This window comes from Gopherus evgoodei, chromosome 3, assembly GCF_007399415.2.
Source record: "Gopherus evgoodei ecotype Sinaloan lineage chromosome 3, rGopEvg1_v1.p, whole genome shotgun sequence".
NCBI classification, from domain to species: domain Eukaryota; kingdom Metazoa; phylum Chordata; order Testudines; family Testudinidae; genus Gopherus; species Gopherus evgoodei.
In genome coordinates, this window is record NC_044324.1 from 193,488,411 (window position 1) to 193,560,499 (window position 72,089).

General features: G+C 42.1%; 1 long non-coding RNA gene across 1 annotated transcript; it reads right to left on the bottom strand.

The window, feature by feature from the left end:
* Window positions 1-25,217: 25,217 nt before the first annotated feature.
* Window positions 25,218-46,677, bottom strand: LOC115647593. Its single transcript, XR_003999361.1, has 3 exons — window positions 46,604-46,677; window positions 26,262-26,276; window positions 25,218-25,229 (listed from the first exon to the last, which is right to left on the bottom strand). It is a non-coding gene; the product is annotated as an uncharacterized LOC115647593 (long non-coding RNA).
* Between the last annotated feature and the right edge of the window lie 25,412 nt (window positions 46,678-72,089).

Consider the following 72,089-nt stretch of genomic DNA (forward strand, 5'->3'; position numbering starts at 1 on the left):
CTTCGGGCCCTGTTACAAAACATTTACAGACCCTTTAACAGAGATTTACTTCCATGTCATGTCACAAATAAAGTACAATGCATAGCTTTTTTAACTTCTCTTATTACAGAAACATGTGAAGCAATGTAGTTAGAAATATATCATAGTTTATCATCATTAAACCAGGATTTCAAGTTCTAAGGAAAATTGTGAGTCAGGGGAGCTTCTAACTAACTTATAAATCTAGATCTGAGACTGAGAGGATTACTATAAATACCATCTCCAATAATTCCAGAGAAGGACAGAAAGCAGAGGTCACTGCCAGCATAGTCTTGGTCTCCACTAGGAAATGTTTACATTCTCACCATTACTAACACTGTTGCAATAACAGTGATGTTAGCACCATTGGGAGCTATTAAGTACACAGCTCTTTAGTTCCAGCAGCTGTTTTCAGCACTGTGTTGATTAGATTGGCTCTACAGAAGACAGTTGCTGGGGACCCATCTACACTAGGGTTCCCACTGTAGCTAACGCTGGTAGAGCTGTAATAGTGCTGGCATCAGTGGGAATTATTTGTAGGTGGCCCTCTGGTGTAAACACAGCTGAAATGTGTTAGTTATAGCTGTGATGTGTAGTATATGAATTATTGCATTTATGGCATTTTAGTTCTCCCCCTCACCCACTTTGCTGCCCAGCTGATAACTCATGCAGATTTTGCTCTGCTACAGCAGAGGAATAAATAAGAGACTATTGATAACAAAAAGATATTGTTTCTGGGGAAGAGTACAATGGAGAGGTTAATTCCACATACATATTGTGCCATACTCAGAGAGGTGCTGAACTTTGTATTGATAGTTAAAGTGCCTAAAAAGGCTTTTGGTGTTGTGACGGATTCCATAGCATGCAACCTGGAACTGGGCAATGCTGAGCCCTCTGGCCTACCATCCTGGGCTTATTCAAACACTGTGATGCTATAAGCTGCAGACCTCACCAGGTACAGCACTTACACAGACATCCAAAGGCAGAAACACACCTAGCTGAGTTACATGAATCCTTTTGCCAGCAACTCATTAACCAACAATAGAAAGGCTCCAGCCAATTCCTCTACCCCACCCCCGAACCTAGGGCCCCAGAGCTGTATCATCTTGACCTGATCAGAAGCCTGAACAGCGTAAGTTTATAACTCAGTCTGCTCCTCTCTCAGTCAGGAGAGGACTTCCACCAGCTCTTGTTCCTGAGTAGATGTCACAGGCACTTCAAACAAAACACATTTTTTAGGTAAAATATAAAACAGATTTATTAACAGATTGGTAGATTTTAAGTGATTGTAAGTAGTAAGTGAACAGATCAAAGTTGGTTACCTAAGAAATAAAAGTAAAATCATAATCTGAGTGCATGGAGTGGGAAGTAATATACACCAGAAGGTGCAGCTTAATTTCCAACAGAGCAAGAGAGAAGCAGGGATTGAACTGCATCAGAGTCCCAGTTCTTTCCCAGGTTTGCTACAGAGGCAGTGCAAAGACATACTGCCCTTCCCTCCGGGCTAGCAGTAACTCTGATCTAGCCCTGAGTAAATTATAGATAGTGAGAAGAATAACTTTAAATATCACTTCCAGCTTTCAAACACCTATCATCATGGACATGACAGGACCAATGATAATGGGAAAACAAATTTGTTAAAAACAAACCCATATGTAGCAGTGTGGTCTGCAGGGTTTTCAGGAAAATGTTTGCTTTTGGTTACTGTGTTTGCCACCAGATACATTTCATTTTCAGTTCTCTCAATTTGAACAAACCTGAAAGCTCAAAATGATCACTGCATTCTGCTCTCTTTCTGACATACTGGATATGCTGTACCTATGCAACTGCTAGGGTTTTATTAAACCCTTCATCTCATTCCAGATTGGAAGTTTCACCAACATTGGTAATGAACTTGGTCTAGAGTTTTGCTGTTAGCCTGACTTTACCCTAGAATTGATAGTTAAGGCACTAATAGAGTTCATTTTTTTACATGAACATTTTTCACACTGCATTTGCAAAATTTCTCATGAAAAAAATGACAAATTTTTTCAAAAAAATTCAGCTAGCTGGATGGAAAACATGAAATGGCAACATTTTTTTAAATGTTAACCAAAAATGCAGCTATCAAGTTCAAAGTTTTCACTAGATCTAAGTAATGGTAAAATATTTGAATGAAGAAGGGTTTGTTCTAATTAGAGTGAGAAGAACCACAGATCTGTGTTTTCAATCTCTACTGAACAAAAGGGGAAGAAAAAAAAAGTCAAGGTCTTTCCATCAAAAATAAGCAGCATTTAAAGGGCTCTAAAAAACACCATGCACCCATCTTGTTGCCTAAAGTAGTTACACATATGGGCAATGAAAGGGCCTTGCAAGTTCTGAATAATGTTTACTGAGTACATGAAGAATTAGTATACCAGGAAAGGACTCATTTTAACTTCTTATAGTGGAACAATTTTGGTAGACAAACTGTCTGGTGGCCCGCCAGCAGATTACCCTGATAGGCCGCATGCAGCCCTCAGGTTGCTCGCTATTGCTCATTGGACAAAGTGTGTAAAATATCTTCTATTTTTACATGCACATAATCATGAGTTCAAGTCTGAGCTAACTCTTAGATTTCTAGCTACTCAGGTTAATTGAGTAATTAGATATCTATGTGCTATCATTTTTCCCCCACAACTAAATTGCACCCAAAATATTCCTGGCACAAAATTGAAGGCCGGACTGAGGTCCTTTATAAAAAGTTGGTCCAGTGTGAAATCTCATGTTACTGTAGCACCATAAGATTTCAATTTTCCCCAGACTTTCCACTAGCCAGACATTGGTAGGATTATTAAGGCTCACTTAAACCTTGATATACAGACATTCTGTGTGGTTGTTACAGATGATAATACAAGACTACTATATGCATTAAGTAGTGCTATAAATCTGCTGAAAGAGAAATACAAGCCTTTTAATATCATTCTAGATTTAATGCTTAATCTTTCCATCTCATATATATCATAATTCCAGCCTGCAGTTAGACACCTCTGTAGGTGGTGCTACAAAAAGTGCCTGTTACTAGGCAGGGTATGGTATGAGAGCAGGGATAGCCTCATTACCAGTCAACTTTCCCACTTACGGCAAGTTTTTCAAAAATGACTAGTGATTTTGAAAGCCTCAATTTTATGAATCTGATTCTGTTACCCTACATCTCATATAAACAATTCCTCCAGGACAATGTGACTGTGAAATGGAGGTAAAACATTGCTATTCTAATTTGGTAATGTTTTTAACCAGTTGTAATAATGTTAATGACTATTCATTTTCTTGCACATGTAATCAGGCCCTGTATCTTTAGTGTACGGTAACAAGAAGAGATAGGAAAAGGAGATAATAGGCAATAGGAGAAAAGCAGCTTAGATACGCCAGTTAGGTAAAAACAGTGTTCCCAGAAAAAGTGCTGGTAACATACAATTGTATAAACCCTTTTGTTGCTTAAAAAAAAAAAAAAAGGCAATTAAGGGTGGGAAAGGTTTTCCAGACACCAGGTAGTATATAAATGATTTTACCTTTTTGAAAGCTTAAAGAGATTTGTCAAAATGAGACAAGGCACCAAGGTTTCAGCACACTCATGCCATTTCTGAAAAGGCAGCTGGTTAGTTAAGTTTGATAGCTATCCTATTTTATCAGCAGCAGAACTATGCTGTAATTCAGAAACGGAAGGTATCATGGATACTAGCAAGAAACTGCAGTGTTATGCAAAGTTAGTTGACTACTATAATAATTTCACGCAGTCAGTGGTAATGTCACCTATTTTACTCCAAATTTACAGAAGATATCATTGATGTATACATTTAAGAACCAGATTTTTCAAAAGATCACTCTGCACTTTTATGCATGACCTACTCATGCACATCCAACTGTATTAGCAGTAATATTGTGGGAGTGCCTAGGAGCTTTGGCCAGGATTAGGATCCCCATCATGCTAGGCCAGAGGTCCCCAAACTGTGGGGCAGTCCCCCGAATGGGGCACAGAGGAACATTGGGAGTGTGTGGCTGGGGCCCAGGCTAGTCCACACAGAAAGGGATGGAGAGGAAATGCCACCCAGCTCGAATCCTGGCCCTGGCCTTGGCCCTGTGCCCAGGGTCCTGGCTGCCATCCCCACTCCCAGGGCTCTACACCCAAGGCCCCAGGTGCCAGCCCCACCCTTCGCTCCCAGCCCCACCTCCAGCTGTGGCCCTAGCCTCGGCCCCCTTACCCCTGTCCACATCCCCTCTTCCTGAAGCTATGGGCCTGCTCCCAGCCCCAGCTCCAAAATGGGCCACTGACTGGGTAAAGGAGAGTGCGAAGTAAATATTTTGGGAACCACTGTGCTAGGAACTATACAAACACATAGTAAGAGAGTTCCTGACATGAAGAGTAGAGAAGGATTGGAGGGAAAGGCAGAGGCACATCACAATGGAGAGACTTGCTTCAGGTCACAGAGTAGATCAGTGACTGGGCTGGAAACAGAACCCACTCCTCTATGCTGTCCAAAAGTACACTCACTTTTGCCCACTTTTGTACTTGACCTTTGAGAACTAATTGTTCATACGCTATGCTTGAATGTGTCAACATCTAAATAGTATCAGGAACTCCAGAGAGTTTGTGGGCATTTGGACATCTGTTGCCTAACAGTACGTCTACACTACAAGCACTATAGCAGCAGTGCTGTACCTATGCTGCTGTTGTATACAGACTTGACACAGCAGTGGAAGGGGTTTTCCATAACTTAAGTAAATCCACCACTGTCCACCTCAACTGGTGATAGATAAGTCCAGAGAAGAATTCCTCCACAGACCTAGCGGTGTCTATACCAGGATTTAGGTTGGTTTAACTAAGTCTTTCAGGACTATAAATTTTTCACACCTCTAAGCAACATAGCTATGTCAACCCAAGTCTTAGATGTAGATTACACCTAGAAAAGGAGATTCCATCTTCCCATAAACCTTCCAACAAGGTACACTGAGTAAATTGAGCATCTTTAACACGGGAAATCAGATTCCTCTTGGCCCTGCAACACCTGAGAGCAATCTCCTTTTGTCAGTGCCTCAAAAATCAGAGCCACTTGGGGATGAAAAGAGGAGTAAGATATCTTCTGTGAGATTGCTGTTAGCAAATACTCTTTTACACAGTGCATTGTTTTTGTCTTATTGTCCTGTGCCTGATCCTGTCATGAGTCATTGTGAGCAAAACATGCAATGAGGTATTTTTTTCAATTTTACTGTAGTCCCCATTCTTTTAGGTAATTATTAAAAATATTTTTAAAACTATGCCAGATGGTAGAACACAGACTTAAGCTTTGTCTACAATACAAAGTTTTGTCAGCAAAAGCTTCCATTTACCAACAAAACAGTGGAGGTGTATACACTACAAGGCTACTTTTGGCGGCAAAACAAAACCACATAGATGAGAGAAATAAAGCTATTTGTGGCAAAGTAAAAGCAACAAAGCTTTAGTGTAGACACTGCCCACAATGCCTGCCGTGACCACTCTGCTGACTGTTTTGATCCCTACTGCTCTGCAGGCATGCACCCCTCCCCTTTCAAAGCTGCAGGAAGTATCCGACAGCTGAGCATGCTGCTTGAGGAACAAAGAGCAAAGCATTAACAAGGAATGCTCCTGTTCTCCCTGCAGGAGAAAAATAGAGGGCAGGGAAGACTGCTGCTGCAGGGAGTGAGGGGTGGATGGGACTGCTGTGCTGCTTTGACATTCATCAGAACTGGAGAGCTCACAGAGTTGGTTGGTCTGCCCCTCTGTGGGAGAACTTGGAGGGAATCACAGAAGCATAGGCAGGCAAGATGGGCTGCTTCAGGAGAGACTGCTGTGCCAAGCAGAGCCGGGGACCACAGTGCACTGTTCTCTATGTCAATGCAAGAGCTTCTAGTGTTGATGCACTCTGCTGACACAAGGAGCATAATGTGGACATGCAACAGCAATTTTAATTAAAATGCTTTAATTAAAGAACCATAACTTTTGCCAACAAAACTTGTAGACAAAGCCTTAGAGTTATAGATAGAATAGAAAAAAAAATGTACAATTTAAACATCGATGGCAGTCAAAAATGATATTCAAATACTCTGTGTATTATGAAGTAAGAGATTACTTATTATTATTTAGAGTATTATATTTACTTTGTTAGAATGCTTTCTGGACAATTTAACAAGCTTCCCTTTCAGAAATACAGATTTCAACAATGTAATAGCTATTGCTGATTGTGCTTAAGTGAACAAACACTGTAAGTGTAATAGTATTGCAGTGAAAAGTGTAGCCTACATGTTTATGAAACAGTATAATATTGTTACTTTTATTATTGATTGGCAGGATAATTAGGTGGATATGACGAGTCAATCTAAGTCTGTGCGTGTAAATTACACTTCATATAGTCTGTTGGAGCTCCTGAATGAATGTGTATGACTGTTGTACATCAAAACTCAAAATCAGATAAGAAAAAACCCAAACACTCAACTAGTGCTAGATTCTAGCCCACCTGCCTGTAGGTGCAGAATCTGGAACAGTAGCTTCTGCTCTGTGCCCTGCCTACCTTGTGTGTTCCTGTGCAGGGACTGGCCATAATCTTGCAGGAAGTGCAGTCCTTGCTCCCTACTTGTCCCCTTACTAGTGCTGTCAGAAAGAAGTGGGGATAGGGAAATGGAGGGATATGGTCCTGCCTTTCCCCTGAACCAGCCAGCCAAGAATGTTACAAACCTTTGAAATATAAAGCATTATATAAGTGCTTGAGGTTGTTTACATTAGACAGACATCTGATGTTCTCAGGGCATATGTGAGGGTGGCAGATGGCCATAGAAGTGAGAGGTATGTGCTTTGCTCTCTAATTAGAAACCTGCTGATACTTTTCAGACTAGCATTAGCAGACAAATCCAGACTTCTCTATCTTCTCAAATGACAAACTTTTAGCAACCAACTTTTTTTTAATTTTCTTTACATTGATATTACATAGCTAATTTTTTATTGCTGTTAGCATTGGTTTGCTTCCTTACCATATCTACCTACCTTTCAGTGTTATTGTCATGTTTACTAACTGGTGCCATGCTGATTCAGTCCATAAAATCTGAATGGCTAGTGAAGTTGTCAGAAATAGTTGTTTTATTAAACTAATTCTCTTTAAATCCTTTTGAATGGGGAGCCATAGGATTGGTACATACAGAAAGGGTTAGAATTGCCCGTCTTTGAATAAGAGGTGTCTCCGGAGTGGCCCTGGGACATTCCTCCCATGCTGCCCCATCCCTAACTTATGGTGAATGCCAATGAATATCTCTCAACATTTCAATTGGCTAAACTGGACGCAGAGCCGCTCAAGTTTAGCCTATCTGCCCGTTTGTAGGTGCAAATGAAGGGGCAGCTGGGCCAAGTTTGATTGCAACCCTGTGTACCAGGTTGCAATACCACTTGGTTTGGGGGCACTCTTAACTGGGAGGCCTGGGACAAACAGCCCCTTTCTCCCCCAGGACATCACAAATGCAGGAAATGTTAACTTCAACCAGGACAGAGGGATTTGCAGGTCAAAGGAGAACAGTCCCATGAAACCCAAGGCTTCTGGGAGGAATGCCAGGGCAAGAGGCATTTGAAGCAGAAGGGTGCTGTGGCTGGACCACACTGAATTCCAGCTACTGTTTGCTCCCTGAAGTCCAAGGGGCAATGGTGAACAGCACATAAGCTCATAGACTCATAGACTCCAGGGTCAGAAGGGACCAATGTGATCATCTAGTCCGACCTCCCCCCCAGGAGTTATTGGAACTTCTATCTGACACTGAGCCCTTGAATAGTCCTGGAATACAAGCAGTGTAAAGCTAAGGGGAGGAATGGAGTAATTCTCAGCTGGGACTAGGGTTTCCACTGGTGCTTTGGGAAACAGTCGTATGTCTGCATAGAAGACACATAGGTAATAACAGGACAGTGAAAAGCTGCAGTAGGGAGCACCTGAATAATGAGAGATGCCCACTAAAATATAAGACAGGGTGTAACCAGAGTCCCAGGGAGGCCACACTGAGGTTGCTCAATTAGGGCAAACTGTAGAGAATGGGGCAGAAAATCCCCTAAACTGGTGGTGATTCTAATACTTAGATTCACCAAGCCAGCAACAACACAACTTCTACAATACCTTACTGGTTACCCAGAAGCCAAAACATAGTTCCCTTAAAACAACTCAGCCTAAGGCTCCTACCCAGACACCAAGTCAAATATAATGAGTATTACTGAAAATCTTGCTCATCATATAAAAAGTACTATCAATCCCACAAAATCAGAAACATTATCCACCAGGTTAATGAATATTTCAGATTTTACCTGAATACACACTTAATGCCAATTTTTATAAAGTAAACTAAAATTTATTTATTTAAAGAAAAGATAGAGAATATTGGTTAAAAGATCATTATACATACGACATGAATCGAGTGTTTAGGACAGTTTCATGGTAGAGATGGTGAGCTTTAAAGTTGCAAAGAGTTCTTTTAGGATTAGTCCATAGGTTGGAATCCAATGTACAATATCAAGGTGATCCAGATGGGATTGGCCATCTCAGTCTTGCAACTCAAGCTTGCCTTGATTAAGCTTATGCAGATCTGAGATGAAAGGATCAGGGCCCAGGATTTTCTATAGATACCTGGCAGGCTATTGTCAGCCTCTTGACAGAAGGTGTTCCTTGGGTGAAGAACAGTGTCTTTGAAGTAACCTCCTATATCCTAAAAGTATCACTGGTAATTAGCTACATGGATTAACATAAATCAATTGCCTATCTCCTACTATTTACAGGTAGTTTACTATATACTTCAAAGAGAAATAAGAACAATAATATTACTCCATTCACAGTTCATTTAAATGTCAACATCTCCTTTGATCTCTGAATTAACAGAATGCAGTGATAGACAGGAACTGTTTGGTTACATTGTTACCCTTTAACAAAACATATGTAAACACACAAAAAAACACAACCTTTATCTACTAATATGTCCCTAAAGGTAGAATCTGGGTCAATTAGCCTGCAAGTTGCTGAACTCTTTCTGGCCCTGTGTCACATAGGACATGGTTAGTAGTAACATAATCCATGAAAGTTTCAACAGGAAAGCAGTTTAACATCAGTTGCTCAACTCTGCTGCCAACAACAAGACTCCCATTGACTTCAGCATAATCAGGATTAGCATGCCAAATACTTTCACATCTTTGAGAGATATAATTGCATTTAAATTAGCTTTCTTTGAAAAAAAATCAGTGTAAAATGACATGTATCAGTTTTGCTATTTCTAACTAGTGGTATTGGTGTCAGTCACTACTCTGTGGTTCCTAGAGTATTAGCATTTTTCTCTCTCCATAAATATTTTGAAGGCTTGTGTTTTGTCTCAGCTATGTTGTGGTTATTGTCCAAATAGAGTCTCATTTTTGCAAGCGGGCCTGGGAAACAGAACTGACATTTTGATCCAAATCTAGCATTGGTGGGTATATTAAGTGGACTTGAGGCCAACTTCATTAGCTTTTGAAATGAAATTGGGAAGCACAGTTTCCTCCAACCATGGATGAATGATTATCTACTACACACAATGAGGCTGCTGCCATGGGCTTCAATGGGAGTTTTGCCACAGTAAATAGCAGATCACTCCCAGCCATGCCAAATATTTAATATAATTAACAGGCCAGAAGACAAGAAAGTCCTACCACATTTGTCATTTTCTTTGTAGCTTCTTCAAATAAGAAGCCTGGAGGAAGAGGAGAAGTTACATATCAAAATAAGGGCCATGGTCAGAGTGTTCTAACTAGCTAAAGTGGAAGTGGCCTTGAGACGTAAGTATCTTTTACTACTCACCTGGTGAATGCTGGAGCCTAGCTTGACTCTCAGAAATTCATCATTGTGATTAGATAACTTCTGATATTTCAGAGGCCCTAACTATTAACATTAAAAGACATTGGAAGAGAGGACCTTTAAACAATTTCATATATTTCCAGCTATTATTCTAAATGTAACCAGATTCAAAGAGGCTAGCATTGCTAGTATATATGCAGCTTCTTAGGGGACCAAAGTGCTGAATATTAAGGGAAAATGAAAAATTATAATGAGACTTAAAAATAACTGTTTGTCTAACTTTATGGCACTTGCCATCACTTTGAAATGATTTCATTAAAGAGCCCTGTACTTTTCAGTTCATTATAGAGTGGCTGCCGCTAAAAACTAGATGCTTACCATACCATAGTACTTCCAGGAATATGCCATACTGTGAATGGAAGAGACTGCAAAGCCATGGTAAATTCAGCTAATCTAGGTAGCAAATGTCAAAAATTGCTAGGGCATACCAGTGACAGAACAATGTTTTTGCGGACAGGAAGCAAATCTATATTTACTCCTTATAAAACTGTTTTGTATCTTATTAAAATTGGGCATTTTAGAATGTGCTTGGTATTATTCAATTGACTTGGAGAAGTAGATCATTAGAGAATGGGCTGATATTTAAAGATTTTATTAAATTTATTTTACAGCTGCAGTGGTTTGTAGGCTGTTCCCAAGGAATAAGTTTAACAATAAAATGAGGACTGGGACTCAGACATCAGTTCTATTTTTGACTTGGCCACTGGCCTGATGTGTGAGCTTGGACAAGTCACTTAACAGAAAGGGAAACTGAGGCACAGAGGCACAGTGATATTGATCTCCTTTGCAACATGCTAAGGAGAAAAAGAGCTAAGTTTTATTAGCATAACTGTAAATAACAAATAGTGATCTGAACATTTTATGAGTATGAGAGATATTTCCTCATAGGTACATAACTGGGATCACCATTAGAACTGGTAAAGTCAAAAGAAAGTAAGAGGTGTGACTACATTTACACATCAGTGCATTCAAGTGCTGGACAAATATTAATCATTTAAAGGTGACAACCCCTTCAGCAGGCAAAATACCCCACTTCTTCCTAAATCATGCAGGATTTGAAATGGTATGGTTTCAAGAAGTGGAATAAAATAAAATTCAATTTTGGCTTTTTAAAGCACTTTGCTTACTTTAGATATTATATCTTCAAATACTTTTCAAGGACAGTAATTGTATTTACAGTAAATAAATAAAAAAGCCAGGATGCTTTGTGTGAATTCTTGCTGAATGCCTTAGACCCTGACATCTTCTTATTATTAATGAACAGACTGATAGTCACAAGCCAGTAGATTTTTTTAACTTCCACATGGACAGCCAGTGAAGACGAGGAGAGAGAGGAAACAAAGACCTTGGTTTGTATCTCATACAAGACTAGCACGTCTAGCAGTGCACATCGTCTTCCCATCCCAAGTAAGTCCGAGCAGGAAGCCAAACCTGCATACAATCTTTGCACACCACCACACTGGAGTATCGAAACATATAGTGAAATGAAGGCAAAATGCACTCTTACATAACATCACTCCCTTTCCAAACACACTAATCTTACCAGGGGAGCCAATGGATTTACCCAATGATGTCAAGTCCCTGGATCAACCAATACCGTGTAAGTCACTCACACCAGATAAACAACAAACGTGAGTGCTACCTTCCCACAATAACATATATAAAACTAAGAAACTCTTAGTCTATAAAACAAATGGTTTTAAACTAGAAGTGAAAAATCAAATCACACGCTACAGAATGGAAGCAGAGATAAACATCTCTCTGCAATAAAGGAGACAGAAGTGGAGAGACATTTTCTACTCAGTGTCTGAAAATATGCTGGATTATAAGAATTTCCTTATATCAGCAGAAACAATGTTTTCCATTTAAGGAGCCATGAGACAAAGTGTCCGTAAACCTGCAAGAAGACAAAGAGACTGTGTAGATGAAATTCCATGTGTAGCAACCTGCAACAGAATCATTAACGACATAACTCCATCCTGGATGGAGAAACAGTGAAAGAGACAAAGACAAGGCCCTCTCTGTTGGCCGAGAACCTTCATGAAGATTTTTATGAATGACTTTCTTAGAGGGCTTTCCCTTTACCCTCTTCCCTGGTTCTTGTCACGCAGATGGAAAGCAGAAGACCAGAAGTCCAAAGCCCTTCACACCAGTCAAGCTTATCTCTAGACGCCGATAGAGTTTTCACCTTCCCCTCCCCCAACTACAGTTATATACACCAATAGAATCCCTTCTTCTTCTAACCCTTAGCTCCCCACACTGATGGAACTCCCTCTTCCCAGTGTTCTGTTTCCAGCTCTGATGCCTCAGAGCATTTACCCTGTGCCCTCCTTCCCAGCTCCGATGCTGCAGAGCCTTGCCGGTGTCCCTGTTCCTCATTCCCCTATTCCCAGTCTCTCATTCACCCATTGCCATTATCAGTCCTCTTCCCACTCCCTTTCCCCATTCCCACTCCTTCTTCTTAGCAGGCCCAAATATACCTGCAATGCATGCCCCTTTTCACACCCCTTATAACTTACAGTTATGTTGTGGTCTGGAGGGTCGTGAGTTGGGGTCTTCATCTCATCCCTTTTGTACCCATGGGAGCGGTAAGGAGTGAGCTTGTGCTTCAGTCAGAGGCAGGCATTTCTCTGGTCTTTTTGTGTTTTACTTCTTCCTTCAATCCCCCATTGTCTCTCTCAACTGGTTGCCTGACCTTGCTTTGAGATAAGAAGTTGAGGCAGCTGTCAAGTGTGGGTTCATATCTTATACTCTCACCATACCCTGTAACACTTTTAGCTCCATCCCTTATCTGTCTCATTGTACTAAAAGCCCCACCTGGTTGTGGGAAATGCAACACTCAGCATCTTTGTCCTTTGTTCTTCACACATGTTAGTAAGGATGTAAGAGTATTAAAAGTCAAACCCCAAAATTTTATTTCAGGCTAACAAACAGTCTTATATGCTAACAGACTTTGAGCCAGGGCTGCTGTAGACTAGACCATTGCATTCACATTTTGGGAAGGAAGTGCAGGAACAATTCTTGATTAAATGAAGTCTCTCACAAAATGTTTCTGGATAAATCCTTGTGTGTGTGAGAGAACACAATTCATTTCCTACAATATTTTACTGGCATGACAAGCTTTACAAGTATTGTCAATGTGTAGAAGAGACAGGTAAATATATCAAGCACATGCCCAAGACAGGATTTCACAATACTGTTAGAAGTTTTATCCCTGGAGACCATGTCAGTATTGCCAACTCCAAGCATTAAAAAAAAAATCAAATCATGTCAGTCCCCCTCCCCTCCCAATCAAAGTATGGGCTTAAAAAGTGAGACTTGTTTGTCAGTTGGCTTGAACCTTTATGCTGAACTTGTGCCATGTGCTCAAGCTTTTTTCCACAATCGTTAGACCTAGAACTGTTTTGTTATTAATGAAAGCTTATATTCTCATTGTAATCACATGATTCTGGAAGATAGGACTTTACGGAAAAAGTCATGAGTGGGCAATACTGTGCAACATACTATAATTCCCAGCTGCTCACCAACACTGGTTTTAGTCTCCATAAGTGTTGTTTAAGCAAGTGTTTATTGAGAATGCTGGCATCACTGGTGGCTGCTGGTAACTGTGGTTCATTACAGTCACATCATAGGAGGAAGCATCAGCTGTGACAACTCATAGACTGTAAGAAGGTATGCAGAAAACATACAATTGTAAACTCTGATAGAGCAAAAATTCAGTGTTCTCCCTTATACCCATGCAGGTTGTCTGGTCAAGGGACCTGTGAAGTGCTGAGGGAAGGTTAGCGTTTCCTTCCTTTAAAGGAGATACAAAAATAAAGTCTACTCCTACTTCAAAGTTGTGTTAAAGATCCGGTAGGGCTTTCAGAAAGCCAAGAAGATAACCAGGTTGTCTTGTCTCTCCCTCATCTAAAACAATTTATGGACAGCTTACTTCCCCCTCCCCTCCACACCTCCCCTATAGTAAAATAAGTTCCAAAATCCAGGTCTCTGGGGATGCTGTTGCCAAATGCACGAAACTGCTCTGTATGCTTCTGGTGCAGCTGCACTCTTTGTGCAGAGCACTGAAAAACCTTTCATATGTAAGGTGCCATTTAAAAAAAATTGTCTCGATTGCTGCACTACTTAATGTAGTCCTCAAATCCTTTATAAAGGCTGCAATAAAGCTTTATTCTTGTAGTTGAATTAGTTATTTCCTCTAGATATAACAGCAAATTTTGATGCAAACAGAATGACTCACAATCTCTGTAGGCAGGATTTTTTTTAAACTTGTAACTGTCATGGTGTTAGAAATACTGTATGTGTTTTATATGCTTGATAATTATTAGTTGTTGCTTTGGCCTAGAGCCTTGCTTTTTTGCTAGGTGCAGATACCTTATTGTGCTAGGCGCATTACAGAAAAGTAACAATAATAGTCCCTGCTTCAGAGTGCTTGTGGTCCTAATTGCAATAATTAATCTGGAAAAAATGAAGATTCTTTTACCCAGGGGAGTGTCTTGTAAAATCTTGCTTGACTTATTTTTCTGCTATTGAAAGGCCCAAGAAATTTGCTTCCCCTACAGTATGTTATTCACTGAGAGATGCTAAAACTAGTCATACTTAGCTGAGCTGGAACATCACCATTCATAGTCGGATGGGATGAATACAAATATCTGAAGTGCAAATACTTTCCTAGTTATTTTCATTTCAGTCTCTCAAATCAGACACATCATATAGAACTTTCTTTATTTCAGGGTTTGTGGGGTTTTTTGGGCCAAGTGTATACTTCATTTACTTTCCATGGAGAAAGAAAATCTCCAAGTTACAAGACTTGGATAAAAGGAAAATGTTCTGAATAACTGTACTTTATGGGACTCAAGTCATAACATTGATAATAAAACAGCACAGGGTTTCCTGGCAGAGGGTCCTGGCTGTGCATCCCCTGTGCATCCCCTGGGATCTCCAAGTTTGGGTAAGAAAAACTAGCATTTCCATGGAGACAAAAACTGAACCTCGCCTGGGGGGGAGTTCCCACAGAGTTTTTACCTTTCAGACTTCTGTGAGCAGTAAATACAACATCTGAAGAGAATCTTAGAAAGAAAACACTATGGATAGCGAGTGGTCAGCTGTTGGACCTGCACAGGATGTGCCATGTTTGTCTTTCTCCCAGAGGATAGAAGCGACTTCATCTGAACGAAGTACAAGATGATCTCCATATTGGAAGAGAAGGTTAAAGGACTAGAGACCCAAGTATCAATCCTGCATTGCATCAGAGAAAATGAAGATTTTCTGGACAGAAGTCAGTGTTTGGTACCACAGGCACAGCATGCTAAAGAATCAGAGAGAGCAGAGCAGAACAGGGAAGAAAATTGGCAGCATGTGACCTCCAGAAGAAGAAAGAGGAAAACCCATGTATCCCCAGTGCAGATAAAAGTAAGAAACCGTTTTCAGGTTCTCTGCACAGGTACTATGACGGAGAATGGTTTGGAAGAGTTATCTAAGGGAAGAGATCAGAAGGAGAACCCATCAACTGGAAGGCATAGGATTCATTGTCCTAGGGATGGGGGTTCCATAACCACCACTCCCAAGAGGAGGAGATGGGTGGTGGTTGTTGGGGACTTCCTCCTAAGGAAGATGGAATCATCCATCTGCTGCCCAGATTGGAAGACTCAAGAAGTGTGTTACTTGCCTCGAGCTAAAATTCAGGATGTGACAGACCGCTACCCCTTCCTACTTCTCCACGTGGGCATCAATGATATTGCCAACAATGACCTTGAATGGGTCACTGCAGACTACATGGCTCTGGGAAGAAGGATAAAGGAGTTTGAGGTGAAGTCATGTTCTCTTCTATCCTCCCTGTTGAAGGAAAAGTCCCAGGCAGGGACCATCTAATTGTGGAGGTGAATATGTGGTTATGCAGGTGGTGTAGGAGAGAGGGCTTTGGATTCTTCGACCTTGAGATGGTGTTCCAGGAAGAAGGATTGCTAGGAAGAGATGGGATCCATCTAACAAAGAAAGGGAAGGGCATCTTTGCAGGCAGGCTTTTTAACCTAGTGAGGGGGTGTCATAAACAGATAGTTAAGGATAAATGCCTCTTTTACCTGTAAAGGGTTAAGAAGTTCACCTAGCCTAGCTGAAACCTGACCAAAGGAAACAATGGGAGAACAAGATGTTTCAAAAGGAAGGAGGGAAGTTTTCCTTTGTTTAGAGTTTCAGTTTCAGCCAGAGTGAAAAAGATCAAGGAACCAGCCTCTTATCAGAGTAGTAAGTTTTAGAAAGGGATAAATAGGTTTATGTTTATTTTTTTTGTAACTTATCTTGGTACCATTAAGGGAATTATCAAAATTGGGTATTTGGGTATTTTTTGTGTAACTAAATTTGTGCCCAGGGGAACCTCCTCTGTGTTTTGAATCTGTTGTCTGTGAGAGTAGCTGGTATGCTAATCTCTCCCAGAGGATTTTCTTTTACCTTTCTTTTCTTTAATTACAAGCCTTTTTATTAATACCTGATTGATTTTTCCTTGTTTTTAGATCCAAGGGGATTGGATCTGGACTCAGCAGGAATTGGTGGGGGAAAGGAGGGGGATGGTTAAATTCTCTTTGTGTTAAGATCCAAGGGGGTTGGATCAGTGTTCACCAGGAACTCTCTCAAGGCTACCCTGGAAGGGGAAGGCTTTGGGAGGAAAGGGGGTGTTCCAGATGGAGAATCTGGATGGTGGCAGTGATACCAGATCTAAGCTGGTAATTAAGCTTAGAAGTGTCCGTGCAGGTTCCCACATCTGTACCCTAAAGTTCAGAGTGGGGAAGGAACCTTGATAGGGGGGCTTTAAACTAGGTTCACCAAGGGTTAGTGACCTAAGCCCAGAGGGAAGTGGGAAAGTGGGATACTGGGAGAAAACACAAGGAAAAGGGTACAACATGGGAAGCCTCCTTATTCATACTGAGAAAGTAGGGCAATTGGCTAGTTATGTTAGGCGCTTATACAACACTAGGAGCTTGGGAAACAAACAGGAAGAACTAGAAGTCCTGGTACAGCAAAGGAAGAAACTATGATGTGATTGGCATAACAGAGACTTGGTGGGGTAACTCACATGATCGGAGCACTGTTATGGATGCATATAAACTGTTCAGGAAGGACAGCCAGGGGAGAAAAGGAGGAGGGGTTGCACTATATGTGAGAGAGCAGTATGATTGCTCAGACACTGGAGAAAAGCCTATTGAGAGTCTTTGAGTTAACTTTAGAGGTGAGAGCAACAAGGATGATGTTGTGGTGGGCATCTGATAAAGACCACCAGACCAAGACAATGAGGTAAATGAAGCTTTTTTCAGACAACTAGTAGAAGTTTCCAGATCACAGGCCCTGGTTCTCATCGGCGACTTCAGTCACACTGACATCTGCTGAGAGAGCAATACAGCAGTGCAAAGACAATGCAGAAAGTTTTTGGAGAGTGTTGAGGACAGCTTCCTGGTGCAAGTGCTGGAGGAATCAACTAGGGCAAAGTTCATCTTGACCTGCTGCTCACAAACAGGGAAGAATTGGTAGGGGAAGTAGAAGTGGGTGGCAACCTGTGCAGCAATGACCATGAGATGATCGAGTTTAGGATCCTGACAAAAGGAAGAAAGAAGAGAAGCAAAATACAGACCCTGGACTTCAGAAAAGCAGACTTTGACTCCCTCAGGGAACTGATGAGCAGGATCCCCTTGGAGGCTAATATGAGAGGTAAAGGAGTCCAGGACAGCTGCTGTATTTTAAAGAAGCCCTATTGAGGGCACAGGAACAAACAATCCTGATATGTAGAAAGAATAGCAAATATGGGAGGTGATCAGCTTGGCTTAACAGAGAACTTAAACACAAAAAGAAAGCTTACAAGAGGAGGAAACTTGGACAGATGACTAGGGAGGAATATAAACATATTACTTGAGCATGTAGGGCTGTAATCAGGAAGGACAAAGCAGAATTGGAATTTAAGCTAGCAAGGGATGTGATGGGTAACAAGAAGTGTTTCTACAGGTATGTTAGCAACAAGAAAAAGGTCAGGGAAAGTGTGGGACCCTTACTCAATGGGGGAGGCAACCTAGTGACAGATGATGTGGAAAAAGCTGAAGTACTCAATGCTTTTTTTTGCTTCAGTCTTCACAGAAAAGGTCAGCTCCCAGACTCCTGCACTGGACAGCACAGTATGGGGAGGAGGTGAGCAGCCCTCAGGGGTGAAAGAACAGGTTAAGGACTATTTAGAAAAGCTGGACATGCACAAGTCCATGGGTCTGGATCTAATGCATCTGAGGGTGCTGAGGGACTTGGCTGATGTGATTGCAGAGCCATTGGCCGTTATCTCTGAAAACTTGTGGTGATCAGGGGAGGTCCCAGGCAACTGGAAAAAAATATATAGTGCTCATCTTTTAAAAAGGGAAGAAAGAGAATAGGAGGAACTACAGACCAGTCAGCCTGACCTTAGTCCTGGAAGGATCATGGAGCAGGTCCTCAAGGAGTTCATTTTGAGGCACCTAGAGGAGAGGAAGGTGATCAGGAACAGTCAACATGGATTCACCAAGAGCAAGTCATGCCTGACCATAGGTGCTGGAATTAGGGGTGTTGTAGGTGCTGCAGCACCCTCTGGCTTGAAGTGATTTCCATTATATACAGGATTTACAGTTTGGTTCAACGGCTTCAGCACCCCCATTATAAAAATGGTTCCAACTCCCCTGTGCCTGACCAACCCGAATGGCTTTTAATGATGAGATAATTGGCTCTGTGGATATGGGGAAAGTGGTGGGCATGATATATTTTGAATTTAGCAAAGCTTTTGATACAGTCTCCAACAGTATTATTGTCAGGAAGTTAAAAAAGTATGGATTGGATGAATGGACTATAAAGTAGATAGAAATCCAGCTACATTGTTGGGATAAATGGGTAGTTGGCACCTGGTATCAAGCAGAGAGCCCCAAGGGTCGGTCCTGGGTCTGGTTTTGTTCAATATCTTCATTAATGATCTGGACGATGGGATGGATTGCACCCTCAGCACGTTCGTGGAGGACACTGCGCTGGGGGGAGAGGTAGATACTCTGGAGGATAGGGATAGGGTCTAGAGTGAACTAGACAAAGTGGAAGATTGGGCCAAAACAAATCTTATGAGATTCAACAAAGACAAGTGCAGATTCCTCCACTTAGGACAGAAAAATCCCATGCACTGCTACAGGCTGGGAGCCAACTGGCAAAGTAGTAGTTCTGCAGAAAAGGATATGGGGATTACAGTGGATGAGAATCTGGATATGAGTCAACAGTGTGCCCTTTTTACCAAGAAGGCTAATGGCATATTGGGCTGCATTAGTAGGAGCATTGCCAGCAGATCAGGGGAAGTGATTGTTCGGCACTGGTGAGGACACATCTGAAGTACTGCATCCCGTTTTGGGCATCCCACTATGAAAAAATGTAGACCAAATGGAGAGAGTACAGCAGATGACAATGAAAATGATTAGAGAGCTGAAGCACAAGACTTATGAGGAGAGGCTTATTTAGTCTGCAGAAGAGAAGAGTAAAGGGGATTTGATAGTTCCCTTCAACTATCTGAAGGAGATAGAGCTAGGATGTTCTCAGTGGTGGCAGATGACTTAACAAGAAACAATGGTCTCAAGTTGCAGTGGGGGTGGTCTGGATTGGATATTATGAAAAACTATTTAACTAGGAGGATGTTGAAGCACTGGAATGGGTTACTAGGAAGATGGTGGAATCTCCATCCTTAGAGGTTTTAAGGCCTGGCATGACAAAGCCCTGTCTGGGATGATTTATTTGGGGTTGGTCCTGCTTTGAGCAGGAGGTTGGACTAGATGACCTCCTGAGGTCTCTTCCAACCCTAATCTTCTATGATTCCATGAAAAACTCCATGTTCCCTGGGGTAGTGACCCCAGGAATGTCTCTGGTTTTCTGGCCCTGACAAGCTCTCAAGAGTATTTCTGTTGGAGGAGGTGAACCATGCTTGGAATTTTAGTTACCATGGGATGGTGTTGCTACATTTGTATTGTTATTGTACATTCCTCATATGTCATTAGTTCTGCCTCTCCAGGTTTTCTCTCATCTAAAGTTGGCTGGAAGGCCCAGCCCGCAGCCAGTAAAGCACCTAAACATATGAGTTGTCCCACTGAAGTGAATAAGTGTTTTGCAGGATCAGGACCTGTGAAAGGTTTCACTCAACACACATGCACCTCTGTGTGGCCAGGTATGGCATAGTGGCTGTTGCTCCATAGATCAGCAGTCACTCCATCACTGCAGTGATCTCACTTCCCACAAGTTGGCCCTCCTACCAGGTCACACGATAGTCCCCACTTCCATGATAACAGAGAATCTACTCAAGCTATAGACCAATGACCTTATAGCAGATCTTCTGTCTGCCTCTGGGCTCCATGATCCCTTACACCGCTTACCTCTGAGGTTTCAGCCCACCTTCCTTTGTGGCTGGTAGGGGAACCCAGCCCATTCTGGGTTCCAGTCCAAGGACCCTGTAGCTAGAAGCCAAGGTCTACTCCTTCAGATTCTTTGCTGCCTTTCTGGACCATTTCTTGCTGCTTCTATCCCCCAGAAAGTGACTGCAGAGTCTCTTTCTCTACAGTCCCCATCTGCTGCTAACTTCCTGGCTTTATAATCACCTAGCCCCTACCAATCAGACTTTCATTATAAGTTAAGTCTGGCTTTTTGTCTCTCCCAGGTACTGCCAGGTTTGTTCATTGGACTCAGGCCCACATTAAACCCTTCAGGTCCCATGTGAGGGATGTGCCCTATTACAGGATCTAAAAGCTTGATCCTCCACTATTGAAGCCAAAGGGTGTGTTGCCATTGATTTCAAAGGGAGCCACTTCTGCTCCTTTCAGTTAAGTATATTGATACATTCACATGTCTGAAGGACAAGTTCAGCAAATTGTGAGTTAATTTAAGTACTCACCAAAAATTATTTAATTGCATAATAGCCAATATTTTTAATGTATCAGTTGTTACCTCTTGTTCACTGTTCTTTTTGAGTAGTTCTTTAGTTAACCTTTAATTGAGCCATATTAAATAAAGTTTTACACTTTTTTCCCAGTCAAAAGAATATTTCTCCTCTCTCAAAAAACTGGCAAAAAGTGAGTGGAACTGAAGCTTATTAAATTGCCAGGCTCAGGTTGACAAGCTGACAGTGCTATTCATGTTTTCCCCTTTAACAAGGATGTTATTGTCCATTAAGCTGTTGAAAAAATATAGGCTTTCTCTATAAGCCATTTCTTCTGCCTCATGAATCTGCAATCTTGGTTTTACCTTAATTTGGTCCTGACAGTCCCATTTCAGTTCTGCAGTAAGCTGCTCGCCAGTCTAGACAGAAATGGGTATCTCATCAGCAGAACATAGCTAGGAGACCAGAGGAGCCGACTGACAGCTCCAAAATGGAGTTATCAGGACAGAAATACAGTGGATAGCTCAATGCCAGGGTAGTCAGAGGTCAGGTCAGCGAAATGTCACACAATCCTCCTTTCAGTACTGTATAGGAAAAATGGTTTGTTTATTTTTTGAGAGGCACAGAGGTACACCTTTTTCTGCTCCCCACTGCATTGGCTAGAGCAAAGCAAGCTCCATGATCCCTGGAAAGGAAAAAGAGACAGAAAGGGAGGAAGAAGGGAGGAAATTCATTTTTTTTTTAAGCTACCTATCCCTTCTCGGCTTCTTCAAGTCCCAAGTATACAGTGGCTACCATGCCATCCTGACAACTGTCCAGGCCCCTGCAGAGGTCTGAAACCATTGGGCTTCTGCACTACGCAATATCTGGCCCATTCCATCTCTACAGTCCCTTGTAGCTTCAGACAATGTTATTGTCTTATTTCCCCTCCTAAAAACAAACTGCTCTGTATAGAATGGTTGCGTACAACACCAGAGACCATATCATCTCTACAAAGACATTTTCTTAGAAAAAGAGCAGCCATATATTTTTGTACTGGCTTTCATCTCTACTTTGAACTGAGAATAATCTGATATCCTAGCCCACAGTGAAATGTAAAATAAAACATGCTTCTTCTCATCTCTACTGAAAACAGACTAGGCAGAAAAAATCCTGTAACCAGGAAGAAAGTATATTAGGCAAACATTTTTTAGAGAGAAGAGCAGCTCATGGGAGATTTTTCTTTTTAATATAGGTCATGATTTTACTTCGTTTTTCACTAATATCTTTGTCTTAAATTTCTATTTTCTGTCTTGTAGTTGTTTGTTGGGGGAGGTTTGGATTAAACATAGGGAGCTGTGAAATATAAATGTGTTTCTAATATATAATAGACACACCCAAACACATATTTGGTAAAAACGTGTTCTTCCCTTAACCCCATTGACAAGCAGTCTTATCTTTGAGTGTAGAAATCTAAAAACAATGAAGACAGATAAAATCAGAGTTCTTGGTTTTTTGAGAGTGGAGTTTGAGCCAAGAGGATGGCAAATTCAGATAGTATCTTAGAATCATAGGACTGGAAGGGACCTCGAGAGGTCATTTAATCCAGTCCCCTGCACTCATGGCAGGACAAAGTGTTATCTAGACCATCCCTGACAGATATTTGTGTAATCTGCTCTTAAAAATCTCAAATGATGGAGATTCCACAATCTCCCTAGGTAATTTATTCCAGTGTTTAACCACCCTGACAGTTAAGAAGTTTTTCCTAATGTCCAACCTAAACCTCCCTTGCTGAAATTTAAGCCCATTGATTCTTGTCCTATCCTCAGAGGTTAAGAAGAACAATTTTTCTCCTTCCTCCTTGTAACAGCCTTTTATGTACTTGAAAGCTTTTATTATGTCCCCTTTCAGTGTGCTCTTTTCTAGACTAAACAAACCCAGTTTTTTCGATCTTCCCTCATAGGTCATATTTTCTAGACCTTTAATCATTTTTGTTGCTCTTCTCTGCACTTTCTCCAATTTGTCCACATCTTTTCTGAAATGTGGCACCCAGAACTGGACACAATACTCCAGCTGAGGTCTAATCAGCACGGAGTAGAGCAGAAGAATTACTTTTTGTGTCTTGCTTACAACTCTCCTGCTAATACATCCCAGAATGATGTTTGCTTTTTTTGCAACAGTGCTACACTGTTGACTCACTTCCAACCCCTCCCAGATTGGTATTGTCTGCAAACTTTATAGGTGTACTCTCTATAACATTATCTAAACCACTGATGAAGATATAGAACAGAATGGGACCTAGAATGGATCCCTGTGGGTTCCCACTTGTTATGCCCTTCCAGCATTACTGTGAACCAATATTTTATATCTATCTCATAGATTCTGTCTGCCTGCACATGGAAACTTGCTCCCAACTGCCTTGTAGACATACTCATAGAGGCTGCACCAGATGAAGCAGCAATGTAAAGGTGGTGGCACACTTTCTTCTGCTGTCAAGACTGCATAGTATGCCATGATGGAGGAATGACAGGGAAGGCCACAGGCGTGCTAACAGAACCAATTGTCCAGTTGGAATAGCCATGAATGCAATTTTCCAGATACTGCTCTACATTGTAGATCCCCATTGTCTTTTTCTTAAATGGTGACGACAGTATGATCTCTCCTCTGTGACACTGAAAGGTTTAAAAGTTTCCTGAAAGTAGCACAGCACAGTTTTTAAAACTTTTAAAATGAAGAATGTGAGCAAGACAGCCTCCTGTAAAGTATGTAATAGTTCATTTCAGAAGTTTATTCTAACATTTTAAATAATCATCTGCACGTCACTACCTAATACATTACTCATTGAACCTTAAAGTAAAATGGCAATGTCTATTATAGTGCTACAGTGTAGTAACTAAGTGAATGAGTAATACATGTTTATTTCATGGTAAGTACAATAAAACACTGCTTCCCTTTGCTTTTAGTGTATCAAATGTGCAATTACTGTATAATGAAATTCAGCTTGCATGACTGGCAACTGACATTACTGTACTGCTGCTTTAAGTTGATTACTCAAGCAAACTGTGTTGTGCAGCAGAGTTCCAAGTATTAGAGATGTAGACAGCTACTTCTGTATGTTTCATGAACCAAAATGGTTCTTGTCTTAGCTTTTACTATAATGAGTAAGCAGCATATACACAGAGAGAGAGAGAGAAAAAAAACCAGAATTTCATTTCCAAACCATCACAATATTGTGTGAAGAGGAGTGCAATGTAATTTCTTCCACTATAAAATTTCCGTCTTTTTTTCTTTGCTTAAACAAGAACATGCACATTTAACAACTGACAAGAAGTCCCATGCCACATTTGCAATTCTATATGTTATGAATCATTCTGTAAGAAGTGTTTAAGAAGCTAGTCTTGGGGGAAGGGAAGAATTATTTTAATCAAATCAATGTAACCTTTCCCCTTCCTCAAGTCTAAAAAGAAGATTGAATAAAATTGTTTTGTTTTAAAATGTTAGAAACTCTAAATCATATTAGCATGTTTTGAATAATACTGATTGACTTCTCAAAGACCAATTAATTACCTTTTTAACTGCATTTAGTTTTAAGCAATATTTTCACCAGTAAGGTGTGCTACAGTGAGAATGGGAGGTAACACCACAATTGCTAAGGTGTGGGGAGACATTACCATTATTATTATTATTATTATTATTACTATTATGAAAAAGTATACCAGTATTTTGTGGTTTTCAGGGGTCTAAGTATAGATGCATCTGACTTTCTGGAAGCGTAACCAGTCAACTTTAATGCTGCATTAACAAAATTGTTGGGTAGTAAATATATACGAGACAAAGTGAAAATATATGATGGCATGATATCGAATTTTCACCAGTATGAATACTACACTACTCATGAATGTAATTGAGTGAAATTTTTTTGCTGCAACTTTTCCTGGAAAAATGTGCAGATTGAGCACAATCAAAATATTTCATGAATTCACTTTAGTTTTGCCAAACTGTTTTTTTTAAACTTCCAAATATAATTAATGAATAAATATAAAAGCATATCATTCTCACATCTTCAGAATAAAATGTTTAGACTTATCAAGTTGAAATGACTTAAAATTTCCTTTAATTTTATTTTTAAAAATTCAAGCATATTAAGAAAGTGTCAGCACTGAAATGTTTCAGTTGTATTAAAATGAAACGTTTTGTGTGACCCAGAATGATTTTGCCCCTCAAATAGTCAATGAAGTGAAAAATCCATTATTCACCCAGCTCTACTTCTGAATAAAAAAAACCTGAATGTGTGATGCAGGACATCCTAAATACATGTCAATAAAACCTTTGTATCACACAAACTCAGCATGACTCTTGATTATGTCAAACTTTACAGAAAACAGAAAACTAAAGAACTCTTGTTTCAGAAATTCTTTCATTTTAAAAATGGTCTGTGGGTATTATTTGCCATGTTCCTCTGCCACTTGCAGGGTTTTTATGTGGTGCCCATCACCACAATACAGCTTTGATCCTATGCTGATGAACTCAAATGGCAGAACTGACATTTACCTCAATTCACAGTCAATAAATATAGTTATCTTTCCCTCTCTTTGAGGGCTGTGTAACTGGCATCATACTACCATGGAAGAATGGTTTTATGAGGAAAAATCGTCTCGTGGTTAAAGCACCAGACAAGGTGCCATTATGAATAATTGATTCACTGACTGGCAGAAAGAAGAGTGAACAAAGTATTTGCAAATATTAGTTAACCATCTCTAGTCTTTTTAACTGAGTTAAAGCTGCTATTTCTAGCTAGCTTGGATAAAGAATGATAAGACCTTTAACATTAGTCCAAGCATGAGTATTAACATAACGATTCCCTTACAAGATTAGACAAATGAACCATGTAGTCTGGTGTTCTGTCTCCAGCCCTAGTATCAGATGTTTTATAAGAATGCATAAAGTAATTTCATAATGGGTAATTATTTAATGAAATATTTATGAGGGATTTTTTTTAAACTGGCAGTTAGTATTTGATTTTATGCCCCAAAGTCTGTTTTTCTTTAAACAGTTTTATTCTAGTCATTTTACTTCTAGCTTTTATTAATTAATAATTATTATTATTACTAATAGTACGAATAATATCTAATCCCATCAATTCCCCCAATTTTCAAGTTTTTTAGCCCAAGAGGCTTTGTCTGCCTTGAGTTGCATTGACTTGCACAGTCCAGGCATAAATTCTTCATCTCAATAAAATATTCGTCAGTGAGTACCATATGTTAATCAGTTATTGTGTAAATCAAATAATTTCCTTTTATCAATCTGAAATTTGTTAAGTTTCATTTAACTGGATGTCCTCATTTTTTGTGATTAACGGAAGGCAAATATAGTATGAGTGGCTGAACAGCCTTCGCTATGCCTAGCTTTGTTAGGTCTTCTTTCAGCCCCTCAATATCCCCTTTAGTTTTGACTAAATTAAATTAATGTTTCATCAGTATATTTTGCACTTCCCTCTTTTCCTCCTTTCACAGATCCATAGATAGATAAATACCTGTCCTACTATTAAGTTCTGTGGAACCCCAGGATTAGCCTTTTTTCCTACTGAAAATTACTTCTTAGATGGTGGGGAAAGGAAGAATACCACTTTACAAATTGTTCTATTATCATGCATGGTGGTGGTTTGAAACATCTCTCGGACTTAGACTGTTAGAAGTATGCTCAGTTAAGATGAGTCAGTGGTCAGGTGAGGTAGTCAAAGGTGCAGGATTAATAGTCAAATGGCTCTAGAGTTCATCATTTGGATTTTCAGGATCACATACCCACTTGTTTTCCATTTTCTAAATGTTTCTTTAATGAAATTGCATGAAGAACTTTGTTGTTATTAGGAAGCTTGTGAAAATACTGTGGGAAACATCTTTTCTTGACTTGCACTCAGAGGCAAACGAAAAGTCAGTACAGTGTACAAAGCAGAGGGGAAATGTACCCATATAGTACTCACTCCACTTAATGTGGGACTCCACATTTTCCCATCGTTCAGTTTTTGTGTAGCTTTGAAGCGTCTCCTGAAGTAGAACACATCACAGTAGTCCCTGCTAAAACTGACAAAAATGTGGCCAAGTTTGCCTTACTCTTCAATCTCTTTGGAAACTGCTGATGGGAAAGGGGGCTATGAATTACAAGAGCTTTGGTAGATGATAAAAAGTCCTGTGCCTGAAAGCCTCTTTGGCAAGTGACACATCACACTAATGGGACAATCACAGCAACAGATCCAGTTGCTTTCTCTGACAAGCAGCATCACCTCTTTCATATCTAAATTAAGCTGCAGCTAGCTCATCTTCTAGCTCTCGATTTATAAGACAGTGGGAAGGCAAGAGAACTGCACCTGTTATATGTGATAAAGAGACACAGGGTTGAGAATTATCAGTATGTTGATGGCACTGCAACCTAAAATGTATTACCATAGACTGCAGTCTTTAAAAAGCTATTAAATCAGCTATATTTGAGATATATATTTCTTCTTTAGTACATTTAGATTATCCACCATAATTATGTGTATGAAATACATAGGGTGACCAGATAGCAAGGGTGAAAATTTGGGATCAGGGGGAGGGGAATAATAGGGTCCTATAGAAGTCGAAATCCCTAATATCAGGACAGTCCTGATATAATTGGGATGTCTGGTCACTCTAGATGTACACAACTACAAAACACGACATCAAGCAAAAGAATAATACCAGAATTAGTAATGTTTCTAAGAAACTGAAGTTAGTGTGTTAGTGTTAGAGTTCAGTAAGAGGAAAGTAAACTAAAAAATACCAGAACAAATACATGACAGGCTATGAATCTCTTTTGCTGTCTTGGGGAGGATGAAATAAACAGGAGGGAAAGTATAGTAAGCTATAGTGTCTAACAGAACCATCTGGTAGCTAAACAACACAATGCTAGTGGTCAAGCAAGTGCTGATTAACCATGATGCTAAATGATATTTCACAGCAGCCATCCAGAGTGGAGAATGAATCTTGGTGTTCAACAAAATTCTGATGGTGTTTGTCTGCCTGGGGCAATGAAATGAGACACACAGAGGATATGGGTTGGGTGTCTTGTAAAAGGCAGGATATTTTTGCTCTTTTAGAAATTGCCAATTGTGCTCAACAGTTTGACAATTTTGCAGTGTCAACAGATGTACTGTAGGAATAAAAATGAGGTACTTCCAAACTCACTTTTCATCATGATCTACGGATTTTGCTCCAGATCTCTTAATATAATGAGAACATTCACAGTTATATTAGATAAGATTAGGTAAACACATTTTTATAAAGGGATATAAGCCTTTATTCTTCAAGGCATAAACCATCCACTAGCTGATGGAAGTTAGACATGATTTTCACTAGGAGCAGTTCAGTCCATTATGGTGCACGACAGAGTTTCCTGCATCTTCCGCTGAAGCACCTGGTACTTGTCTGCCAGAGACAGGACTCCTGACTAAATGTAACTCTGGTATGGTTGGGCATGGTAATTCTATGCTCCTAGACAATACTAACACATATAAAGTGAAATGTGTCCCTACTTAGAGGGACTGTGCAAGGTTTTGGGGGCATCAGAGCTTCACTGAAGCCCTTAACTTGTGGGCTGTTTAAACATAGATAAATGAGCAGTGTGATTTAACTCCTCCGTTATCTTTATGTATGCCTCTCTCCAGAGCAGAATAGAAACATGTTGGTCAAGCATGCGTGAAATGAATGCCCTACCAGTATCTGTTCTGTAGCTGAAAGGAGGACTTTTGGTCTATGGATAATGTGTCACCCTTATCCAACAAAAGTAATATAGAAATAAGATTTATGCACCAATTCCAATCCACTGTACTACCTAGCTCCCAAACATAGTGCAGGACACAAGGAGCTTAAGAATGGGAAAATCTACTCTGAAACACATAACAGCAGTTCAGACTGATTCTTAGTTCTATAACTTTAATCACACCATACTTTTGTAGGTCTTTGTATGTGACCTCTTCCATTTTTCCTCAACTCCTGAAGAATATCCTGCTTTCCCTGAAAATCCCTGTTTTGTGTTGTCAGCTATCACAAACCTGGTCTCCCTCATAATTTACTGTGAAGCCCTAGAGGATGCACACAGATACACAGATAGCTGGGCAAGGCCCAGAAAAGAGCATACCAGAATTCCTGACCCAATGAAATATCATCAAAGGGATATGTAGGGTTATGTAGAACTCAATGTACTAATGGGGAGGAAAAAAGAAATTGGTGGATGAGAGGAGAAAAAGGACAGAGGTTGACGGGAGAGAAAATCTGATTGACGAGGAAGGAGGGAAAAAGCAAAAGATTTGAACCTTTTTCTGAAGCTTAGCCAAACCTTTCAGGGCTTTTCTCAGCCAGCCAAAACATCTGAAATTTTGTCATTATATACACTAGTAACAGTGCAGACTGCATAGCAGTAGTGTCCACAGATTCTCAAAAGTACCTCAGATGTACTCAGAAACATATCACATGACCTACATCTCCTTTTAACTGTATTTCTGTTTGTTTGTTTGTTTAGGCTGTTAAAATCCCAAGAGTAGGTAACAATTATTAGAACTAATTGGGAATTGTGTAATGAAACCTTTTTTTCACTGGAAAAGTCTTACAAATTATCCCCAGTTGCAACTCCATTGAAGTCTGCAATTTGGTCCATGAAGTTGTCCATCTATGGGCCAGGTCTAGTAACATGGATGTGAACTGGTAACACAGATGTGTCTTCATACATTGGACTTCAGTATTTCACTTGTCTTTTTTAAAGTTTATCATATGTTTGAATCAGTAAAGTTGTCATAAACAGATAAGTAAGAGTTAATAGAACAGAAGTACTTTATATCTCTTTTGCCTGTAAAGGGTTAACAAAATCAGTAAGCCTGGCTGTCACCTGATCAGAGGACCAATCAGAGGCTGTCATCTGATCAGAGGACCAAATCTTGAGGGAGGGAAGTTTTTGTGTGTGCTGTTAGTATTTGGTTGTTGTTCTTTCTGGGTTCTGAGAGTGACCAGATGTGCAACCAGGTTTCTCTCCAATCTCTCCGATACAGGCTCTTATAAGTTCAGAATAGTGAGTACTAGGTGATAAGGCGAGTAGGCTTATGGTTGTTTTCTTTATTTGCAAATGTGTATTTGGCTGAAAGGAGTTCAAATTGTTATTTTGCTGAAAAGATTTTAATTTTTACTTGTATACTTAGGTTGGGAGGGTATTCCCAGTGTCTATAGCTGAAAGACCCTGTACCTATTCCATTTTTTAAATTTACAAAGATAATTTTTACTGTTTTTTCTTTCTTTAATTAAAAGCTTTTCTTGTTTAAGAACCTGATTGTTTTTTTATTTTGGTGAGACCGCAGGGGACGGGGTCTGGATCCACCAGGGAATTGGTGGGGAGAAAGGAGGGAAGGGGGAGAGAAAGGTTATTTTCTCTCTGTGTTAGGATTACTTTCTCTCTCAGGGAGAGTCTGGGGGGCGGGAGGAGACAGAAGGAGGGGAAAAGGTGAATTTTCCTCCCTGTTTTAAGATTCAAGGAGTTTGAACCACAGTGATCTTCCAGGGTAACCCAGGGAGGGGAAGCCTGGGAGAGGCAACGGTGAGGGAAAGGGTTTACTTTCCTTGTGTTAAGATCCAGAGGGACTGGGTCTTGGGGGTCCCCGGGCAAGGTTTTGGAGGGACCAGAGTGTACCAGGCACTGGAATTCCTGGTTGGTGACAGCCCTACAAGTACTAAGCTGGTAATTGAGCTTAGAGGAATTCATGTTGGTACCCCATCTTTTGGATGCTAAGGTTCACAGTGGGGAATTATACCATGACATGGTATGCAGAGTGTGGGATAAAATAGAATCCAAAAGCCAATGAGGTTTTTATTTCTCTCCCTGCTAGCTATCTGCAGGCAGACTGAGGTTTGGGTTTAGAAGCAAAAGCCAGTAGGATTTTTTCTTTCTCTTTCCCTGCTAGCTATGTGTAAAGCAGGCTAGAGAAGATTGTTTTAAAAGCAAAGATCTGCAAGTTTTTTTGGTCTCTCCCTTCTGAGTACTCTGAAGGCAAAGGCATTAGGGTTTAACCAGGATCTTTGTTAAACAAGGGGACTCCAGTTGTGAGTCAGTGAACACCAACAAAACACATTTGCAAATGAATGTTTTTTTTTTCCTAACTCTGTCGGGAATAGCTAGGTAGAAGGAGTTAAAAAACAGACTCTGTTGCTAAGCAACCCTAAGGAGGCAACATAGAAGCAGCATTTCAGGCAGTAAACACTGGAGGGCACGCCAACACAAGAAAGCAAAAACCATGACTACCAAGGACACCGTGAAACAGGAACGAGCAAGACTGTAGGCAGAGGAACAAATCAGAGACGCAGACCACAGGCGAGACATGGAAAAGAAACAAAAAGAACTAGAACTAAAACAAAAAGAGATAGAACTAAGAGAAAAAGAGATGGAGCTGAGAGAAAGAGAAAAAGAGGCTGCCCACAGGAGAGAGCTGAAGATAAAAGAAAGAGAGAGAAAGCATGAACTGGAATTGGTGCAGGCTAGGCAGCATGCTCCAGCCAACCCTAACAACCCTTCTCCAGTTATTGTTCCACATCCCAAGAAATTTCCCACCTACAAGGCAGGTGATGATACTGAGGCCTTCCTAGAAAATTTTGAAAGGACCTGCCATGGGTACAGCATCTCTGAAGACCAGTACATGATAGAGCTGAGACCACTGCTCAGTGGACCCCTAGCAGAGGTGGCGGCTGAAATGCCTAAGGAGAACATGAAAAATTATAAACTTTTTCAAACCAAGGCCAGAATCAGAATGGGGCTAACACCTGAGCATGCCCGTCGGAGGTTCAGAGCCCTAAGGTGGAAACCAGATGTGTCATTTACCCAACACACCTACCACATTGGAAAGAATTATAATGCCTGGATATCAGGAGCCAATTTTAAATCTCTGGACGACATGCACCTCCTAATACAATTGGAACAGTTCTTAGAGGGTGTTCTGGAGGAAATAGAAAGGTACATCCTAGATGGGAAGCCCAAAACTGTCACCGAGGCAGGGGAGATTGGAGCCAGATGGGTAGAAGTGGCAGAAAAGAAAAAAGCTAATATCAAGGGGAGCAAATATCACAGGGGTCACACCGATAATAAACCCTATACCTGAGGGCAACCCAAGACCCCACCTACAACCCAAGAAAAGCTTTTGACTCCCTATTCTCTCACCTCATCAATCTCCAGTAACCCACCTCGGCCCAGTGACCAGTCAGCTGGGCGATGCTTCAAGTGTAATGAACTGGGACATATAAAGGCCAGCTGCCCCAAGAACCCCAACCGAGTGCAGTTCATTATATCTCCATCACTCCAAAGATCCCCAGGCCCAGATGCCTCTCAAATACCCTCGGAGCGAAAGGAAACTTTGAGAGTGAGCGGAAAGAAGGTTATCGTGTGGAGAGACACGGGGGCACAAGTGTCAGCTATCCACCAACCCTTGGTGGACCCCAAATTCATCAACCCAAAGGCCCAAGTGACAATTTACCCTTTCATGTCACAAGCTGTAGACTTACCTACAGCTGAACTGCCTGTCCAGTACAAAGGCTGGTCAGGAATGTGGACTTTTGCAGTCTATAACAATTATCACATCCCCATGCTACTGGGGGAAGACTTGCCCAACCAGATAAAGTGGGCCAAGAGGGTGGGAATGGTTATACGCAGCCAAGCCAGGCAAGGTTCCAGACCCATCCTTGTTCCTGAGCCATGCACAGGGGCCCCGACTGTGTTAGCAGAGACCCAGACAGAGGCAGTGGACCCGGATTCCCTGCCAATGACTGCAACAGCCACAGTACACCCAGTCCCAGACCCAGACCTGGAAACGCAACCAGCACCAGAACCATTGCCAGCACTGATGCCAGCACTTGCAAATGCATCTTCAACCCCAACGCCAGAGAGCGCCAGTGAGCCTGAACTGGCAGAAGCAGCAGACCACCATACCCAAGAGGCTCAGCCAAAGCCTGAAATACCACCTGGTGCACCAGTGGAGAGCAGTTCACCAGCCATGAAAACAACCCCATCACCGACATCGCTTCCCGAGGACCAAGCCCAAGTCCACAGTCTAAGGAAGAACTGGTGTCTCCAGCCTCCAGGAAACAGTTCCAGACTGAGCAGGAAGCAGATGACAGCCTTCAGAAAGCTTGAGCGGCAGCACGGAGCACCCCACCGCCTCTCAGCTCTTCTAACTGATCCCGGTTTGTTATAGAACAAGGGCTTTTATATAAGGAGACTCTTTCTGGTGGACACCGGGAAGACTGGCATCTGCAAAAACAGTTGGTGGTTCGAACTAAGTACCAGGGGAAGCTCTTAAGTTTAGCCCATGATCATCCCAGTGGCCATGCTGGTGTGAACAGAACCAAAGACCGGTTGGGGAAGTCCTTCCACTGGGAGGGGATGGGCAAGGATGTTGCCAAGTATGTCCGGTCTTGTGACATGTGCCAAAGAGTGGGAAAACCCCAAGACCAGGTCAAGGCCCCTCTACAGCCACTCCCCATATTTGAGGTCCCATTTCAGCGAGTAGCTGTGGATATTCTGGGTCCTTTCCCAAAAAAGACCCCCAGAGGAAAGCAGTACGTACTGACTTTAGTGGACTTTGCTACCTGATGGCCGGAAGCAGTAGCTCTAGGCAACACCAGGGCTAAAACTGTGTGCCAGGCCCTAACAGAAATTTTTGCCAGGGTAGGTTGGCCCTCTGACATCCTTACGGTTTCAGGGACTAATTTCCTGGCTGGGACCATGAAAGAACTGTGGGAAACTCATGGGGTGAATCACTTAGTTGCCACCCCATACCACCATCAAACCAATGGCCTGGTGAAAAGGTTTAATGGAACTTTGGGGGCCATAATACGTAAATTCATGAATGAACACTCCAATGACTGGGACCTAGCGTTGCAGCAGTTGCTTTTTGCCTACAGGGCTGTGTCACATCCCAGTTTAGTGTTTTCACCGTTTGAGCTTTTGTATGGCCACGAGGTTAAAGGACCATTATAGTTGGTGAAGCAGCAATGGAAGGGGTTTACACCCTCTCCAGGAACTTTGTAAGCAACCTACAAAACACCCTCCGACACTCTTTAGCCCTCGCTAAAGAAAACATAAAGGATGCTCAAAAAGAGCAAAAGACCTGGTATGATAGACATACCAGAGAGCGTTCCTTCAAGGTGGGAGACCAGGTTATGGTTTTAAAGGCGCAACAGGCCCATAAAATGGAAGCATCATGGGAAGGGCCATTCACGGTCCAAGAGTGCCTGGGAGCTGTTAACTACCTCATAGCATTTCCCAATTCCCCCCTAAAGCCCAGAGTGTATCACGTTAATTCTCTCAAGCCCTTTTATTCCAGATACTTACAGGTTTGTCAGTTTACAGCCCAGGGAGGAGATGATGCTGAGTGGCCTGATGGTGTCTACAATGAAGGGAAAAATGACGGTGGCGTGGAAGAGGTGAACCTCTCCACAACCCTGGAACATCTGCAGCGGCAACAGATCAAGGAGTTGATGCACTCTCCCGTGAATGTTTCCCAGAATCAACTGGTTAAAAATTGTCCTTGCAATGTGAAGAATTTTGTAGTTGTACATAATTAGTAGCATATGTAAGGGTGCATGTGTTTATTAATCTGTTTATTCTAGAGTTCTAGGAAGAAATCACTGCCAGTGTGGTTCCACACTGTCAGCGATTTGGGGGCGTGTCATAAACAGATAAGTAAGAGTTAATAGAATAGAAGTACTTTATATCTCTTTTGCCTGTAAAGGGTTAACAAAATCAGTAAGCCTGGCTGTCACCTGACCAGAGGACCAATCAGAGGACAGGATACTTTCAAATCTTGAGGGAGGGAAGTTTTTGTGTGTGCTGTTGGTGTTTGGTTGTTGTTCTTTCTGGGTTCTGAGAGTGACCAGATGTGCAACCAGGTTTCTCTCCAATCTCTCCGATACAGGCTCTTATAAGTTCAGAATAGTGAGTACTAGGTGATAAGGCGAGTTAGGCTTATGGTTGTTTTCTTTATTTGCAAATGTGTATTTGGTTGGAAGGAGTTGAAATGTGTATTTGGCTGAAAGGAGTTCAAATTGGTATTTTGCTGAAAAGATTTTAATTTTTACTTGTATACTTAGGCTGGAAGGATATTCCCAGTGTCTATAGCTGAAAGACCCTGTACCTATTCCATTTTTTAAATTTACAAAGATAATTTTTACTGTTTTTTCTTTCTTTAATTAAAAGCTTTTCTTGTTTAAGAACCTGATTGTTTTTTTATTCTGATGAGACCCCAGGGGACGGGGTCTGGATCCACCAGGGAATTGGTGAGGAGAAAGGAGGGAAGAGGGAGAGAAAGGTTATTTTCTCTCTGTGTTAGGATTACTTTCTCTCTCAGGGAGAGTCTCGGGGGGGGAGGGGAGACAGAAGGAAGGGGAAAGGTGAATTTTCCTCCCTGTTTTAAGATTCAAGGAGTTTGAATCACAGTGATCTTCCAGGGTAACCCAGGGAGGGGAAGCCTGGGAGAGGCAACGATGAGGGAAAGGGTTTACTTTCCTTGTGTTAAGATCCAGAGGGACTGAGTCTTGGGGGTCCCCGGGCAAGATTTTGGGGGGACCAGAGTGTACCAGGCACTGGAATTCCTGGTTGGTGGCAGCGCTACAAGTACTAAGCTGGTAATTGAGCTTAGAGGAATTCATGCTGGTACCCCATCTTTTGGACGCTAAGGTTCACAGTGGGGAATTATACCATGACAAAAGTAAAAATAAATAAATAAAAACTTGTAGAAGGGCTGCAGCAGTCCTGGGGTCTCTCACCCACAGTTTAAGCAATACTTTTCTGTTGTCTTACACAAAGGATCAGAGCAGAGAAGAGACTATCCTTTCAAAGGAAACATAATAGGAAGTAAGAATTAAACATACCTCACAAAATCAAATGAAAATAAGGCATTGGTGCCACTGAGAATACAAGAGATTTTTTTTTAATCTATCCAGCTGAGTTCTATAAAATTCCATCTCCAACATATTAACAAGAAAAAGAAATTATTTACATTTTTATGTACAGGGACTAGTGAAAGGAGCTTATGACAGAGAGAGAAGTAAATTTCCTTTTTGTCTTTTACAAGAATATTTTCTATTCAGATATCAATGAGAAGAATAAAACCTTGCCTTGTGTCGGTGTCACAATATGGTCTATTTGAAATTCGTATGGGCTTATGCAGATATTCAAATGCTGAAAAGCTCAAGTACCCTATCCAGATCATGCAATACACTGAACTTGCACTTCAGTAATTTTTATTAATGCTTCAATCTCTAGTGAAAAGAAAGCAGATCAATGAGATGATGCATTCGCAATTTTGCCCAAAGCAGATAAAAATCTTGTTGCAAATGCAGTATGAAATTTATTTATTTTTTTGTTTTTTCAAGCAAGCAGAGTTTCATAGGAGACAGAAGAAATTTATTTTTCAATATTTATGTTAATTTTTAGTGCTTACCCTAACAGTGGCTTACCTTCTCCAGCAGTAGGTGCAGCTACCCCTCTAGCTTCCCTCTTAATGTGCTTTCAGTAGCTGTGTAGTTCACCAACAAAAAATCCTCTACTGCCAGGGCAAACAGAAGTCGACAGAACAAGTCCTTCACCTTTGGGCACAGCCCTCTCACTAGTTTCTGTGCTTCCTTCTTCTCTTAGTTGCAGTGCTTGGTATACCCCTTTCCCTTGGTTGCAAAGTGTGTATAACCACACTACTTCTTGGTGTTGTCCTGATTCCTGAGGTTGTCTCCTCTACCACAAGCTCCTGCTCTGGGGACCTAAACAGTGAAACTCCTGTCCACTCCAGTCTCAGTCATCTCTCCTTCACTCTCCCCTCCCACAAACCCCACAGTGACTTCCTACATTTTTACTTTCTTAGACCTCCTGTCTAACTCGTCTACAGATTACTCCAGCATGGCCCTTCCCACATTCTTTCTCTGGTTCCCCCTCCAGATCGGGCCAGACCCCGTCAACAGAGAGTTTGAGTTGCCTGCTGCTGCTGCTGCTGCTCTGTCAGATCTCCACACTGAGTGCAGGGAGCTGTTTTATATTCCTGACCCTGCATTGCTTCTGTCATACAGTTCTTATCCTCCCTTTGGAAATAACAAGCAGGGCCGGTGCTACCATTAAGGAGAACTAGGCGGTTGCCTAGGGCACCAAGATTTGGGGGCACCAAAAAGCGGTGCTCCCAATATTTTTTTTACAGTGGTTCCTCCCGAGTGTGTGGTCGCTGCTCCACTTCTCCTGCCTCCCAGGCTTGCAGCACCAATCAGCTGTTTGGCGCCACAAGCCTGGGAGGAGAATTAGAGCAGGGCGGTGTGCTCAGGGAGGACAAGGAGCAGAGGTGAGCTGGGGTGGGGAGGTGCTGCACGGCTCCAGGGAGGGATCTTGCTCGGGGGTGTGGGTGCCTCAGTGCATGGGGGGAGCTGCCGTGGTGGGGGCACCTCAGGGTGGAGTCAGGGGAGGGAGCTGCTGCAGGGCTAGGGGGCAGGTGAAAGGTGGAAGTTTCGCCTAGGGTGCGAAACTTCCTTGCACCAGTCCTGATAATAAGCCCTAGAATGCCTGTCTTTAAAAGGACCCAAACCCAGCAATAGAACAGAATGGACCTTTTCATAAATAGCCAACACTCTCAGTAACACACAAGTTTATGTCTCCTTATTTTAGTCTAGATACTAAGTTGATTACTGCTGGGAAGCAACAACATTTCTAGCTACAACACTCATCTCATAAACAAGTTAGCACAGAGCAAGAAGGAGCAACTTGTTGGCCATCTACTCCATTAGCCGATCCCTCTAATCCATTAAAAAAATAAATCATGATTAATTGTAGTTTTAATTGTACTGTTAAACAATAGAATACCAACTGAAATTTATTAAATGGTTTTGGATGTTTTTCTACATTTTCAAATATATTGATTTAAATTACAACTCAGAATACAAAGTGTACAATGCTCAGTTTATATTATTATATTTTTGACATTTCACCCCATAATGTTTTAGACAAATATGCTTAAGAATGTAAATAGGACATAACTGGAATATGTTTTATGCTAGATATGCCATGTAACATATCTCTGCAAAGGTTATGATCTAATGACTCCAAAACTCCATCTTGTAGCTGGATTCTTCATAGGAGAGGAGAAGGGGTTTCCACCCACAAGAAAAAGTCGTTTTAAGCCCCTGGAAACCTCTCCAGTTTGTCTTCAGCTAGCTCAAGAGAGAACCTCTCCACCCTGAAGAGATGCCTGAAAGAAACTGGAACAGAGGACAGTAACTACAGGGGTGTGAGTGATTGCTGGACCCAGACTACAAGGAGGCTAGTCTGTCAAAGAAGCTTATTGGAACATCTTTGAGGGTGAGATTTACATGTGTTTTGTTTCCTGCTGTATTAGGCTTAGGCCTGCGTGTTTTATTTTGTTTCATAATTTACTTTGTTCTGTCTGTTATTACTTGGAACCACTTAAATCCTACTTTTTGTATTTAATAAAATCAATTTTTTACTTATTAATTAATCCAGAGTAAGTATTAATACCTGCGGAGGGGGCGGGGCAAGCAACTATGCATATCTCTCTATCAGTGTTATAGAAGGAGAACAATTTATGAGTTTACTCTGTATAAGCTTTATACACGGTAAAACAGATTTATTTGGGGTTTGGACGCAGTTGGGAGCTGGGTATCTGAGTGCTGGAGACAGGAGCACTTCTTAAACTGCTTTCAGTTAAACCTGTAGCTTGTGGGGGTCGTGGTTCAGACTTGGAACTGTATTTGCAGCAGGCAAGCATGTCTGGCTCAAACAAGGTAAGGTACTGAAGTCCCAGGTTGGCAGGGAAAATGGGCTTTTTTGTTACATAACTGCACTCAAAACCAAAACAATGTAAAACTTCAGAACCTACAAGTCTACACGTCTTACTTCTTATTCAGCCAATCATTAAGACAATCAAGTTTATTTACATTTATGGAAGATAATGCTGCCCGCTTCTTATTTACAATGTCACCTGAAAGTGAGAACAGGAATTTGCATAGCACGTTTGTAACCAATATTGCAAGGTATTTATGTGCAGATATGCTAAACATTCATATACCCCTTCATGTTTTGGCTACCTTTCTAGAGGACATGCTTTCATGCTGATGACCACTTGTTTAAAAAAAAAGCATTAATTAAATTTTGACTGAACTCCTTGGGGGGAATAGTATGTTTCCTGCTCTATTTTAAACACATTCTGCCCTGTATTTCATATTCTGGAAGTCTTGGATGATGATCCAGCACATGTTGTTCGTTTTAAGAACATTTTCACACAGATTTGACAAAACGCAAAGAAGGTGCCAATATAAGATTTCTAAAAATAGCTACATCACTCGACCCAAGGTTTAAGAATCTGAAGTGCCTTCCGAAATCTGAGAGGGATGAGGTGTGGAGCATGATTTCAGAAGTCTTAAAAGAGCAACACTATGATGCAGAAACTACAGAACCCAAACCACCAAAAAAGAAAATCAACCTTCAGTTAGTGGCATCTAACTTAGGTGATGAAAGTGAACATGCATCGGTCTGCACTGCTTTGGATCGTTATTGAGCAGAATCCATCATCAGCATGGATGCATGTCCTCTGGAATAGTGGTTGAAGATGAAGGGACACATGAACCTTTAGCACATCTGGCACATAATTATTTTTCAATGCCGGCTACAACAGTGCCATGCAAATGCCTATTCTCACTTTCAGTTGACATTGTAAACAAGAAGCAGGCAGCATTGAAAATGTAAACCAAATCTATTTGTCTGAGTGACTGGTTGAACAAGAAGTAGGACTGGGTGGATGTGGTGTTTAAGAGTTTCCACTGTAAATAAAGTCCTATTGAAGCTTGTTAGTATCTTGCCTGCTTGATACAACAGTGGATTTGTAGGCTTTGAAGCTTTAAATTGTTTTATTTTTGAATGCAGTTATTTTTTGTACATAATTCTACATTTGTAAGTTCAACCGTCATGAAAAAAGATTACAATACAGTACTTGTATGAAGTGAATTGAAAAATACTATTTCTTTTATTTTTTACAGCACAAATATTTGTAATCAAAAATAAATATAAAGTGAACACTGTACACTTTGTATTTTGAGTTGTAACTGAAATCATTATATTTGAAAATGTAGAAAACATCCAAAAATATTTAAATAAATGGTATTCTGTTATTGTTTAACAATGCGATTAATTAATTGTGCGTTATTTTTTAATTGCCTGACAGCCCTATTATTTAGTCAATTTTTGAACATAGGGTCTGATTCATCATTACCGTGAATCTTGTGTAATCATTTACACTAATGAAAAGTACAGAGTGGGTGGTGTATCAAATTAAAATATTAGCATTTTATACTGTAATGTATAGGAAGAGGGTTGTAACCCTTTAAATAGTTTGTGAGCCCTCTATTGGCACTCACTGTGTTCTGTAAGAACATAAGAACAGCTATACTGGGTCAGAACAAAGGTCCATCTATCCCACTATCCTGTCTTCCAACAGTGGCCAAGGCCAGGTGCCCCAGAGGGAATGAACAGACCAGGTTATCATCACATGATCCATCCCCTCTTGCCCATTCTCAGGTTCTGGCAAATTGAGACTAGGGATACCATCCCTGCCCATCCTGGCTAATAGCCATTGATGAACCCATCCTTCATGAACTTATCTAGTTCCTTTTTAACCCTTTTATAGTCTTGGCCTTCACAACATCCTCTGGCAAAAAGTTCCCCAGAATGTGCTGCACAAAAAAAAATTTCCTTTTGTTTGTTTTAAACCTGCTGCCTATTAATTTCATTTGATGACCCCTAGTTCTTGTGTTATGAGAAGGAGTAAACAACACTTCCTTATTTACTTTCTCCACAGCAGTCATGATTTTATAGACCTCTGTCATATCCTCCCTAGTCATCTCTTTTCCAAGCAGAAAAGTCCCAGTCTTATTAATCGCTCCTCATACAGATGCCGTCTTCATACCCCTAATCTTTTTGTTGCCCTTTTCTGAACCTTTTCCAATTCCAATATATCTTTTTTGAGATGGGGAAATCACATCTGCATGCAGTATTCTAAATGCAGGCATACCATTGATTTATATAGAGGCAATATGATATTTTCTGTTTTCTTATCTATCCCTTTCTTAATGATTCCTAACATTCTGTTTGCTTTTTTGACTGCCACTGTGCACTGAGTGCATGATTTCAGAGAACTATCCACAATGACTCCGCAATCTCTTTCTTGAGTGGTAAAAGCTAATTTAGGCCCCATTATTTTATATGTACAGTTGGGATTATGTTTTCAAATATGAATTACTTTGCATTTATCTGCAAAAAGAACGGGAGTACTTGTGGCACCTTAGAGACTAACAAATCAGCACTGAATTTCATCTGCCACTTTGTTGCCCAGTCACCCAGTTTTGTGAGATCCCTTTGCAGCTTTTCACAGTCTGCTTGGGACTTATCTATCTTGAGCAGTTTTGTATCATCTGGACAATTTCCTGGCACAGCTACTGGAAGAACCAACCAGAGGCCATTCTCCTCTTGACCTGCTGCTTGCAAACAGGGAAGAATTGGTAGGGGAAGTAGAACTGGGTAGCAACCCGGGCAGCAGTGACCATGAGATGGGTGAGTTCAGGATCTTCGCAAAAGGAAGAAAGGAGAGTAGCAAAATACGGACAATGGACTTCAGAAAAGCAGACTTTGACTCCCTTAGGGAACTGATGCGCAGGATCCCCTGGGAGAGTAATATGAGGGGGAAAGGAGTCCAGGAAACCTGGCTGTATTTTAAAAAAGCCTTATTGAGGGTGCACGAAGAAACAATCCTGATATGCAGAAAGAATAGCAAATATGGCAAGTGACCAGCTTGGCTTTACAGTGAAATCTTCAGTGAGCTTCTACAACAAAAGGAAGCTTACAAGAAGTGGAAGCTTGGACAGATGACTAGGGAGGAGAATAAAAATATTGCTCGAGCATGCAGGACTGTAATCAGGAAGGCTAAGGCACAACTGGAGTTGCACCTAGCAAGGGATGTGAATGGTAACAAGAAGGGTTTCTGCAGGTATGTTAGCAACAAGAAAAAGTGTGGGACCCTTAATGAATGGGGTAGGCAACCTAGTGACAGATGATATGGAAAAAATATAAGTACTCAATGCTTTTTTTGTCTCAGTCTTCAAAAACAAGGTCAGCTCCCACACTGCTGTCCTGGGCAACACAGTATGGGGAGGAGGTGAGCAGCCCTCAGTGGTGAAAGAATAAGTTAAGGACTATTTTGAAACCTGGGAATGTACGAGTCCATGGATCCAGATCTAATGCATCCAAGGGCGCTGAGGGAATTGGCTGATGTGATTGCAGAGCCATGGGCCATTGTCTTTGAAAACTGGTGGTGATCGTGGGAGGTCCTAGATGATTGGAAAAAGACAAATATAGTGCCCATCTTTAGAAAAGGGAAGAAAGAGAACCTGAGGAACTACAAACCGGTCAGCTTCACTGCAGGCCCTGAAAAAATCATGTAGCAGGTCCTCAAGGAAACCATTTTGAAGCAATTGGAGGAGAGGAAGGTGATCAGAAATGGTCAACATGGATTCACCAAGGGCAAGTCATGCCTGACCAACTTGATTGCATTCTATAATGAGATGGCAGGCTCTGTGGATATGGGAAAAGTCGTGGATGTGATATATTTTTACTTTAGCAAAGCTTTTGACACAGTATCCCACAGTATACTTGCCAGCAAGTTAAAAAAGAATGGACTGGATGAGTGGACTATAAGGTGGATAGAAAACTGGCTAAATTGTAGGGCTCAATGGGTAGTGAACAATAGCTCAATGTCTAGTTGGCAGCCGGTATCACATGGAGTACCCCAGGAGTCAATCCTGGGGCTGGTTTTGTTCAACATCTTTACTAATGATCTGGATGATGGGATGGATTGCACCCTCCGGAAATTCGCAGATGACAGTAAGCTAGGGGGAGAGATAAATATGCTGGAGGGTAGGGATAGGATCCAGAGTGACCTAGAGAAATTGGAGGATTCGGCCAAAAGAAATCTGATGAGGTTCAACAAGGACAAGTGCAGAATCCTGCACTTAGGATGGAAGAATCCCACTCACCACTGCAGGTTGGGGACCGAATGGCTAAGCAGCACTTCTGTAGAAAAGGACCTGAGGATTACAGTGGATGAGAAGCTGGATATGAGTCAGCAGTGTGCTCTTGTTTCCAAGAAGGATAACGGCATATTGGGCTGCACTGGTAGGAGCATTGCCAGCAGATCGAAGGAAGTGATTATTCTGATCTATTCTGATCTATTTGGTCAGGTGGTTGGCAATATATCCTACTGCTATATTCCTATTATTAGAGCATGAAATTACTATCCATAGAGATTCTATGGTACAGTTTGATTCATTTAAGAATTTTACGTCATTTGATTCTACACTTTCTTTCAAATGTAGTGCCATTCCCCCACCAGCACAACATGTTCTGTCCTTCCAATACATTTTGTACCCTGATATTACTGTGTCTCACTGATTATCCGCATTACACCAATTTCCTGTGATGACTATTATATTAATATCCTCATTTAATACAAGGCACTCTAGTTCACCCATCTTATTATTTAGACTTCTAGCATTTCTATATAAGCACTTTAAAAACTTGTCACTTTTAAAAAACATGCCTGCCACTACATGATGTAATTAAATGGGACTCTTTTTCATTTGACTGTTTCTCATCAGATCCTGCCTATATTTTTTCATCTTCCATTCCCTCCTCTTTACAAAGACATAGAGAATCTCCATTAATAGATCCTCCCCTAAGGGATGCCTCCGTACAAACCATATGTTCCTCTGCACCTGTTGGCTTTCCCCCAGCCGTTAGTTTAAAAATGCTCTATGACCTTTTTAATTTTAAGTGCCATCAATCTGATTCCATTTTGGTTTAGCAGCAGCCAGAAACCAGTGAGATCAGCAGTATATATGTAGCTAGGCCTTTCATGTTTGTATACGGCTAGCAAACACTTTTATTAAGGACCCAAATGTGTCTTGTGTTGTTTTTTTTTCATATTGTTAGTGCTTTGTAAAAAGCAAAGGAAGCAATAATTGGCAATGAGGGTGGGTTCCTAATCCAGGAATACAGTGTAATAGAGAATGACAGTTTTGGCCAAGTGAAAGTAAATCTAAAAAGGAACCTGTATCATACAGCCATTGGACTGTGAGTAAATTGCTCACTGAGACAGAAAAGGGTTTTGCCTGGCTATTTGTGGAAAACTGGTTTGTTTGACACAGAGCAGTACACATAGTTTTTCCAAGACTGACCTAGCTCAAGCCTTACCTACAAATGGAGATTGAAGACAGTGACAAGAAGCACCTCGTGATTAACACATAAAAGGACTTATTTTCTGAAGTGAAAAATGGAACTTCTGTTCCACAGAAAATTCTGAGATTTCAAATTTGTTTTTGTCCCAAACTGGGTCAAAATGTCAAAATCTCGGAATTCTTCATAGATTATTTCAAAGGTCATTCTCAGTGTTACTTGAACAATATACTGGTTGTAATAATTAGTGAAAAGGAACTAGGAACCTCCAAAAGGTGCTTGTAAATCTGTGCCTAGAGCAAACAATGAAAAATGTGATTTTTTTTTCAAAGATTCAGTTACATATTGTGTCCCTACCATTGACAAAGATGGTTTGTATAAATGACGAGTCAAGGGTGAAGCTGTCCTTAAGGCACCCCAGTCACAAAATATGTCACAATTATGCTCCTTCCTGGGGATTGTCAGATACTGGCATAGGTGCTAGCCTAACATAGTGACAGACATCCCCTAAATGAACTGTTACACAAGAGAAAGAAATGTTAGTGGAGGCACTACATCCAGGGCTTTTAATGACACCAAGAAGCTTGGAGCATCTGAAAGGATCTTTACACACTACAATGCAACTGTGCCTATGAAATTAGTTTGAGAATTGTGATAATACCAGTAAGCGTCATGTTCTTGTTTCTGCTATAACTGACTCTAACACTGCAGAGCAGGAAAATGTTGAAACGATGTTAATATAGCTACAACAAGAAGTACAGACCCTGCCAGATACTGTTGTGATGTCTATGACATGTTATTCAGGGAGCAGCTGTAAACCACCTCTCAGACTTTATTTGTAATATGTTGTATATTTAGTAGTTTGTGGTAGTAATGCATTTATCACATTTTAAAATGTCCTTTTACTTTAAAGGGTGAGGTTTATGTAGTGCATAGGAATACTATAGCATCCCTTTACATTATCTGTGAGCCCTGTAGTGGTATTCCCTATGTTCTATGTCTGAGAAGCCAGGAGAAATATATGTATGTAGATAGCTCTGGCATGTTTGTATATAGTTAGTAAACATGGCTATTTGGGACCCAACTGCACCAGTGTGGTTTCTTCATATTATTATTGTTGTGTAAACAGTAAAATAAACAACATAATATCCAATTTGCATTGGTGTAAATGACTATATAAGGTGCTGGGGAATGGCAAATCTAGCCCTTAACATATGATATGCAGAATATAATGAAAGCAGCTAGAGTCCAAATGAAGGCACAGCCAGATATTTCTTTAAATGGACCAAGACTTAAATACAGAACCTGAAGACCTTTATTCACATGAATAATCTTGTTGATTTCAACAGAATTACTTGCATAAGATTTTACAGGATGAGATCCAGATTTCATATTGCCCTGTGCTCCTGTTTGGAGTTAGTTCGCACATGGGAGTCTGGCCACAAGTATAGTTTTCATAGTACACATCATCATTTTAGCAATTCCATCACGCTCATTGAACTGAGACTTATCATCCAGCAACTCTGCATTTTAATTGCTGGTTTATAAACGATCTATTTCTTATTCATTTCACTTCATTCTAGGTTAACATTTTCAATGAATACATTTTAAACAGGCCGTAAAGTACATCAGAGTTCACAAACGGAAATATTTTCATTAGAGCAAATTAGGTAACTAGTGCTACTGGAAACAGAAAGCTACCAAGCACATATTTTTCATCACTTCAGTCAATCTGTGCTGGGCTCTGTTCAAAGCCCATCAACACTGTCCCCAGTTTGACTTACTTCTCAACAGTGGATCCATGAGAGTACTCCAAGGGGGTCGTGGGCCATGTTGATGAACTTCTCCTCTCCCTCCCTCAACTCCTCCCCCACCTTCCCAGCGCCTCCTGCATGCTGCTGAACAGCTATTCCCCAGCGTGCAGGAGGTGCTGGGAGGGAAGGAGAGGAGTGGGAATGGGGTGCGCTCGGGGGAGGGGGAAGAAAAAGGTGGGGAAGAAATGGGAAGGGATGGGACCTTAGGAAGTGGTGGAGGTGGGGATAGGGTTGAGCAGAGGGGGTACAAGTGATGTTCTATACCTCAGGGGAACACCCTACACCCCCATGTTCATCCTTATGATTGTGTGATATCTAATGCGAAGTTTGACATGTCTGGCTTCTTCGGAAGGCTCATGCTGTACTGTGCATTGTTGTTATGGTAATGTTAGAGGCTGTAATTTCCTGTATATAGTAATGAGGCTGAAAATGTGCCCTCATGGTTTAAAGCAATCCCAGGCAAAAACTTTCCAGAAGCAGAGGGGCAGTTCACACCTCATCAGGGCATGTATGGGACAAACCCAGCCCAGCCTCACTGGAACAAAGGATCTGTTGGACTCTCGAGTGAGTCACCCTACTTCCTTTGGTCAGTTTGGGACTGAGATGAGGTAATGCTCACCTGACTATGAAGGGGGGAGGGAAAAGCCAAGAGGAAAGAAAGGACATGATAAATCAGAGATACATTTGCCCTGCTCTTCCACCTCTATCTACAGACATCACCTCTGAGCAACTGAAGCACTGATCAAAGGGGAGAGCCTGGATGAAAGGCAACCAGCCAGCCTGCGGTGAGAAGCATCTAAGTTTACAAAGGCATTGGAAGTGTTAAGATCAGCTTAGAATGCATTTTGCTTTTATTTCATTTGACCAAATCCAACTTGTTATGCTTTGACTTATAATTACTTAAAATCTATCTTTGTGGTTAATAAAGCTGTTTGATTATTCTACCTGAAGCAGTGCATTTGGTCTGAAGCATGTCAGAGACTCCCCTTGGGATAACAAGCCTGGTACACATAAATTTCTTTGTTAAATTGACAAACTCGTATAAGCTTGTCGTGTCCAGTGGGCATAACTGGACACTGCAAGACGAAGGTTCCTAGGGTTGTATCTAGGAACAGAGACATTGGCTAGTATCATTCAGTTGCACAGTCCAAGGAACAGTTTACATGCCAGAGGCTGTGTGTGAACAGCCCAGCAGTGGGGGTTCTCACAGCAAAGCAGAGTAAGGCTGGCTCCCAGAGTCAAGGACTGGAGTGACCTAGCAGATCACTGGTCTGGAAAACACCAGAGGGGAAGTCACAGTGTGTAAAAAATGTTAAATCAAAATGGGGGTTCTTGGGTTACTAACATCTGAGAACTGCTGGCCTAAGTCATTCCTAGGCTGTGGTCCCTTCACACTGGCTCTTCCTCAGGCTATGTTAAGCTGTGCTGAGGGCTGAAGCACCTCTGCTACTCAACCCAGCATGGCGGGAACAAAGGTGGCACATGGTCATCTTCCCCACACCTGGGCCTTGCACTGGTTTTTACCTTCAGACAGGGATAAGTTGGGTCCAATTTGCCAAACTCAGAAGTGTGTCTGAACTGGGATAACTTACACCTTCTTCTGGTGCCTTCAAAATGTGAGTTTCACTAAAAAAAATCTCAGTGTGACCCAGTTTGATTCGCTTGGCCTCACAACCATTTATTGCTGGAAAATTGATACCTCCCCTAACCAATTCTGAATTTGGCCCACAGAACCTAAGAGCCTGCTCCAAAGACTAGTGAAGCCTGTGTGTAAATTAAAGTGGCTTGAATTAACTTACAGACTTATGTTTGAGTTTTGTCCATTGTCTCCACAGCACTTCCACCTATTACCATACGCCCAAAGTGCTGCACACTATCCACCAAGCTACTGAGCTGGCTCAGCTAAAATGCTTTTAGTCTTCTGTTTTTCCCTTCTTTTGCACCTCTCTTGCTTCGATATTTTGGTTCAATAGACAATTATTTGTTCTACTCTCATACTGCTTTTTTTGTTCTTGTCATATATATATTTGTATTTGCCACTAGCAAATGTGTCTTTCTGATAAGGTAAAATTCTTTGCAAAGCCATCTACAAAATCATGTCAGCTCAAATATTGCAAGCAGAAACTTTAACTGACACAAATCCAAGCGTCCCTTTTCTGAGACTGCCACTTCCTGAATAGGGACTAAGTTAAGATTTGGAATTTATTTCTGTCTAATACTAAATTCCTAATGCATGTCTTTAAAAAAAGGGGGCGGGGAGGGATAGCTCAGTGGTTTGAGGGGGCCATTTAGGGAACTGGGGTAAAAATCTGTCTGGGGATTGGTCTAGCTTTGAGCAGAGGGTAGAACTAGATGACTCTCTGGGGTGTCTTCCAACCCTGATATTCTGTGGAAAAACAACACCAAAACTTTAAGATGTTGTCAGGATTTGAATAAAAAAAAAAGAGGAAGAAGACAGTAAGGAGGCTGGATTCCAACTGACTTCAAAGGTTTTGGATCAAACCCTTAATATAAGACCAATTGTCTATGAACCACTAGCAGTCTGGGGAGCTGTTCTATTGCAGTGGTGAACCATCAGTCAGCCTTCAAGCCAGGACACTTTCTGCCAGTCTAGGTCTCTGTTAGGATCTCCATTTTCTACACAAATTAAAAGCAATAATAACTTATCTGCACCTTACCTACCTGTCACCTATTTCTAGAGCACTAAGTACTTCACAGTCTAGACACTCTGCGGTATGGCTGTTCAATGCCTAGTGATGGACTGCAAATACGTCTTATGTCTGACTGGACACTACTTTGTTTTCTTTTGTCAGTCATCCCTTCTTGTCAATCATCTACTAATTAGCAAGCCAATCAAACAATATATTACACCTTGGCACATCTGTGAGAATTTCCTAGCATGGATCACTGACATTGTGTGCAGTTCCAGTGAGTTTTCTTGCCAGAACGTTCCTGCACTACTGCTGTCTCCTTTCAACACACACTGATGCAGGATTGTCACTTGAACTATCATGTCACCTGCCATGAGTCATGCTGCTTTCTCCCTCTTCCCCTCTCCAACACCATGATCTTGTTTGTTTTCTCTGTTACTCTGACGTTACTTTTTCATGTCCAGGAAAGGTTGGATGCCAGCAGTGCTGCTTTATTTCCTACATCTAGAGCTGTGAGAAAACTTGCTGTTTCAGCTTGAAGACATTTGTATGAGCTATTGCTTCAGCCTTGTTTTCAGCAACTTGGTAGCCCTGACCTATGAGAGTACCGTATTCACTAAGATAGCAGAAAGGTGTCAATTATAACTTCCCCTGGGTCAGCCAGCACTCCCTCTATTTCTTTTGCTTTAAAAATTTGCTAGGACACAGGCTGATGAGGTGGATGCACTGAACCTCTCAGACTTTTCAGACAACAGCATCCTTTATTAGCTATTTGCTACTGCTCCAAACTTCCCCTCCAGACAGACTTACCACGTCAGAGGCCCTCACCTGGGTCTGCCCATTATTGCCTGAATTCACCCACACTTCTGGCATATAACAAACACCAGTGAAGGAAGGAAAGTTCATTCCAAACTGCTGAGTCTCACCTTATTTGGAGCTAAGATAGGCTCAGACAGCAGCGTTTTGGCTCTATATACGCCAAGACCTCAACTAGTATGTTTTCCCTTTCCAGAGAAAAAAATAAACAGCCCCTTGTTTGTGATTGTGATGCCAGCCTGTGGTTTTAAATTCAGAACCCATAGGGAAACCCTCCTTAGGGTACCTTAAAAGGAAAGATAGTTGATATCTAAGACTAGACATAGAAATGAGATAAAAGGAAGAAAATAAGGTCAAGATGTGGCTTACAGGCAGCCAGAGATCAGAGCAGAGCAGCATGGGGACATTGAGACCCAGTCACCCCACAGCCTGAATCAAGGGTATTAGGGCAGACTGGGAATTGGCACAAGCTCTGAGTTAGTACTGAAGCTGCTCAGGGGAGAACAGTCCACCTACCTTGTGCCTTACATGAATACACTCCTCAAAGTTTCTCAAATCAGTTGCAAGATGACTACATACATAGTTACAATCTTTAATGCATGCAAATGGTGCAGTAAAAGACTCCTATTATATTCTTGAATTCAATATTTCAATAGTGCAGTGAAAGGCCTTGATAATTACCTGAAGCCTAATATATTAACGGTGCCCACATTATAGTCTGGAACCCAGTATCTAGGCAGTAACTGGCTATCAATGTAATTCTGGGTGCTACATGATCTCTGTTAAAGAAGAGAAAACCAGTTCAGAAAAAATGCAGTGAAAGATTCCACTTCCAGTGTGAAACACAATCTGCAAACATGGGCACAGTGTTCATGGAAGGCCCCTATCCTACTCTGGAATGCAGGATCTGTGCTGGAAATACTGAGTCAGTGGCAGCCTCCTGTTGCATTCAGTAATGCACCATAAGTGTGGAGAAAGGATCAGTGTCTGACATTCTAAATTGGGATCCTCTATGGAGAGTGCCCTGTTTGCTGTTTAGAAGTAGACTTCTTTAGGAATCACCCTCTTTGCTATTATTATGAATACATGTGGATGCTGTACAGATTCGATGTCACTCTGACGGCTTTTAGAGGGCAGGGATGGGGTAGCCGAGATATGACCTTCTATCTTCCATTTCAAGTCAGACTGCTCTGTAGGCAGGAGACCACACAACGGCTTTTATCAGTCTAGACACTGTAGCAATTAACCTGCTGGATTTTGGAGAATCTGATTTGTGCAGACAGAGAACTATAAAATAATCCTGTCTCTGTCATGTGCTGTTCCCTACTTACAAGGAGACGGGCCCTCTTAACCACTGTTGTTAGGGCTTCAAAGGCTCTCCACTAAGGCCTCAAAGTATTGTGATGAACACACTGCATCCTCCATTCAATCCTTCAGATTGCTGTTGCTGCCTGCCATATGGTGCATTGGCCTTTCACAGGCCCAAAGCCCCATTTCTATGAAATTTCAGGCACAAGATGGCTGCATTCTCACAAGAACAGAACAGCCAAGAACCCAAAGTGGAATTCTCCCTCCTCCCAACAGTTTAGATTCCAACTCACAGGTCCGGATCCAGAGTACTTAATCTGAATTGCCTCAAATTTGCAGAGGGAAAGGTAAGAGAACTTTTGCACAAGGACTATGAATAATGCAAGTCCATAAACAAGCTCCTTGCCTCTCTGCAACGCTTGAGATTAGGGGCTCTATTTAGAGAGGGAGCTGAATCAACCCCCTGGATTCAGTCATGTGTGATTTTCCTTTGAGGGTGTTCAGAACATGAACTCAGTTTCAAATTTTGCAAACTGGCACCAATCTAGAGCTCTGGACCTTAGGATGTTATTTTTTCATATTCAGATCTTCATCCATATTTCATGACTAGCAGTTTTATCCTCTATGAATAGCCTACTTCATACCTGTATTCGTATTCACTCTTGTCTGTGAGCATACTAAATATTTTCCCCTGAAGAAAAAGCACAACGCACTTGCATAGATGAATGACTTGCACGAATTGCTTCTCAGACAGGATTTTCCCATTCTGTCAGCTGCTTTTTCTCAGCACTAATTTATTTTTTATTCTATATTTTAATGTCAATTTCACTACCTCCTTAGTGGCCTTAGCATCAGCATTCAGCTCCAGGGAGCCGTTTCCTACAGTTTTTATGAATACTGCTAACTCAGCTGTTAAGTCAACCTTCATGAGCAACTTTTTCTGATTTGCTTCACTTTGGAAGCCAGACGCTAACCTGCCACGCATTACATTATTTAAATCCGTCTCACACTTGCGGCATTTTGATAGAGTCTTTAAGATGGTAATATTGTGTGTGACGGTTTCACTCGCTTCCCAAGATTGTTTATTTAAATGAAATGTTTCAGCTGTAACCACTACTTTAGGAGACAGGCATTGTTGTAATTTTGTTACAGTTTCCTCAAAGGATTTTGTAGCTGGGTTACCTGGTGCTGTCAGCAGGTCATTTGCTTTCAGAGGTTTGATAGTATCATACACAGGATTAAGTGGCACATGTTTTTTTCTTTTTCCTTATTGTTCGATTTACTGGGATATGTTTTGAAAGTGTCCATTCATGGGGTTATGTGCAAAGCCCCTAAACGATGCTAATATTATAGAGAGTGCAGCAGTATTAACTGTTTCTGCTATACAGGACCTGTGAAATATTGCTAACAAGGACCTTTATACCATACTACCTTAAAGATACTGGGAGTAACAGGGGATCAGTGAAGACAGAAAATGGCACTGGACTGTTTAACTGGTTGCAACCTTGTTAGATCTTTAGCTCAAAATCAAGGACCAGATTCTCAGCTGGTGTTAATCAGCAACATTCCATCAATCTTGTTTTAGCAGCAGTGAAAGAGGAAAAGCAAGTGTTTTTATGATAAAATTCAAAACATCCTAACATGTCCCTAGTTTAACCCACTCTACTGAAATAAATTTTGCAGCAACAGAAACGGGATGGAAGGGGGTCCCAAGTCAAGGGCTGCTTCCACCCAGTGCTTTCTTTTATGGGCATGTCCCCTCCTCCAAACAAGAGGAGGCTACCATTGGTCAGAAGGCATTGTGATGCCACCACAGAGATTCAGTGCACAGGTCTCATCCACACCTTGCAATCCATGGCCCTCTGATGGCTGGTCTCCTTTACTGGCATGCTGAAGATACTTCAGTATGTTTTATTTGCCAGTAAATCCCTCTCAAGTAGAGAAGGCAAGAATAGTGTCAGAAGGGCTGAAGTCAGTGAAGTTAGATCAGGGATTAATTTATTGAACAGAAGCCTTATTGTACTCAGTTATTAGTGCATTCTGCACTCACTCCATTCTTCTAACCTTAGTACCTCTCCAAGTTTTAGTAAGAAACATGCTTTAAAATGATGAGTTAATTGTTTTAGTTCCCGATGCAACTTTCCTGTTTTCCCCTCTTCAGCTTACTTCCCGTTTGACTTTCACTTTTAGGGCTCAAAATTAAGTCAAAATTAGGAGAACAATTTTTTTCCTTTTGAAAATATGAAAAGACGTTGGGCCTGATTCACCACCATGTTATTCTAGTTTTTGCTCCAGTGCTATAGAACTGAAGTAACAAAATCATGAATGAAGAACAGCCATGCTTTGAAGAAACACAGATCATCCATTTGGATTTCCTTAACAAAATGCCTAGTTTCTCTTAAACAAAGAAAATGCTTCCAAGGTGTGAGAATCAGTCTACCCATCTTCCTGGCAGTAGCAGCTCCCAAGACGTTCTTCTGTGCATCTGTCTCCAAACTGATTGATTAAACTCATGTTCAAACTAGAATATTAGCTACAAGAGGAGCATCTAGCTCAGGGGTCGGCAACCTTTCAGAAGTGGTGTGCCGAGTTTTCATTTATTCACTCTAATTTAAGGTTTCGCGTGCCAGTAATACATTTTAACATTTTTAGGCAGTCTCTTTCTATAAGCCTATAAATATATAACTAAACTGTTATTGTATGTAAAGTAAATAAGGTTTTTAAAATGTTTAAGAAGCTTTATTTAAAATTAAAATAAAATGCAGAGCCTCCCAGACTGGTGGCCAGGACCCAGGCAGTATGAGTGCCACTGAAAATCAGCTGGCATGCCGAAAGCGGCACGTGTGCCATAGGTTGCCTACCCCGATCTAGCTAATTCTCAGGACCCTCAAGCCAATAGTAAGAGATACACATGGGCTGACATGATGGCTCCACTGACATCAGTAAGAGTTTTGCCAGAATTTTACCGATGGACTCTGGCTTTTCCAGTATGAACATACTAATAATTAACCTGATAGTTTTTGGAATAACTCACTGTACAACGTAGTCATCTCATTAGGAATGGAGCCTTCATCTTCCCCTTCCAGAAATGTAAATGTCCTTCCAATACTCAAAGTTCCACGTTTGTGCCTCATGCTGGTGGCCTGAATAGAACAATATAGGCTTGTCAGGAAGAGCTTTGACAAGAGTAGAAAGCTTGCAGACTCGGAGGGACCTATTCCTTGGAGCTCACTGGCAGTGTGAACAGTTTGCTGCATTTCCATGCAAACTGTTATCACCTTCCCTAAATACGGAAAGCATCACTGGCAAATAAACACTGAACTAGCTTCAGTGTACTGGTAAAGACAATCAGTCATCACGGCTCTTAGAATGGATAGAGTAGGTGGAGTTGAAGTGGTAAAGAAGAAGGCAGTGGAGTTTATGGATAAACCAGAATGGCCCAGGGAAATGTACAAGTCTATATACTCTATATATACACAAACACTTATTTCTACCTCCCAGATCCCATTTATGCATGTCTATAAACATAAACAAACCAGAGAACTAAAAAATCGAACCTAATCAATAGATTGAGCTCTGAGAAATTCACATAATTAGTTTGGGATCTCATGTATTGAAATTAAATGATCCTGTACAACAGAGATCACTATGTAGACCAGTGATGGGCACTGGGCACATCTCAGAAAGCTAAAAGAAGCAGCTAAAAGAATCAATGGTTATCCAAATTATCTGCATCACTTTAATTAGTCTGTATAACTGGGCTGTATATTTCTGGTAATTTCTGGTTAGAGTAGTGATGAGGATATACTTTTTAGATATGCTTTAGTTCAACCACAAGTGTTTGGGCTTGATGCAGATTTTACAGGGGGAAATTCAATGGCATGTGTTATGACTAGCTGATCATAGTGGTCCCTTCTGACCCTACTACAATTATCTTTTCCATTGCACTTCCATTTCTGGTCCTGATCAGTGTTGCCAGGCAGCGTTATGTTGCATGCAAGAGGGAAAAAAAACTATCATTTTAAAATCTCATATAGGATTGTGTTTGAGGTATGGACAGAAATTCAGATTGGATACTTTTTTTATCTGAACCAACAATCCCAATAATATATGGAATTCTGAGAGTCATCCAGACAAGCCATGCACATCCACAGCAACACTGCTGGCTTATCCTCTCCTTCCTTTTCCATTCAGTGGAATCCTCAGCACATTCCCAGTTCACAAACCTGAAAAAAACATTCTGCAAAACTAGCCTTAGAAATCCTTCTCCTAAGAAATCCTTGAAAGAAAAACCCTTCTACTGCCATTAGTTCTAAACATCTATCTGGTGTGTTTGTGTCTAATTGCTACTAGGGTCTCAGAGATTAGGGAGTCTCAAACAGACTTTTAGGCTATATCTACACTATGAGCGAGGGGTGTGATTCCCTTGCTTAAGTACATATACTCGCACTTGCCTTCATTGAGCTAGCATGAGTATAAATAGCAATGAATCCATGGCATTGGCAATGGAGGCACAGCTCAGCCATGTTAAGTACAAATGTGCCTGAAAACAGTAGGTTCATATTTGGTACAGTTGAGACGTACCTCCACCACTGCTACCCATGCTACCACAGCGACACTACTCTTTAAATTCATGCTACCTTGATGAGAACTAGTGCAAGTAGGTATATGCAAGCACAGGAAGAACATCTGTAGCTCAAAGTGTAGATGTAGCCTCAGGAGGACTTTCTTTATGTTATGGCCATTTGGGAAAGATAACCTGAATCTTTGTTCTGTTGCAACATGGCCTCACAGTGCAGAAAAGGTTGAGAACCACTGTAGAGAGGACTGAAAGAATGACAAAAAATGGCTTCTAAAGAAAAATAATTCCTTAAATTACTCAAAGAACTTAATCTCTATACTATTTTTTTTACTGTTTCAATATGTTGGTATCATTGTTTCATACCACAATGACAGAATCAGGATAGTCACTGGTTATCTGCCCTAACCAAGTGTAACGCTTCTGCCCCTCTGAGTTGGCAGCCAGAAGGACCAGGTTCAGTATCCAAGGGTTCCGTTTCAATAACGCAATGCAAAATCGGCTCGAGCCCCCACCCAGAGACCTGGGACAATTACATACCACCCCCCCGGGCGCCTCTAGGAGGCAATACTTCCCCACTCGCAAGCAGGTCAGAGTGTAGCAAAATCCTTTTACTAAAGGAGGGGAACAATGCAGCATTACATTGGAGAAACACCACAAACAGGATTATAACACAAACCATACACAAAAAAGCCACCTCCAAGTACGTTTGGCAATGTCCTTTCCCCCTCAGGGTCTTAAGCCCAAATCACCCCAAAGTCCAACAACCCCAAACGTCTCTGTCCCTGGTCAGTGCCACCTCAGAGTTCAAAAGTTCATCTGCAGAGTTTTTACCCCCCCCAGCCTGGATGGAAATGGGGGGCACACAGGGTGTAAAGGGGCACCTTACGTGGGCCAAGGTCGACTGCCCCGCCTCTCCGTGGAGATCTGCTGCAGCCTTCACCACAAATAGCTCTGCTCCACTCCGCTCCGCTCCTCCAGCCGTCCCTGCAAACTGCTCCACTCCGCTCCAGTCGCTGTTCCGTGGGCCGCTCCAACCATCCCACACACTGCTCCACTCCACCAGCTGCTCCACTCCACCAGCCATCCCATGAACTACTCCAGCTGTCCCCACAAACAGCTCAGCTCCACTCTGCTGCGCTCACCACTCCAACCATTCTGCAAACTGTTCTGCCAGCCACTTATCAATATATCTTCAGGCTCCTCCACTAGTTAACACAGCACTCAGTGATCTCAGCTCTTTTAGTGATTTCAGCTTGTAGTAGGGGAGTCCCAGTGCTTGTGCACCATTGGTCCAAAGTGAATTCAGCTCAGCAGCCTGTAGCTAGGTTCCTAATAGAATCAAAATTAGCTCTGCTATTCAACGGGGGGGGGAGGGGATCAACAGTAGCAGCAATTGGTATGCCAGGCCCTCAGAAGAGGCCCAGGCAGGCACAGACCTGTCCCCAACCTCTCCCAATTCACTAGGTTTTGGCACCCATGTCCCTTGTCTAGCAAGTGCTACTTAATTGATGGTGAAACTCTCTGTCATAAAGCAGTTTCATAGTTCCTCATTCACATAATCAAGGTGACAACACTTTATTCCCCTGCCCCAATAACAAAGAAATCGGGGATCCCACAGTTGTCAAAGTAACCATTTTAGGCTGCCGTGGGCTATGCTAGGTGTGGTGGGTGTGCCTATGCAAACACGATCAGCCCCTGAAATTCTGTTCAGCGCTCGCCATAATTCACCACCAGATGTCAGGGTAGAGCTCATCCTGACTCTGCTTACACAAGTTTACTCAGGCAGCCATGGAAATTCAAAGACATGCATTTGTCAGGCTCTTTGTCATGTTCATGCACTTGTTCCCACAATGACAGTGGACAGTCTTGGTGTAATATTTTGAGCTATTCCCAGCCAACACCAATTTGAATGTAACAGGCACAGAAACCTGGCAGTCCACCTGAAGGCAAGTACAGTGCAATCTGATGGCATTATGAATGAACCACGGGGAAGAGGAAACCTCCTTTTTTCTTTTAGCACCCTTTTCAATGGTGCTACATGAGGAGAGTGTAGAATTGATATATCATACTAATCACACCGATCTGTTGCCTTTAAAGCACTAAGCACTTGTGCACACAATGTGGTAATGCACTCTACAGGGATATCATTTCTAAAGCACATTAACATGTTGCACATTAATTGGTGCATATAGACACTGCTGATGTTCACTAAAATTTCCCTAATATGCTGTAATGTAGTAGTGTTGTAAAGAGCAGTACATTAAAGTGCACCAGTAGGGTATACATGGATCAATCAATGTTTGTAACATGTTAGTGGGCTTTAGAAATCAAACCTTTATAGAGTACATTACTATGCCATGCAGACAAGCCTAAGCAAGATGTTTTTATTTTTACACTGAATAGTAAATTCACAGGATACTCTTTAACTGAAAGTAATATGCTATACCTAGATATTTGGAAATCATTTAAGAAATTCATTAGGAATTTGCAAGAAGCTGGCTTATGCCAGCAATGAAGAGTCACACCACTTATATTCATATTGCATAGTGATATCACAGGGCAATATCATTCATTTTCCTACAGCATCTGTCTTACACTTTACAGCAAAAGGAGAAACAGCTATTTAAAAAGTCAAAGAGACTCATTAAATTTCAGATTGATCAGGCAACACAAATGAAGGGGAAAGGGCAAAAGTGGAGGAAAGAAATGAGTGAGAAAACTAGATATGAAGTCATATTTGATAAGACAGGTACCTGTGAGTGAGATTAATGAAGCTTTTAAATAGATCCATGCCCTGCATCAGATTTACTAGTCTGTGAATGCCATTTAGTAGCACTAAGTTTCTGTTTAAAAACAAAGATTTTCCCTTTCTGCACAAAAAGTGTAGAGTTTATACTGCAGGAGTCTATGTCTATTTTTAATATTATTTACAAGTGAAGCACATACTGTTGCCCTGCACCCTTCCACAATCTGTCTAGAGCCACTTCTTGTCTCATACTTGGATTGTATGCTCCTTGGGGCAGGGACCCTCTTTTCTTTATGTGGACAGTGCCTAACACAATGGGGCCCTGATTTTTGACTGGGGCTTACAAGCACTACTGCAATATAAACAAATGTATGGACAAACAAACAAACAATACTGTTGAACTCACTAGTCCATGGAGGCATTATATTTGATACACTATCACTGAAGTGTGCTAGCTGCTCATCTTCCTCATAGCAGACCACCTATTAAGTAATGTAAACATCCACAAATCTAACTGTTTAGCCTCTGTCAAGTCCTTTCTTCAAATTCTCCTTCTCTGTGATGCTAACAAAAAATCTTGACAATAATTAGGCTCCTGATGTGCTGAGACCACAGCCCATCATGATGACCAACTTTGTGTCGTTTCCTTGTACTCCTTGTTCTCTCTTGTTTCATATTTAGAAAGTGGCCTCTTTTGGACACCACATGCAAACCTTTGCTCAAATGTAAATCAAAGTAACACTTGAATTTAAATCAGTGTAATGGTGAGCAGAATTCAGCCCTGCATACTTATTTTTTTTTGGGGGGGTGCGGGATATTACAATAGGCAGACAATACAGCAAGAACCATTTGGTTTACTTAGCATTTTACTAGTTGTTAGCATAAATTGTCATGCAGCACAGGCCAGTTGAAATTACTGATGTAAGAAGTGATAATTTAGTTGATGGAAAATTAATAGGACATTTTAAAGTTAATAGTAAAGCATAGAATAATTCAGTCTATGTTAGAGAAAAAGCCAAAATAAAAAAGTAGGTGGTGTCTATTGCTAGTGCAAAATTAACTTCTCAGAGCTGTGACTGGCTGTAAATCACTGAAAGGAAGTATAATCAATTAACACCACGCATGATGACATCTTCGTAAACTTAGCAATGATGTAATTGACATTGCTGTAAAGACCTAACGCAAACTTATTGTAGTGAGGCCAAGTGGCCTCCCTCCGAGCCTGAGCCTGAGGGACCACTACATTCCTTCTGGTGGGTGGAGCTGGGCCAGCTCTGTCCGCCGTGCTGGAAGGGGCATGACAAGAAGTATAAAGGGATAGCCCCTATAGCTCAGTTGGGCCAGAGCCAGGGAAGGAGGCAGATGTCTCCAGCCCGCTGCAGAACTCCAGAGCTGAACCTGCACTGTGATGTACCTTGCCCCTGGAGGAGACTACACCTGGAGAGGAGTTGCTGGGACTGACATCTGCAGTGTACTGCGAGGAGACAGAAGACTCTTGTACTACAGAACCCCCTGCCCACACTGTGGTAGGAAGTAGCCCAGGGAAATCAAACTTTCGTCCAGTTTTGTTGCCAGAGCATGAGTCACTTTTTTTTGGTGGGATCCCCACTGACCCAGTGATGAAACCATCTGCCACTGTTAGGGCCCTGTCTTGGACCCAGGGGAGCAGTAGAGTGGGCCAAAGTCCCCCTACCCTTCCACCACCAGCCCCACCTCTGGGGTGGCAGCCTATTCACTCATAGGCCAGAAGGCCTATGCTTTGCTTGTGGCTTGACCCAGTCAGAAGACTGTGGGCCCCAGACTGTTTGTTTCAAAAATGGACTCCCCCCTTCACTGGTCGCTCACTCCCCTCCACCCCCGGGGGTTACCTGCCAGGAGCTGATGCAGAGCCTGCCTACCCATGCAATCAAGGTATGGCAGGACAGTCCCCCCCAGAGTGAACGTTCAGAGAGACCTGGGGCCCTGGGAGGCCAAGAAGGTGACAGGCCGGCACTGGAGACCCTGTTCCTATTTCAAATGTGGATTCCTCCCCCAGGGAGTACCTCTCCATGGAAGCAGCCAGATCCTCACAGAAGTTTATTTCCAACAGTTACTCCAGCAGCAGCTGCTCTTCCTACCCCAGCTCCATCCATGGCAGCAGCGCAGACAGATTGTAGCAACTGGACTTTCTGGTAAAAAACCAGGCATCTTGCAACTCTAGCCAGGATCCCTGAATGTGATTTCCCCTGGCCAAGCGTCAAGGCTTGGGTTAGGGATCACTTACTACTCTGCCTGCCACAGGGCCAGAGCCATAGACCATTAATTGACTGTTTGTTGCCTGATGCAGCCAGGGGTGGCTCTAGGTATTTTGCCGCCCCAAGCACGGCAGGCAGGCTGCCTTCGGCGGCTTGCCTGCGGGAGGTCCCCGGTCCTGCGGATTCGGCGGCACGCCTGCGGGAGGTCCGCCAAAGCCACCGGACCAGCAGACCCTCCACAGGCATGCCGCTGAAGGCAACCTGCCTGCTGCCCTTGCGGCAACCGGTAAAGCGTCCCCTGCAGCTTGCCGCCCTAAGCACCCGCTTGGCGTGCTGGTGCCTAGAGCCGCCCCTGGATGCAGCAACACAGCTTGGCCTCCCTCCAAACCTTAGCCCGAGGGATCACTAGGCTTTATAATGGAATTCTTTTATTGCCTTAGGGCATATTCAGCATTCTCTTTTGCAGACTCCAAGTCTGTTTGTGTACAAATCATCCTGAATCCAGATGTCAAATCCAAACACACACATACTCTTGGTGTGTTTGGAGGCCCATCTCTACGTCTGTATCAATCCAATCCTTGTCCAAAACCTGAAGAAGGTTCAGGGCAAGATCTGAGTTTCCAGGTGTGGAAGCTACTTCATCTCCATTCTAACTACATATCACCTGCCCTGTTCCCCTTCAAACTCCTGCCCTGTACAGATCCTAAACATCTTGAACCATTCATTCAATAGCATACATGTATTCCCTTCCCACTTCCTCTCTCATTCAGTCACCGTTAGAAGTCTTCAGAGAGGGGGAGCTCTCAGGTTTCCATTACTATCCTTCTTGTTGGTGCCTCTGGGGGCATTGCTGGTCAGTGTCTTTCCTGCTATTGACACTGGCCCTCTCATCTAAGGAAATCTTTTGAGAGGTGGTATCATGAGCCCCATCACACATGTCAGAAGTGAGCAACACAGACCTCCCTGCTGCAGCTTCTGATCCTGCCAACTATTCCACAAATCCCAGAAGTCCTCACATAAATAACTTGCGGTTTCCCACTCCTTCACTGCTCAGAACCTTTTTTATTCTTCTTCAGATAACACTCTCACTCATTTTGCAACAGAAAAGCTTCAAAAATAGACTCCAAGGAGAAACTGCTGAGCTGGAATTGATATGCAAACTAGATACAATCAATTTAGGCTTAAACAGAGACTGGGAATGGCTGAGCCATTACAAACATTGAACCTATCTCTCTTTGTAAGTATTCTCACACTTCTTATCAAACTGTCTGTACTGGGTTATCTTAATTATCACTTCAACAGTTTTTTTCTCTTACTTAATTGGCCTCTTGTGATTTGTCGGGACGACAAATTCTTGGCTGGGGGGAGGATGTAAGCAGAGTCGGGATAAGCTCTACACTGACATCTGGTGGAAAAAATTTCAGAGAGTGTATTTGCATAGGCACGCCTACCCTGTCCCAGACTGCCAAGCTGTGGGACTGCTTGGTGACAAATTGCTCACCCTCAGTTGGGTGGTACTTGCTAAACAAGGAACATGGGTTCCAAAACCCAAAAAATTAAAAAAGGCTGGGAACAGGTATCTGTGCCTGGTGATGCAGTCTCCTTGTGAAGCCAAAAGCACCAGTTCCACCCTCTCCTCTCTCCACTGTAAAATGTCAAAGTTAATTTTTTTATTCCCTTAAAAATTTAAATACAGGTTACTAAGCTAAAATCACTTTGGGCTAATGGTGCACTAGCACTGGGGCTCCCCTACTATAAGCTAAAATCACTAAAAGCTAAAAATCACTAAAAAGCTAAAATCACTAAGCTAAAAGCACTAAGTACTGTGCTAACTAGTGGGGAGCCCAAAGCTATACTGTGGAACAAAGCTGCTGGCGGAGTGGAGCAGTTTGTGGTAACGGCTGGAGCGAATCACGGGACAGCTGGTGGCAACGAAGCGGCTGGCAGAGCAAAGTAGCTGTAAAACGGGTAAAGCGGCCCACACAGCAAGCAAAGCCGAGCAGTTTGCAGGGACAACTGAAGCAGCTCACAGGACAGCTGGTGGAGCAAAGCAGCTGGCGGAGCGGAGCAGTTTCTGAGGACGGCTGGAGGAGCAGAGTGGAGCGGCTGGTAAAGCGGAGCAGTTCGTGGAGAAGGCGGGAGCAGAACCCACGGAGAGGCAGGGCAGTTGGCCCCGGACCACGTAAGGTGCCCCTTTCTACCAGGCTGGGCGGGGGAGACCTCTGCAGATAGACTCTCGAACTTTGGGGCTGCACTGACCCAGGACAGAGACTTTTGGGACTGTGGGTGATTTGGGGGTTGCTGGACTCAAGAGCCCAGGAAAGAGGACACAGCCCAATTTCCTGGGGTGGGTCTTTGCTCACGGTTTGGTCTATGAACTCTAGTTGAGGTGTTTTTCCCAATTTAGTGTTTGTTGTTTATCTCATGTATTAAATCTTTTCTGCTACACCGAGACCCTGTGCTTGTGAGAGGGGAAGCATTGCCTCTTTGAGGCGCCGAGGGGTGTGTGTAAGATTTTCCCAGGTCACTGGGTGGGGGCTCGAGCTGGTTTGGCATTGGGTTATTGAAACGGAACCCCTGGATACTGAACCCGGCCCTTGTTGCTGCCAACTCAGAGGGGCAGAAGGGTTACATTTTGGTAAGACAACTCCCACCTTTCCATGATCTCCGTACGTGTATATGTATCTCCTCAATATATGTTCCATTCTATGCATCCGAAGAAGTGGGCTGTAGCCCATGAAAGCTTATGCTCAAATAAGGGTATGTCTACATCTACAGTTTTGCAGCGCTGGTTGTTACAGCTGTATTAGTACAGCTGTGTAGGGCCAGCGCTGCAGAGTGGCCACACTTACAGCAACCAGCGCTGCAAGTGGTGTTAGATGTGGCCACACTGCAGCGCTGTTGGGCAGTTTGCAGGGGGGTTCGGGGAACGCGAGAGCAAACCGCGGGGAAGGAGACCTGCTTGCAGGGGGGCTCGGGGGAACACGAGAGCAAACCGCGGGGAAGCAGGTCTCCTTCCCCGCGGTGTGCTCTCGCATTCCCCGAACCCCCCTGCAAGCAGGTCTCCTTCCCCGCGGTTTGCAGGGGGGTTCGGGGAACGCGAGAGCACACCGCGGGGAAGGAGACCTGCTTGCAGGGGGGTTCGGGGGAACACGAGAGCAAACCGCGGGGAAGCAGGTCTCCTTCCCCGCGGTGTGCTCTCGCATTCCCCGAACCCCCCTGCAAGCAGGTCTCCTTCCCCGCGGTTTGCAGGGGGGTTCGGGGAACGCGAGAACACACCGCGGGGAAGGAGACCTGCTTGCGGGGGGGATTCGGGGAACGCGAGAGCACACCGCGGGGAAGGAGACCTGCTTGCGGGGGGGGTTCGGGGAATGCGAGAGCACACCGCGGGGAAGGAGACCTGCTTGCAGGGGGTTCGGGGAATGCGAGAGCACACCGCGGAGAAGGAGACCTGCTTGATTACCAGAGAGGCTTCCTCAGGTATGCTGGGATACCTGCTTATTCCACGGAGGTCAAGAAAAACGCTGGTGAGTGACTACACCTGATGACCAGCGCTGGATCACCAGCGCTGGATCCTCTACACCCGAGGTTCGACCGAGTGTACGGCCAGCGCTGCAAACAGGGAGTTGCAGCACTGGTAATGCCCTGCAGGTGTGTACACCTCCTAAGTTGCAGCACTGTAACCCCCTCACCAGCGCTGCAACTTTGTGGTGTAGACAAGGCCTAAATTTGTCAGTCTCTAAGATGCCACAAGTACTCCTGTTCTTTTTGCAGATACAGACTAACACGGCTGCTACTCAGAAACCCTCACTCTTGTGGCATGAAGCTGTTTCTCATCAGTAATGCCTTCAGTTCCCTGAAATACGGCTGTATGCTTGACAGTTAGTTTGTAAGATCTTCAGTGCAGAGTCCTTGTTTCAGTTTTGGTAGTATTCTTCATGTACACTAATGAAAATCTAATTCTTAGTACACTATACATGTATACTGTATATGGAAAGAATGCAATTATTTTATGAGTAATTCTGTAAATAAATTCTATTGGTAGTTTCCAGCTCTTTTCCAGCAGTATGAAATATTTATTTCATTTTTCATAATTTAGTGACTTTCTTGGATTTCCTTCAGATGCAATTTGTTGGGCCATTTAGTTTTCCTGTTTTTATAACATCTGTCACTTCTGAACTACATCCCTATTGGTCAAGTATCAGGTTAATTATTAGATCCTTTTCATTCTTTGCTTGAGACTATTTTTTTTTCAAGGTGGGAGAGGGGGGGAATGTCCAATCTCAAAATCAAATGCATATTTAATGTTTTCAGGCAGAAGGAGAAGCATGAGATCACCTTACATGTAATTGCAAACTCCCATTATAGTGGTCCAGCTTGGATCTCATCCACTCAAAGATGTCCTTAACAAACAGATTTGCAGGGTATAAACCAGACAGTGTAATCCAGTGTGAGACTAGACTGTGAACTCATTATTTATCAATGAAGATTGGATCTGGTTCTTGTATTAGTGTGAAAGTGTGCGAACAGGGCTAGTTTAATAGTGTTCTTCCTCCCATACACTCCCAAACCCCAAGAGGATTTGACTGACTATTCAAAGCTGTGTTTACGCTGTTGGAGTGGGCTGCATTGCTTTGGAGCCCCACTATTTACAACAGACTTCCTGTGCAACTTTGGCCATGTCAATCCCCCCTTCTTTCCCCCTCCCCCCCATGCCTAAGGCTTTGCCTACACTACTAAGTTTTGTCGATAAAACTTATGTTGAAACCCAAAAGTTGACAAAACAAAAATCGCCAAAGAGTGTTCACACTTGCTTCCTCTGTCAACAGATCATGTCCACATTGTGGGCACCATCATCAACAGTGTGAGCAATGCACTGTGGGCATGTATCCCACGCTGCACACCTTGGGAGGATTACCTCTGAATTCTCCCACAGCATCCTCAGCTGCCTGGAGTGGGAGCGGCATCATGAGGAGTTATGTGAGCTCTCCCTGCTGAGGAATGTCAAAGCAGTGCAGCAGTTTCTCCTCCCTGCATCCCTGGGGCAGAAGTATTCCTGCTGCTGTGTTCCTAGTGCGGGGCAGAACAGGAGCATTCCAATGACTAGCTCTTTGTTCCCCAAAGGGAGCAGCACACTGAGCTGTCAGATACTTCCTGCAGTGTTGAAAGGGGAGGGACGCATGTCTGCAGGGCAGCAGAGATCAAAACACTGAGCAGAGAGATCAGGGCAGGCATTGTGGGATACTGGCAGAAGCCAGTTCTGTCAACAAAACAAACAGCAGTGTCTACACTGGCTCTTTGTCAACTATAAAGGAGGAGAAAAGAACAAAGTCTCTCGTAGGGTGGAAGTTTTTTGTCGCCAAAACCGGGAGTTTTTCCTGACAAAAGTCGCATTGCAGTGTGTATGCTGTCACTATATTGTCTCCAAAAGACAGTTTTTGGTGACAAAACTTGGTAATATAGACAAAGCCTTAGTCTCCCCATCTAGAGTAACAGTGTTTACCTCCTTCAACAGGGAGTTGTGCAACTTAATTAAATTACTGTTTGCAAAGCGCTTTGAGTGCTATGCAGAGTGGACCAAATAATCTGCAGTAAACTGTTTATTCAATTAATTTAGCCTGCTTGCAGAATATCCTTGAACAGATGGCATGTTCTGTGAATGGATTCATTACTCAAATTTATTCAATTAAAAAAAATTGAAATAATCTATTGATCGATCAAAGGTATTCTAAATGTGCACCGTTTTGCTTTGTCATGACTGGTTCCAGAAGTCATATGATATTGCTTCTCATTCCTGATTGTATAAGCACGCAGGTACACCCATCACAAATACTGGTATGTGCTTCCACATTTGTTTTCTGCAAACATTTGCGCCTGTAAACTGTAAACATTTCTGCTGCCCACTAGCCCCAGAAATGCCACATAAAAAACTTTCACTGCTTCCTCTGAGTGTTTCTAAGCGTGCATATTATCTGTAGCAAAAGTGGGTGGACATGGAAGCCATGGTCCTACTCCTTCTCCACAGCCATCTATGGATACTTTTTATTGTATAAGGAAAGAAAAGAGTTTGGTTTTGGCTTCTTTGTTTCCAGATCCTGAATTCTCAGTGAGATGGCATGAATACGTGGACTGTGTGGATGTGGATTTCAGAGAAATTATCCAAAGAAAAATTATCAATATTACCAGAGAGAGAAAGAGACAGAGAGCAACACCTTAAATAATTGCAACAGAATTCATTTCCTGCTAATTATTTATAAGTGGGAGCAATTATACTTTTGATAGAGTCAATGATCCAGTAGAACATACAGCGAAAGCTATGGTACAGATGGTGGAGGAATACAGTAGGAGCACATGTTAATTTTAGACAAATTCTAGAATTGAGTCACTGTCAATGAAAATGAAAATAATTATGCTATTAACAGCTACAGAGGAAAGGAGCAGAAATCACCCTTGGCCCAGTATTCGTGCATTTATTTTTTTTTCACTTCCACAATCTTCAGCTCTAAAATAATATTTCCTTAGGGACAAGAAACCCTACCAGCATAGCATTTTAACAACAGTCTTCAAACACCATTGCATACCGGACTGCTTGTGCTTCCTCTGTAGAACTCAGAGTGAAGTTGATGGGGTTTTGTATTCAGAGAATATGCAGGATCATAGGGCATTGTCCACTGTGCTGAGGAGAATTGAATAGCCATGGGAACTTGACTATTGTCTTTCCTTGGCTGTGTGAATTGGATTTTCCCCTGAAGCCCTGTCTGGCAATTAATAGTCTTTTCACTGAGATCAGACACAGATCCATACAATATCTGTCAATTTGAATTTTATATTCTCGTTCAAATGATTATAGTAACAGATAGATATCCAATCCACAGTTATTTCCTTTTGAAATGTGAGGAATCATAAGACAGGACTGTATATAACACAATGTAAGAGTGATGTACCACATAAATCCACTGTCTGATATACATGAGGATGTAGACAAAAACTGTCTTTTGTTTTCATGTCATTTAACTTATGTGAAACCAGCAGGCCATATTTTCCTTCATTTTAGTTTATCATTTGTACTCCTTTGCTGAAGTATCAGAATGATACTTTCTAATATATGAGGATATGTTATCCATTGTGTAGCATCTGAACATATAAAAACAATAAATATGTGCTAAGTAGTGTGAGTTTCCATCTTTGGGGTGCAAATAATATACTTACAAGAACCCAATTACATAATTAATGAGGTCTGGTGGTTACGATGCTAGTCAAGGACTTGGAGACCTGGGTTCAATTTCTTGCTCTACCCCAGACTTTGGGTAAGTCACTTTATCTGTCTGTGCCGCAGCTCCCCATCTGTAAAACAGGGACAAGAGTAGTGCCCTACTCACATGGTATTGTGCTGATCTTATTAAAGACTGCGAGACACTCAGATTCTACAGTCACAGGTGCCATAAGGGGTACCTAAGATCTATACAGTTTGTGTTGGGTATCCCTAATCAAATGACAAAGCAAGCAAATCTTTTTCAGCAATGTATCAGAATTGCAGATGGGGGAAAGGGTTAGTTAAAGATACATTGTAAATGGAAAATAATTCTGAGGTATATTTTGACCTGAAAGTCTTTCTCGTGAGACATCTGTGAAAGAAAAGTAATAAACATGATTAGCACTTATGGGTGCAACAAACTGGATGCTTTACTTCACAGATTGGTCCATATGAAGACCTCATGGCCAAACATCACTGGTAATATTAGTGCTTTCAGTGTATATTTTAAGATTAATACTCAGATGGCTATGTTTTCCAGGTAGCAGTGCACTACATCCTAGTGACTGATGGCTTTGTTTCATGTAAGTAGACATTATCATCAGTTAAAAAGACTAGAACTCAGAGCAGTACGATAGACAGCAGCTCCCCCCATAACAGAAGAGAGAGAACAGCCGTGATCAATTGCAATGTTTTATTGCTAAGAAAAGTACAATGCAAACAAATATTGTTGTGTGATGTAATGCTTGGTTAACAATTTTGTAATTGTTTGTGCAATTTGGATGCAGTTCTTGGACTCCAAGGAAGTCATCAATAAGACCTAGGTCTGCAGAATTTAGGTAAGCTTTTTGTTGTGGGAAACTGTTTTGATTTCACCATTAGAGATAAATCCAGCTCCCAGTGCTTGACCTGCATAGCTGGGCCTAGCACTTAGCAGATGGGAGGAAACCTACCATGGTACCCAAGCTGTGGAGCAGGGGCACCATTTTAGAAAAATTCTGAGCAGGACAGAGGCAAAGTTGTGTCAGCATTTTTACTTTCACCCCCTGATGATGCTGCAGCTGCTCGGGGTGGTGGGTGGGAATAGCAAACCCGTTCCTTCCCAGAGTGGAAGGGGAGGTGGCAAGCTAGTCCTATCCTGGGAAGTAGGGGCAGCGGTGGGCTAGGGGTAAGTGATGGCGGGCCTGATGCAGAAGTTGGGGCTTACCTCATGTTGCACTCAACTCCGGCCCAGGCTGCCACTGCTACTTCTTATCCAGCTGGCAGGGAGAGAGGGGTGGCACTGACAATGTTGCAATTAGGAGGCCTGGCCCATAGCAGCCCCCACAGGCCCAGGGTGACCAGAGTGCTAACTGGTGAGGAGCTATGAAAAGTCTGATAGGCAGGGCAAACCAAGACCAGAGGCGGTGAAGATCCTCCTCCTTCCCCATAACAAATGATGCCTCTGCTGTGGAGCAGCTGAGAAGGTCCTTCACAGTGGCTACTTCACTAAATTGTCAGCCTAGTCTCTATGAGCCCTCATGCAACTTCTTTGGGTGGACAGGAGTATGTGTGCAGCAGATTCTTGGTCACCTCTCCCACTGCCTGTTCATTTCTTCTGCCCCAGGAAGGGCTAGATGTGCCCCATAATACACATCATATACTGTAATCTGATGTAAAACACTTCATAGCTAGATAGCTAGATATTTTAAAAGCTAGAAAAAGAGCAGTCCAGCCAGGAAGAGGTGTGATATCTTAAAAGAACTCAGCAGGTTAGGACACGTTTAGTCTTCTGGGTGGTCAGATTAAAAAAGACAGGGTTAAGATTAAGTCAGCAGCTCTTGTCACAATGGGACCAACCTGCCTTCAGGAAGCAGACTGAAACAGGTTTAAAGCCTTTGGACCATGGATTATCACCACAGAATCGTGAGTCAGTCTAATCTCAAAGAACCAAAGTCATGCAAAAAAAGGCTAATGCAGTCTGGGAAATTTGTTAAACTTTCACTGGCATGATTCAATCTGTTTTGTATCAGAGGGGTAGCCGTGTTAGTCTGGATCTGTAAAAGCAGCAAAGAATCCTGGGGCACCTTATAGACTAACAAACATTTTGGAGCATGAGCTTTCGTGGGTGAATACCCACTTCGTCAGATGCATGTAGTGGAAATTTCCAGGGGCAGGTATATATATGCAGGCAAGCTAGAGATAATGAGGTAGTTCAATCAGGGAGGATGAGGCCCAGTTCTAGCAGGTGAGGTGTGAAAACCAAGGGAGGAGAAACTGGTTTTGTAATTGGCAAGCCATTCACAGTCTTTGTTTAATCCTGAGCTGATGGTGTCAAATTTGCAGATGAACTGAAGCTCAGCAGTTTCTCTTTGAAGTCTGGTCCTGAAGTTTTTTTGCTGCAGGATGGCCACCTTAAGGTCTGCTATAGTGTGGCCAGGGAGGCTGAAGTGTTCTCCTACAGTTTTTTGTATATTGCCATTCCTAATATCTGATTTGTGTCCGTTTATCCTTTTCCGTAGCGACTGCCTACATATCTGCACCAGTGACACCATCACAGGACCTAACCAGATCAGCCACACCATCACCGGTTCATTCACCTGCACGTCCACCAATGTAATATAGGCCATCATATGCCAGCAATGCCCCTCTGCTATATACATCAGCCAAACTGGACAGTCGCTACGGAAAAGGATAAATGGACACAAATCAGATATTAGGAATGGCAATATACAAAAACCTGTAGGAGAACACTTCAACCTCCCTGGCCACACTATAGCAGACCTTAAGGTGGCCATCCTGCAGCAAAAAGCCTTCAGGACCAGACTTCAAAGAGAAACTGCTGAGCTTCAGTTCATCTGCAAATTTGACACCATCAGCTCAGGATTAAACAAAGACTGTGAATGGCTTGCCAATTACAAAACCAGTTTCTCCTCCCTTGGTTTTCACACCTCACCTGCTAGAACAGGGCCTCATCCTCCCTGATTGAACTACCTCATTATCTCTAGCTTGCCTGCATATATATACCTGCCCGTGGAAATTTCCACTACATGCATCTGACGAAGTGGGTATTCACCCACGAAAGCTCATGCTCCAAAACATCTTGTTAGTCTATAAGGTGCCACAGGATTCTTTGCTGCTTTTACAGTCTGTTTTGTGTTGCCCAAGGTTATGTAGGATTTGAATCAATATTGTTTGTATTAAAAAGGCTTCTGTAAAACTCAGGATGCACTGCTATGAAAAGTCTAGTAACTTTCTATGGACTAGGGAAGTTAAGAACTCAGAGTGGTCTACAAGATGTAGCTCATTTTTCTTTTGTTGCTTTGGCGATGTGTCTGTCCTTTTTTTTTGTTTTCTACTTAAATTTATGGATGTAGGGGGTGTCAGATCTACTGAACCGAGGATGGGTGATATTTCTAGGGTTTAAGTGAGTACCCTGCATTGGATCTCTTCATCTAACACTGCATCTGCTGGCTCTTCCCACAAGGAAAGAGGGAAATCTTACCTTCTCCCAACATGACCTCCAATGGCTATATCTGAGAAAAGAGAGATGGCTCCATCTTTCTGCTGACAACATCACTCAATTACCAGAACCCCATAAAAGGCACACCTATTCTTTATAACTTTACTCTGCTCTTATTTTTGTCTCCATTTTGTTGGAGAGGTTGATTTGATAAAACCTGCAACTTTTCTGAGTTTTTATTGTGTTTTAAAATATACACAAAGAAACATTATGTTATAATGGGAGAGAAAAACATGATTAGGTACATGCATCTGTTAATTAAATGTACATATTTTAAATTGCTAAATAGACAGATACCAAATAGACAAACTGTTTATACATTTTACTTAAGGTAATTAATTATTCACTGGATTCTGGATATTAAGAAAAGATATCCTTAATACCTAGGTGTAAATGCAGAGAAATTTCACTGAAATCAGTGGCATTATTGCCCACTTATATCACTGTACCTATTGGCAGTATTTGGCCTGCCATTTGTTTGTAAGTGTATGTCCTCTCAGATACATCGGCCATAGTGGTGACATGTATCCAGTGACTGATATGTAGCTGAGAATAGTTGTACATCTATAACATTTCTACTTTCAGCTTTGCTTCCCTATAATAACTGACCTGAATATTAGCAAAGACATATTCAATATTAATTTAGTTATGTTGCATTTTGAATTAATACTTTCACCCGAAATTATGTGAAAAGGGCAGTAGAGAGTGAGCCACTGTGACATGTCCAGCAATAGTTCAAGGGTAACATTTTAAAAAATGCCTGCATATCTCAGGAGCCAAAGTCCCATTGTAGAAAGTGACTTGGACCCAGATCCCCAGAAGGATTAGGCATTGTGATGCTCATCATCGCAACATCTATGTTTTAGACACCTAGAAAAATCACTGGACTCCACAGAGGTCAAGTTCAGCACCAAGGCTTCCTATACAATTATTGGGAGAGATAAGCACCTAAGAATGGGATCCACAGAAGCCAGCACCCTAGGCAGCTCCCCACCTAAGCTAGCTGACAGCAGATGTCAACATGGCCCTCTGTGGGGCTTTGGCACCTAAGTCTGGGCTATTTCTTGCTAGAACTGCCACAGGAGGAGGTGGTGGT